The following is a 72,089-nucleotide window of genomic DNA, read 5'->3' as shown; positions in this document are numbered from 1 at the left end:
GTGGAGAACCCTGGGCCCTCCAAAAGCTGCCAGGCTACTCCTCTCATTATCCTTGACCACTGGCTGTGCTGGGATGGGACTGATGGGAACTGATAGTTCAGCTGATCCCCATATGGGGCAGCTGCATATTCTTGCATCTGAGGGGGTTGGACTAGAAGATCCTCAGGGTCCCTTCCAACTCTATGATTCTATGATACGATATGGAGGACCACAGATTTCCCATCCCAGCTCTACCTTCATTTCTAAGTCCCAGCTGTCAACTCAAAATGGGAATGTTGGTTGTTGTTTTTTTAATGGAAAGGCAGCTTATAAATGTTAATAACTAAATCCAAGTGTAACAACATACTGCTCCATTGTGAAATTCGCAGCTTATAGGCTTAATCGATCTGACCAAAGCTTTCAAGCATCTGCCTGCCCTTCAGGTTGTGAGTTGTGAAGGGGGGGGGGGGGAGAAGAGGAGAAATAATTTCTTGTAAATGCTTCCATCTTGACCTGTACATCCTTTTTATTAGATGCGAACTTCTTTGCTGTGGTTATTAACATTTATCTGAAGAACACCTGATGCTGTGAGATTAGTAGTAAGGGCTGGGGGTTGAGAAGACGTTGGAGGGAGGAAATGCAGCCTCCTTGGCTTTAACCTCAGACATCAGATTTGAAAACTTAAGTTGGCTCTTTGTAAGAAAGGTCACTTCCTCGGGGGCCTGATTTATCAGTTCATTGGCAGCAAAAGAATGTGCTTTTAAAGGGCCTGGTCCCACAGCCCCTTAGCCCTGAGGCCCTTGTGGTGGCATCCACTGGTATCACACTGCCTTGAGACATCCCCCTTGGAGTCGGTCACAAGGCCCCACTGTCCCTTCCAGTTGTTTTTAAAATACTTTTTGACCTGAGGATTTGTTTGGCTGGGATTGCCTGGTTTTGGGGGGTGGGGTGGCCTGCTTTTTTATCCACCTTTTGTTTGTTTCAGGGTTTGTAGAAGTTCGCCTGTTTTTCTTTGGAGAGGAGGTTCTGAGCATCATCAGTTTTTCTTTTGTGAAACTGCTATTGCGTCCTCAATGCTTTCTTAGATTTCCAAATGTGCGTCCTGTCTGAGAAAGGTTGGCGATCCCAGTACGACCACCATTGTTTTAAAGCAGACATCTTGGCTATTTTTTTAGCCACCCCACAGCCTGAGGTAGCCGCTATGTGACTTGAGCGTCCTACTTAAAGAAAGAAGAAGCTGTCAGTGATTTTGGAAGGAGTGAGTGTGGCCTGCTTAGCACAGCATAGTTGTCAAGCAGACCAACATAGCAACCATCCAATCCGGAAAATGGAGGAGATGCATGCAGTTTGATGGTTTGCGTTTGCTGCTTGCAAGTTAAAGCGAAGACAGTCATAATTGCTTCCGCGAGAAGATAATTATTTTAATAAAATTCATTTAGCACAGATGCGTCCCAGAGAGGCAGCCTGATAGGATCAAAACATAGCAGTTTGTCGGGGGGGGGGGAAGAGAAATTGTCTTTGCTTGATCTTTTCCCCATTCTTCTCACAGAGTCATAGAACTGTAGGAAGGAATCTCCCAAAAGCCATCTAGCCCAACTCCCTGCAATGCAGGAACCACAGCTAAATAATAATAATGGTAACAACAACAACAATAATTGTTATTTATTAAATTTGTATACTGCTACTCCACTGAAGATTGCAGGGCAGTTTGCAGCATAAAAATAGAAAACGAGAACACACAAAAAATACATTTAAGAAACAAACAAACCAATATTCCTCCCACCCACCCACCCACAAAGGCCGCAGAATGTTTAATCAGCCCAAAGCCTGGTTATCAACAAACATTTTTACCTGGTGCCTAAACATATGTACTGAACATGCCAGGCAATCTTCCCTGGGGAGAGCATTCCACAAACAGTGAACCAGGGCGTGGTTTGTAAAAGAGAGGTCCTGGGGTTCAGATGGTACTGTATGGAAATCCTCTGCTCTGACTTCAGAGGCTGCCCCTAAGCCCTGACATGGCAACTAGCTGTGATTTTTTTTCTATCACCTTCTCTCTCTCTCTCTCTCTTTGTTCTTGCTAGAGGTCTGAACTGGTTCCTTGCAAAGGGCTTAACCCCCCCCCATTTCTACCATCAGTTTCAGCACCCCTCGCCTTTCCCCCTCACACCCTCCTTCAGGTCTCTCCCCCCACCCCGACACACACACACACCTGCAGGAAGCCAGACAGACTGCAAGCTCCCTAAAGGTAAAGGGACCCCTGACCATTAGGTCCAGTCACGGACGACTCTGACTCTGGGGTTGCGGCGCTCATCTCGCTTTATTGGCTGAGGGAGCCGGCATACAGCTTCCGGGTCATGTGGCCAGCATGACTAAGCCGCTTCTGGTGAACCAGAGCAGTGCACGGAAACGCTGTTTACATTGCCGCCAGAGTGGTACCTATTTATCTACTTGCACTTTGACGTGCTTTCGAAGCTCCCTACCCCTGACCTAAAGGCCACAACCCTAAACTTAAACCCCTTTTAATCAATAGGACCTACTTCTGGGTAAGGGGTTAGGAAAGGCTGTTTGTGATGAAGATTGCACAGGATTAAAAGACAGTGAAGAGATGGCTTTCACAATACATTTTTAGAGTCAAAGGATCATTCATATAATCAAAGAATCACAGAATTGTACATTTGGAAGGGACTCCATGGGTTATCTAGTCCAACCCCTTGCATTGTAGGAATTCCTGCAAGTTACGTTCCATGCTTTGATGCCCATGGGCATAACACAGTTGTAACATCAGGCTAGGAGGAACAGACTCCCCTGCTACCTCCCTCCCTTGTATATTTTGAGCCATTGGCTCCATTGCCCTGTGAACAAGACATCTGCAAGCTGATTAGGGCTGCAACCCTGTTACAAGGAAGTAAGCCCCATTGGCTATAGTGGGACTTCTCAGTAAGCATGCATAGGATCGCAGTGTATGTTCATGGTTTGCTATCTTGACTTCTACACACCAGTCAGACAAACCAAAACTAAAGTCAACCAAGGTGAATTCCTGAAACATTAAAGCATTCCACATCAAAACAAAAAACAAACCAGCCCATGGGTTGAAGCTGTAAAACTTGTTTCATGACAACACTTGTAAAATATTTCCCCATTCAAAGCCAGTAAGGCAAGTTACAAGAAAGGAGATTCCGACTAAATACCAGGAAGTGATCTCTGACAGTAAGAGCTGTTTGGCAGTGGGACAGACTCCCTCTGGAGGTGGTGGACTCTCCTTTCTTGGAGGATTTTAAGGAGAGGTTGGATGGCCATCTGTCATGTATTATCTAGTTCAGAGTTCTGCATTGCAGGGGGTTGGCCTAGATGACCCTTGGGACCCTTTCCAACCCTTACAATTCTACGAGAACTGCCGCTACTGTGTGGAAGGTCAGAAAAAATTATTAGCTAGCAGGGATGGAGGAGGTGGAACCACAGTGTTGCACAGGTACCTCCTAGAATAGCAAATCCCTTAGGAAAGAAATCACTAATAGGAAACCTGCCACAATCATTCATCTGCCTAGGTAGCGAAACAGTGAAAACAAAATTAGTTCTCCTAATGAAGAAACCACTGCCTTTGACTTACCAGCTGCAGAATATTTATCAGTGACATATGAGCTACCTATTCAAAGGCCTCTATTATACAGCTATTTTTTTCACTATACTTACGGTGACTAAGGAGTGGAATGCCAATAATATGTATCCTTTTTGGAGTGACCACAATTATAATCAAGTACTGTATTAGACATGGTAGTTATGATTAATACAATGTACTGGAAAGCATTTCTATGACCTAAGGTGATCACATGCCGTCATTGACTGTAGTAGCATTTTATCACTGATGTTATACCATTGCCATTGGTAATGTTCTTACTAGGGACGTGGGTGGCGCTGTGGGTTAAACCACAGAGCCTAGGGCTTGCTGATCAGAAGGTTGGCGGTTCAAATCCCTGCCACGGGGTGAGCTCCCATTGCTCGGTCCCAGCTCCTGCCCACCTAGCAGTTCAAAAGCACGTCAAAGTGCAAGTAGATAAATAGGTACCACTCCGGCAGGAGGGTAAACGGCGTTTCTGTGTGCTGCTCTGGTTCACCAGAAGCGGCTTAGTCATGCTGGCCACATGACCTGGTAGCTGTACGCCATCTCCCTTGGCCAGTAACACAAGATGAGCACGCAACCCCAGAGTCGGACACGACTGGACCTAATGGTCAGGGGTCCCTTTACCTTTAATGTTCTTACTGGACAATAAATTATGGCCCTTTTACTTTGTCATCAGAAAGCTGTTCCCAGGGCATATCGAGAATATTCCCAGGGCATATCGAGAATTTTTAACATCAAAACTCATAAAATAAAAATTAGTGGGAGCTTCAGAATACACCAAAGATAACCCAAAAGTAGCCTGCAGTGTGGATTTGGCAATAGGTGGGGGCTATGGAAATCCAAGCAAATATTTAATTGAGGTGTCCTGTAAAAAACCAAAACAAAACACAGAGACCGTATCTGAAGAAGTGTGCATGCACACGAAAGCTCATACCAAGAACAAACTTAGTTGGTCTCTAAGGTGCTACTGGAAGGAATTTTTTTATTTTATTTTGTTTTGACAGAGACCTGCTGATAGTTTCACTTGCAACTGTTGTCATCAAAAGTTGTGTGTGTCTTTATATCTCACGCCCATGGCAAACCCATGGGCCCCACATCTACAAAATTCTCAAAGTTAACTTCATTGTGTATCTTGACTCAGTTGCAAGGGGTTCACTTGAGCTGCAAAATGTACTTCCAGCCTCCTTCCTGTTCACTGTCTGGAGAACGGAGTCACCCAGGAGGATGCAGAAGGCGAGGAGCTGCCTCTTAGCAACACAACATGTGCTTTTGATGGAAGGGGTCCTAGAGAGCTGCTGCCAGTCAGTGTATGTACAGGCAACACTGAGCAAAATGGCGACAGATGATCTTGACAAGTTCAAGACAGCTTTCTCTGTACGGAATTATTTAGACACTGTAAGGTAACAAGGCTAGTTCAGGCAGTATGTTTTCCTTGGTAAATTGCACCAACCTTCCTATTTTCCTCATGAGTGCGCTTGAAAGAACTACTGTTAACAATGTATGTCAGAAACGTGTAAACCTGGTTTTCTAGTTCCAAGACTGTGGGAATGCCTGCAGCCATGAACTGGATGCTTTCAAATAAACATGCTAGTTGCTCACATGAGCGCATACTGAGGAATACACAGGAAGGTTCAGGCTAGTGAAAATTAATACCACCAAAGGCAGTCCTTAAGTTTTAGCAAGCCAAGATTGCCCCCCCCCCCTCCATTCTGAATGGCAAGGTCACAAAACCATGGTTTAGTTCATTCGCTAATGTGTAATTAGTGATTATGCAAACATAATGTAATGGCAATGACAGCAATGGCAATGTGTGGCACACTGCTAATTTAGCTTCTCCTATTATCTAGCACATACTGTACAATACAGCTTTCAAAGTTCCTACACACCAGGCCAACCTGTGGCACAATGGGTTAGATTGTCTGGCTATGATTCTATGACCTCTATGATGTGGGCAGTTGCTTATAGATGTGCAATTAAACATGCTGTAGTGAAAGCTGTGCTCTTCCTATTTGTTGAACAGATGAAGCCTTCTTTCACTGTGTCAGATCGTCGGTCCATCTTCCTTAGCATTGCCTATGTTGTGCTGGCAGTGGCTCTCAAAGCCCTTGGCAAGAGGCCTTCCCCAACCATGCCACCTCAAGATCATTTAACTGGAGAGGCTGGTGGAGCCGAATCTGGGGCCCGAGATGAAAGGCACCTGTACAGCAAGAGCGAATGGCCAATGTGCTCACTGGGGTTAAGTACAAAAACACTTGCTACAGTGGTTTGTAGATTCAACTAGGAGCTGTTTGCTCAAGTGCAAACAACTGAACCCATGTTTCTCAGGCCAAAGCGAAAAGATGGTATCTCTCTCTGGGATCATAGGTCCCCAATGCTCTTTCAATTACCGTAAGTTTTCATTTAATTCATATTATTTTTGTTGCCTTTTGCAGCAATAATAATATTTTAAAAAAGAAAGCTCAGAGCAGCAGGATTCTGTACCTCTCCTCCTCACTGGACAATGGGGGCACAATTTTGGGAGGAGATGGGGTGCTCTTCTGACATTTCAGCAACAGTAATAGAGCTCTGAGGCTGCTAAGTCCTGCAGCACTATATTCAAGTGCAGCATTTCAATGAATCAACAGAAACGGCGGCTGACTGCCCTAGGACTGACCGGCTCATTGGTGTCTTTGGAAAAAGACGAGCCTCCTGATGGTTATAACCCGAACAAACATCCCTCTGCTCCTTATTAGGGGCTGCAGCTGCCGGAGCATAATTCATTACAGATTTGCCAGCCAGCAATAAAAGGTGTGTGTGAGTGTGTATGCGCCCCCAAAACTGCAGTCCATGAGTTGCACAAGAGGAGAAACACAGGCCAAGCACTCTCCTGTGCTCCTTATTCTTCTGTACTCTGAAACTCCTGTACAGTGGTACCTTGGTTCTCAAATGCCTTGGTACTCAAACAACTTGGAACCTAAACACTGGAAACCCAGAAGTAAGTGTTCTGGTTTGCGAACTTTTTTTAAAGCCGAACATGCTCCGTTTTGAGTGTTACGCTTCCGATTTGAGTGCCACACTTCCATTTTTGAGTGTTATGCTGAGGTCTGTTTTTGCTATTTATTTTGCGTTTTTGTTTTTGCCTCTCTTTTGTGTGTGTGTGTGTGTGTGTGTGTGTGTGTGTGACTGTGTGAAACCCAGTTCAGCTACTGATTGATTGATTGATTGACTGCAGTGCATTGTTTATTGCTTTCATTTTATGGATCAATGGTCTCATCAGATAGTAAAATTCATGTTAAACTGCTGTTTTAGGGGTTGTTTTTAAAAGTCTGGAACGGATTAATCCATTTTGCATTACTTTCTATGGGAAAGCACGCCTTAGTTTTGGAACGGACTTCCGGAACAGATTAATTTTGAGAACCAAGGTACCACTGTACTCTACAAGAATAGACATGAATGTTGTCACTCAGTGTGATGACAGTGTCTCAAAAGAAGAAGTGCCGGTGCCAGCCGTCTGAGCAAGGGCTAGAGCCCACCCCCACCCCCGCACCCCAGGACTTGGAACATTGGGTGGCCTGGGTTTTGCTGTCAGCTCAGACTCCTCAGACCATCTCTGTCATCTCCTTATAGTGTCAGAGGGCTGAGCTTAGGGAGTTGAGTTCAAGTTCCTCTCTCAGTTAGGCCACATTCATCACATGAAGTTTCCAGGGAGAGCCGACTATGTTGGACATCCGTAACATGGGAGCAACTGTGACCTGTTGTTGTGATGAGAAAGGAAATGTTGTTACAACTCCCAAGTCTTAGGGACAGATTGACGACTTCAGAGAGAGGAGGAAGCCTATGCCACACGAAATACAATGATGGTAGAAACATTGTTGGTCTGAGCAAAGGTTCAGCCCCAGCCTTGTTTTCCACGCAAAGGAAAAAAAAACAGCACTTCTAATAGCTGCAAAGTAAAAGTTCAGCAGGGGAAGCTTTCCTTACTCCTGCTTAGCAAGCTGCACTTGCTGAAAAATTCCTCTTCCACAAAACTATTGTATGCCACTTAGATTTTTTAAAAATTATTATTAAAAAGTGAAGAGTCTAGAAATATTTTTAAAATAAACTAATTTAAACTGCAGGAGGCCTGCTGCTTTTCTTTGCACCCATTCATCCTAGAGAGATAAAAGAGGAAGACAATATAATTAAGTTAAATTGAGCCTTATGTTGCAGGTTGAGATCAAAGGTACGTAGATCCTGCCCTTGACAAGGCTGAAGATTTCTGCTTTAGACTAAAGCGTATGAGGTCACTTTCACAGCTAAAACAATAGAAGAAAAAGCTGAAGTGCTTAGTTTGAGATGCGGATCCCCTAGTGTCGAGTACCAGAATCTGTTTCAGAAGCTGATGTTGCTCCCTACCCTGCCCCCCAAAACCCACAGCGGAACAGGCAGAAGGTTTTCCCATACAGTTGGTGTCTTTGTGCAATAAATGCACACTTGTGTCTTCTTGTGACCAGCCCCTTCCTCTCCCTGCAAAGTTGTGTTTCCGTTGTTCGGACAAGGCTTTTTCCCAACTGCCAAAGGACAATGTTTTATAGCTAAAGGTAGGAGGGATGTTACTCTCCCCCCCAAAAAACCCCCAAACTATTGCTATAGTGGTTGCTGGATAGAATAAAATTGTGTCTGAGTGTTGTCATCAATACATGGGGTATTGCCTGTGACTATACATTAGCAACAGCAACACAAACCCCTTCCCCAATACCTGTACGAGTCTACAAATTTCAAAAGTTTAAATAATACAAAAATTTCAGTGGCTGTGCATGCTAACTTCTGGCATACACATCTATCCACATTTCAAAAGCGAGGGAAGCAAGGGAACAGTGCTACAGAGCTATCCCCCACCCCATTAAATAAGTGAAGATGGGGACATCATATTATTGGTGAACCAAGGCTTCCTACAGTGTCACACAAAGGATAGGACGTGGCTGGGTCATGCTTCATTCCATGTTGCCGGCAAGTGCTATGTTCTGTCTCCAGTGGCAAGCTGTTTGGTGGTGAAACTATCCCTTCCCTTCCCTATTAAATCAATTAAAGCCAGTTCAGCACACTTTCAGCAAGAAGGCACTCAATCCGAGAGGTCTCCATATTATCTACCACTGCAGGAGACAGATCTCTTTCTGGAGTTAGTCCTTCACTGGTTGTTTCACTAACAAACAGACTAAGACGATGCTCTATACCGAACCACACTATTGGCCCATCCAGTTCAACACTGCCTACTGTGGTTGCCAGTGCCTCTCTAAGATGTGAGGCAGGAATCAGACAGCCGTAGCTCAGTTGGTAATGCACAAGACTCTTAATTTCAGGGTCGTAGGTTCGAGCCCCATGTTGGGCAAAAGATTCCTGCATTGCAGGGGGTTGGACTAGATGGCCCTCGTGGTCCCTTCCAACTCTACAATTCTATGTTTCGACCTAGAGATGCCAGGGATTGAACCTGGGACCTTCTGCATGCAAAGCAAATGGCTTGGACATTGTGCCACGGCCTTTCCCCTGAACCTCATCAATGCTCAAGATGCTATGCATTCTTTTTAAAGAGCCAACTGACTGTGTAAGTCATGCTGGGTGGAAATCTGCAAGAGGTACAGAACAAACCAGATAGAGACTTCATAATCTGAGACAGCCTGTTTGTGATTCCTGGGTGTGGTGTGGAAAAAAAACAAGTTATGACTGTTGCATAACACTCTGCCTGAGAGCTTTCTAGGACAACTGGATAGACCATTGATGGGAGCCAAGTGCTGGACTTGACAGAGCTTTTAGTCAAGTCCAGCAAAGAAACCTTAGACGCTCTTGTGCTCTTATGTGCTGCCGCTGTGAAAGACTCAAACAAAATTAGGTTGAGGACTACAGTGGAATGAGGTGTTGCCGTGGCCTTCCAAGTTGTGCTCATTTAACAGCCCCTCTTGCGGTACTCGGACTTACAGTTTCCTCACACACAAGGGCTCAACAATTAAAGTAGTCATTCACTAGATCAGAAGACCTAGGCTAGCACAGCATGTTCATTTATAGCACTGGGAGATGGCCATCTGCACAGAATGTACCGCTCTGCTGTGCTTCACCTTTCCAATACAGCGAGATCATGTTCTCAGCTGCTGTAACGAAGTTCACTGTTAATGATTCCAGGAGCCCTGCGGCCTATAATTGTGGCACCCCTTACTGCCAGAGACTGAAACATGAATCATCTCAAAATTCAAGAAGAATTTAGGCGATTTCTCTTTGGAATATGGCATCTTTTCTCCTTACGAAACAGTGCGTTTAACAGGCAAATTAGTATACGCAACATGGTGAAGCCTATGCCCGAGTGGTATTCATTCAGAAGGCCAGAGCAGGAGGATTATTTAGGGTTGACATACGTCCAGAATTTCCTGGAAACAGTGTCCGGGCAGAAATAGCTCAAAAATGTCATTGATTTTTTTTTTGTACAATTCCCATCATCCCTAGCTAACAGGACCAGTGGTCAGGGATGATTGCAATTGTAGTCTCAAAACATCTAGAGGGCCGAGTTTGCCTATGCCTGTCCTGGAAGGCTTCAAGAGCTCTCCATAGATGGCATAGCTATCATCTGTTTAACTCAGGAATGGGAATCCTGCGGCCTCCCTGATGGTAGCTGGATTCAAACTCCCATCAGCTTGGCCAGTTTTTGAATTTTTATTTAAACAAAATGTATATTAAAAAAAAATGTATATACCACTTACCCAATACCAATTAAAGCGAACATTAAAAGGAAACTGACTTTAAAAAATCAGAATGTCAATAAAACCAGTAATTCTAAAAACAACCATACGTAATAAAATTACATGTTAACATTGCGAAAAGGCTTTAGCAGGTGCTGAAAACAATTTAGTGAAGGTGCTTGCCTAATACCAATGGGCAGGGACTTCCAAAAAGTAGGTGTTGCCACACAGAACATACATTATATGGAACTCGTAAAAGTGCCGGTTTCGGAGATCAAAGCAATCGAATGGGCCCAGGGGGAGTAAAGTGATCCTTCAAGTAAACTGGTCCTAAGCGGCTGAGGGCTTTATATACTAACACCTTGAATTTGGCCTGGTAACGAATTGTCAGTCAATGCAGATCTCTGAGCAGGGGTGTAATACACTGCGAGAGGCTCACTCCTGTCAGCAACCATACTGCAACATTCATCACTAACCATAATTTCCAGATCAAGTGCAAACAGAGCCCTACATGTACAGCGTAGAACTGATCCAGTCTTGAAGTTACTAATGCGTGGACTATTGTGGTCAATATATCCCAATCTTGGAATGCACAGGCCATCGTCAGATGATGAAAGATGTAGTCCAATAACTTGTGTGTGTGTGTGCATATGTTTCTTTCATCAAACAAACTGATCATGGAAACTCACATGTCAAGCTAATGAGCCATTTAGGCTGAAGCATGTATTAGAACGCGGTTGGCGCTGTGGTCTAAACCACTGAGCCTAGGGCTTGCTGATTAGAAGGTCAGCAGTTCGAATCCCCGCGACTGGGTGAGCTCCCGTTGCTCAGTCCCAGCTCCTGCCCACGTCAAAGTGCAAGTAGATAAATAGGTACCGCTCTGGCGGGAAGGTAAACGGTGTTTCCGTGCGCTGCTCCGTGGCTTAGTCATGCTGGCCACATGACCCAGAAGCTGTACGCTGGCTCCCTCGGCCAGTAAAGCGAGATGAGCGCCGCAACCCCAGAGTTGTTCGTGACTGGACCGAACGGTCAGGGGTCCCTTTACCTTTTAGGAAAGACTTGTGTTACACCGACACGACAAGAATGGCAGGAGACATTTCCTCCAGTACTGAACAAAGTGGACTTCTTAAGAGGTAGAGGTAGAGGTAAAGGGGTGTGTGTGCGTGTGCGCGCGCCTGTGCGTGTGTGCATGCAAAAGAGCAAGAAAGAGAAAACGAGAGTGCTATGATTCTCAGTGATCAAACAGAGGAAAGGGTGTCCTGTTTCTTTACACAGGGTATGGGTGGAGACCAAGCTGTAAGAAGGGAAGACCACAACTTTCCCGAAGCTGGTACAGCCTAAGATAATGTATAAATAGCAATGCAGTGGCATAAGAAGGGCAGGGCGTAGGGGGCCAGGTTCCAGGGGAGGGGGGGTGACACTCCCCCACCCCTCCCGCCACTCTCTTGCCGCCCGGCACCCCATCAGTGCTTCTTTACAGACGGACGGGGCAGCCCCACAAGCCGCCGCTCGCTCACTGGCTCGCCGCGGGAGTAGCAGCGCCAGCCCAGATGCACTACGCATGCCCCCAGGGGAGTGCCTCCGCTCCGCCGCCCAGGGCTTCCTCTGCAACTATAGTAATGCAAACACATTTCGATTACTTTCTATGTGTTTTGCTTATATGTATTAGTGAAAGACTGTCACCTATAATTATTTGTATATTAAAACAAAATAAAAAATAAAATAAATTCCTTCCAGTAGCACCTTCGAGACCTACTTGGTTCTTGGTATGAGCTTTCGTGTGCATGCACCCTTTTTCAGATACCAAGTGTGCATGCACACAAAAGCTCATATCAAGAACAAACTTAGTTGGTCTCTAAGGTGCTACTGGAAGGAATTTTTTTGTTTTGTTTTGTTTCGACTACGGCAGACCAGCACGGCTACCTACCTGTAACTGGAAATATTTGTATATTACTGTGTGTTTATTGTCACCACATTATTGAGATTTAGAATAGAATAAAAACATTAAGAAGAAAAGAAAAGTCACAACACTATTTCACTTTTCCTCACAGCAGCCTGAAAAACCCGCCTGTTTTTATGCACATTCTTAGAGCTCTCATGGTGGAGACTGTTTGCTTTGAGACATAAGTTATGACTTCATAAGGGCATACAGTCGTACTTCGGATCCCAAACGCCCTGGAACCTCGGATGTTTTGGCTCCCGAACACCGCAAAACCAGAAGTGATTGTTCCGGTTTGTGAATATTCTTTTGGAACCCAAAATCTGACAGGGCTTCCGCGGCTTCTGATTGGCTGCAGGAGCTTCCGTTTGACTTCCACGGCATGACTGTACAGGCAAACTCCATGGCTTCAATAAGCAATCTTCTGTAGATTTAAGCAAGAAACACCCCCCAAAAAACATTTCCCAACATATTTTGGGAAGGGGCGTGTGTGTGTGTGTGTGTGTGTGTGTGTGTGTGTATACACTGCAGCTTATTTTGATGCCTCCCCCCCAAATCTTTTCTTTAGGCTCACTCTTTGGCATTTTCTGCCTCTCAGTCCAGTCCTCAAAAAACCAAAACTGGACTGGGCATTATCAGTTGAGTTGCATGACACACACAAACAAATGCACACATGCCACAAAGGGCTGAGAGATGTGCCTATGTGAATAGAGGCCATGCTAGAAAACAAAAGCTTCCTCTGTGCCTCCGGAATATTCCACTACACAATGCCTGAAACACAAAAGTCACACGACTCCCATACCCAAACAACATTTAGAAATGCTAGAACAGGGGTCAGCAAACTTTTTCAGCAGGAGGCCAGTCTACTGTCCCTCAGACCTTGTGGGGGGCCGGACTATTTTTTTTTGGGGGGGGGAGAACAAATTCCTATGCCCTACAAATAACCCAGAGATGCATTTTAAATAAAAGGACGCCATTGTACTCATGTAAACACACGCTGATTCCCGGACCGTCCGCGGGCCGGATTTAGAAGGTGATTGGGCTGGATCTGGCCCCCAGGCCTTAGTTTGCATACCCATGGGCTAGAAGGTGAAGAACTGTAACCCCCACTCAGCACCACCCCAAATCTCTTTGTATTTGTCCAACAGCTTTTGTTGAGAACAATTCTTGATGAAATATTTATGCAAGGGCTTTGGTGTTGGTGGTGGTGGTTTTGGCAGCATCCTCTATAACAATGTCTAGATCAACAGTTCTGTGTTTGTGGACCAAACATGAGATCCCCCCCCCCCTTGACATGCTGAGCTGGAAAGCATTCACTCTGTTTAAATCTGCAGCACTGGCAACAACCACTCACTTGAAAAATGTCCTGAATCCACCAGTGTCCAGATGGGAGCATTGAGTTCAGACTTAGAACAGCACACGGCAATTGAGATTGTAAACAGCAGGTGGTGCTGTATTCCTATGACCTCTGGAGGAAGCCAAGCCTAAATGGATATATACACCCCCTATCAAATGTGAATGAACACAACGCTTCTGCAGAAATTTATCTCTCACAGCCATCTCACCTCTAGCAAAGCCGAGCTGAACTAAAATTAAATTGGCTCTTTCCTGCTAAGACTTTTCCCTCGTGGCACATAAGTCTGAAGTGCTAATTACCCACCAGGTCTGGTTTTCTACATATATCTGCAAGTGTAATCCAAAGAGCAACCAAAAACAATTAGCAACCTGGCTAAGAAGCGGGGAGTTTGCTTGGGAGAGAGACGACTTGAGAAAAGTAACACTAATAGGTTTCAGGTGCATAAAGGGGTGCCTCGAGGAGGACGTGGATTGTCTGCCATGGGCAAAAAAAATGGGCGGAAGCTGCAGACAGAAGGGCTTAGGGTTGATGCCAGAGTGTAGTGAGTGGTAGAAGCCTGAAACAGGTTGTTTACAGGTGCGGGGGACCTTCCATCACTGGAGGTCTTTAAGGAGGAGCATATGTCTCTATTAGTTTGGCAGTGGCAGGTGAGTGGGCGGGCAGGCAGGGGCCAGCACTTGCCAGGTCCTCTGTATAGTGCTATTATGGGCTGCATTTGGCTTAGTGGGTCAAATGTTGCGAAGAGAAGCCTGTGCAAGGATGTTAACAGACCGCAACCACTAATCTCAGTCAAGTTGTTATTTATCCTTTCTGAAACTGTCTGCCACATTGGAGCAGAGAGAGAGGGAGAGACTTTGGATGCTAACACAATGAAACTAGTACTTGTAATAGATCCTAAAATGCAGAGTTAGGGGCTTCTCTCCAGTGGCATTGTAAAATGTAAGCCAGTTTAAAATTAAGCAAAGCACACCAGAAACCAAGTAGTCGCCCTTGCTCTGCAACCAGAAGGCTACAACCTGCCACACTCACAATGGCTGCAGGGAAAAGCAGGAGGACCTACAGTATGTGGTGCCACTTTCTCATGCAACTCAGAGCTGGATCAAAGCTGCAAGGGGGACAGGATTCAGAATACTGAGAAATCCATTCTAACCTTCCAACTGCAGGACATGCATTCAGCTCACTGTTCCAAGTGGTCCTGGCTCTTGCAGCACTGATTTTGGGCAGTTTTTCCAGGAAAATCAACCACGGTGAATGCTGGAAAACAGGACGGGCATGGATGTGAGAGACAGGAGGGTGACAGAGGTGCAGAGAATAGGCTGCATCTCTGCAAGTGGGGCCTGGGGACTCAGCTTTGAGACTGCAGCAGGGTCTCTACCTGTATCTCCAAATCAGACCGTTCGGGCCAAAAAGAATCAAGAGTTTTCACGGTGTGTGATTTTGCATAATTTATTATACTCACAGTGAACTTGAGGATTGCAACTTCCGTCAACTGCAAAAATTTGATTTTTGACGTACAGCAAACAAGTCGTGTATATATGAAAAGAATAAAAATAAAGCGCTTTGTAAAATATGGTGATCAAGCTTTGGATACATACACACATACTGTGATTATTTCCCTGGGGAACCCCAAAAGCTTGTAATTTTATTGTTTTCGTTTTTGGCAGACTATATTCCAAGTGATCATCGTGGCTTTATGCAGAAGCCAGAGAGCCATGGTGTTTTGGTTAAAGCAACACGGGCGTGCACAGGTGCGTGGGTGAATTTGGGATGGAGGGGTCGGAGTAGCATTGCCCCTCCATCTACTGCGTTGCTGGTTGTGGACTCATTGTCTTAAGCCATCTACATTCCCCTATGGCAGCAGTGTGTGTGTGTGTGTGTGTGTGTGTGTGTGTGTGTGTTTTAGGAGGGGGAATCCTTTTGCCCCTTGGAACTCCTGATTCACCAGGCTCAGCCTTGTGCACTCCCTTCAAAATGTTCCAAACTGTAATGCAACAACAACAACAACAAAAGTTGGGACAGTCAGAGCAATGCCCTTCCAGGTATATAGGACACACATCAAGATCCTGCTTTGACCATAAGGGAGACTCTTCCACTCGGTGCCATCTCCTTCCTTCTCCCATCCACTCATCCATCTCCTCTGGGACATTGAGGAGAAGCATCCGCCTCCTGTTGTCAACCTGTTGATGTCTGCTGAGAGTGCGTCTCAACTGCGCCTAGTTGTTTCGCTTCCATTTCTCTTCCAGTCTTTGGGCACCCAAGCCCCAGGAAGCTGTCATTTCCGGAAAGCAAAGACCTCCCGTGTTTTCAGTCCTCTCCTGCTTTCATTCCCTGGCTTGGGAGAAGGTTCATCCACCATGCCTCCATAAGGGCAGCTATCCGAGTCTGGGTGGTTCCCCGTACACTCCACAGCGGGGATGTAGCCACTGTCCCACATTCCCGTCCCGCAGAGTTTGCACAGGTCATGCAGACCGCAAGGGATCCGAGGCAGCAGGCGGAACTGATAAAGCAAACTTCTAGCCTGGAAGTGGGATGGCAGATTAGATGTGAATACACAAGCCCACAAAACAGCACACGGCACAAATAGCAGATACGAGAAACTGCTGAGTTCATCTAAATTGCCCATCTCACACCCCACCCAAATCGTAACGGAGACTTGACACCACTCACAAAAGGAGAACACTGCGCAGCCTTCCATATGCTGTTTTGGAGCAGACAGAATTGCAAAGGGTTTTTTGTCTGTCTGTCTGTCTGTCTGTCTGTCTGTCTGTTTGTTTAACACATGCAATTTTTAATTTACCTTCCTGAGTATGAGCTCCCCATTCATGTGCATGGCCAGGTTCCCAAAGTGCAGAAGCATCTGGTCAGTGGCCAATTGCTGTTCGATGACATCGTCTCCATAGATCACCACAATAGCCACACAGATGAAGAGGTGGAAATAGTCTGTCTGCAGCAGCAAGAGAACAAAATGATCAAGGGACGGAGGGCTAGAAAGATGCACCGATTGAGGCAACAAGATCACTTTTAGTAGTTTTTTTTGGCTTAAAAAAAAGCCAGTGAATGGGAGAATCATAGAATTGTAGAAATGGAAGAGATCCCGAGGGATCTAGTCCAACCCCTTCAATGTGGGAACATGAGAGAGGTAATGGGAATTATAAATGATGTGGCGAGGTGGGAAGGAAAAGTTATTCACTCTCTCCCAACCACTGTTAGGCAGCAGTTTAAAGACAAAGGCAGTACTGTACTTCGCACAATGCAATGGTACTGTTGTATATAGGTTAGAGCTTTGTAGTGTGGTTGAAGAGCGCCAAGTTGAAATCCCCACTAGGTGGCCTTGGGGCAGTCAGTCACATGCTCTACCTTATAGGGCTGTTGTGAGGATAAAGTAGGAGGTGGAGAAATCATGAATGCCACCCTAATCTTATTAAAAGAAGCACAGGATGGCAGTGCATTAAAATAAATCTAGAGAGCTATACACTTTCAAAAGCAATGCAGAAATCTCTTGAATCAGGGCAACAGAGAAAGAGGAAGTCAAAACTAGTAAGGCAGACTGCAAATCCTGGTGCCCAGTTACATGCACAAAATCTGGATGCATTCTGAGAGAACTGGCATATGCTTACAAGACAAAAGACTACAGTGTTGAAGTATATGAAATCTAGCAAGTCTGTAAGTTTTTTTGACCCAGCTTTATCTGTTTTCACTTTGAAGAAGTAAAGGCAGGAGAGCGAATATTATTTCTAGTAAAATGTTTTCAAGTGAGCAACCAACAAATTAGGTACTGGATACGCTGTGTTAACACTTAATTCACAAAACGCTCCATTCTGAATAATTCTGCACACAGAATTAAGATCTGCTGCAGGGATAGGCAACGTTGTGCTCTCCAGATCTTGCTGGACTTGCATTACCATAATACGTGACTTCTGGCCATATGCTGGCTAGAGATTATGAGGGCTGGGAGTCCAGCAACTTCTGGAGGGCACCACGTTGGCTGCCCCTGTTCTACTTGCTTAACACAGTGAGTTTAGACCACCTGGCAAAGGGCGGCGAAATCGCTGCCACGAGGATTCAAAGCGAGCTCCCCTCCCCCTTCCCAGACCACCACCAGAGAGCAACTATTTGGCAGAGAGTAATGTGAGCAAGCAGCATACGGTGAACACAGTTTGGTGGCAGCCTCCTCTCCTGCAGACAAGACCAGGTCAGACAGAAACCATACGCTGCTTCCCCTGCTGCTCAGTCCTGGGGCTAACCTCACAAGGAAGTTGAAAATTAGCTTGCGTGCGTGTGTGTGTGTGTGCACGTGTGCCTGCCCTTCACACAGCAACATCTGCAGCTTGGAGAGAAAGCCAGGGTTGCAGCAACCCCACCGCACAAGGCAGGCTGAGGGCCGCTTTGGCTGATGGGTTGCGACAGCAGCAAGAACAGCCCAGGAGCTCAGTAATGAACCGTCAGGGTGAAATTTGCATCGATTTGTGTAATGTCAGAGGCAAACAGTGGGAGACAAGGCAAGCAGCGCGGAGGGGGAGGAACGAACACACACACACACACACAGACACAGCTCGTCACAGTCATGGCTGGGGGGAGGGGAGAGGCCTGGAAGGACAGCAGCTGCAACCGGCAACACCCCCCCCCCATTCAGCATCCTCCAAGGAGCAGTGCAGGAGCCCCCGACAAAAAGGACCCTTCGAACTGCCCCGCTCCTCCAGCCCCTTTTTAAACCTTACCTGGTAGTGAGCCCAGCAGGCTTCCCATATACGCAGAGCCTCAGCATCGGGAAACTCACGCTTAAAGCAGAGGAGGATCCAGCGGTGGCAGAAGAGCATCTGAAGGCCATCCTCCCCAAGGGACACCAGGTGGTGGTAGAAGCGCACATGCATCAGCCGCAGCAGCTCTCGCAGGTACATCTGGCAAAGAGGAAAGGGCGCTCAGCTCAGCTCCAGAGAAGGGGAAGAAAACCCCGCTACCCCCCTCTAGACCACTGGGCATTCTCAGCAGGAGCGGACACGCCTCTACTATTATTATGGTTATTGTTATTTGAATTTATATACCGCCCTATACCTGGGGATCTCAGGGCGGTTTACAGAATAAAACCAACTCATTCACTAATGCAAGCAGTCCTATTAGGAACACTGTATCCCTGGTGCTAGTGGATGCACTACTTATGGCCTCAGTAGTCTGGTGGTTTTGCTGCTGACCAACAGGTCTGTATGTAAAAAACAACAACATGTTGGTCCACGATTTGATCGTGGATGAGTGGGGCTGACCTGGGTGGGGGTTGCTGGGATGGTTAGATCTGACTCAGATCTGCCTGTCCAAGTACTCAGTGTGACATCAGCTCAGACTGGTGGGATGGGGATAAGGGACGCATTGCTGCAGTCCCCAAGGAGTTAACTTCTCGCTATCCCTTCGAGTGGGACTGGAAGGTTGCATCTGGTGTTGGGAGACAGCTTACAAATGCTGTTGGTGTAGTTCCCACCCTGGTGCCCCAACAGCCTCCTTGACCAAGCTTATCTTGGGTATGATGTTGGAGGAACCCAGAACGGTGGTTTTAGGTGACTAACATCCATGCTGAGGTTGCCTTGGGTTGCCAGGTCATGAGTTAAGGGCCTCCATGGCAACTGTTCCTCAGCCCACTGCCACTTGTGCTATGGGGTTCTGAAGGGTAATATCCTCTTCCCAGTGTCATTTCACATTTACACGAAGCCGTAGGGAGCAGCCATTTGGAGTCTTGGAGCAATGTGTCATCAGTATATCCTACATGTTGGATACAGCACCTCCTCCTTGCAGCTACTACAGCTTCTGCAGGTAAGTTCATCCATCATGGATGCAGATTTCACACTTCCGATTCTTTTAGGATTTAAAGGGCAAATGGAGTGCGGAGGAGGAAGAAAAGAGATAAATAATGTGTATGTGTGTGGGGAAGAGTGCTCCAAGGTCAAATTCTCACCAGTTGTTTCTCCATATCCTCATCACGAGGGGAACTGATGAAGATCGTGTTCTGCATCAAACCCACAAAGCACCAGAATGTATCCGATTCATCCAGGACCTCCGCGAGAAGCGGGGCAACAAGGTCAGACATCCCCTGGGAGTAGCCAATGGTAGGGTTGTAAACTGCATAGTTCAGCAAGATCCGCCTAGGAAGAGGACGGCCAAATGGTCAGAAGGTGAGGCTGGGATGGTGGAGCAACCCAGAGAGGCCTGAGCACATACCCTCCAACATTTCTCCAATGGAATTACGGACCTCCTATTCCATAATAATAATTTTACTACTTATACCCTGCCCATCTGACTGGGTTGCCCTGGCCACTCTGGGCAGCTTCCAACTTGTATAAAAAACATGATAAAAGTTCTTTTAAAAAATCCCTATACACGGCTGCCTTCAGATGGCTTGGGGGCTGGATAACTCCATACCCTCTCTAATATTTATCCGATGAAAGTAGGGACATCCTACCATACCCTCCAACATTTCCAAGATGAAAATAGGGACGTCCTAAGGGAAGGCGCTGTGGGTTAAACCACAGAGTCTAGGGCTTGCTGATCAGACGGTCGGCGGTTCGAATCCCTGCCACGGGGTGAGCTCCCGTTGCTCGGTCCCAGCTCCTGCCCACCTAGCAGTTCAAAAGCACATCAAAGTGCAAGTAGATAAATAGGGACCGCTCCAGTGGGAAGGTAAATGGCGTTTCCGTGCGCTGCTCTGGTTCGCCAGAAGAGGCTTTATCATGCTGGCCACATGACCCGGAAGCTGTCTGTGGACAAACGCCGGCTCCCTCGGCATATAGAGTGAGATGAGTGCCGCAACCCCAGAGTCGGACACGACTGGACCTGATGGTCAAGGGTCCCTTTACTTTTACCTTTAAGGGAAGGCGGGACATTCTGGGAGCAAATCAGAAACTGGGATGGCTTCTGTAGATCTGGGAAATAGGGACATTTGGAGGGTCTGTGAGCATGCTCAGTAGGCACAGAATGCCGACCCTGTTAGGGTGGTGGGGGGGGATGGAATGGAGTGGAGCAGAGTGGCAATGGGCATGGCTGGCTGACAACATGAAAAGGAGCACTCCATACTACAATATTGTTGCAGGCTCCACCTGCTTTGCCCTGCCCACCTTTGAAAGCGTTTAACTGGAAGCATATGAGGTATGGTGTCCAAAACACAGGTGGATCTGGGTTTTCCAAGTGGGTGCAAGGTTCTCAGTGCATTCTTTGGCACTAATGGGTTACAATAATCACCTCATTGTTTCCACGTTGGGGTTGTTCTCTCCTCGGAAAAACTGGTTACTGCGGTCCGTCCTCACCACATCTTTGTCGACCGTGAACTGCACATTCCGCCAGAATGCCTTCTGCTCCTCCGGCGTCAGGGAGAGCCTAGGCGCCACATTGCAACATGAGTGCGCTCCCAAACCACCCACTGCTGCCTATGGACCTGGGAGTACTTTCAGATAAGGCTCAAAATAAAGGGAGAACTGGGGCAGCTGGGGAGGACAGAGCAGTTGCCTCTCTTCTGTATACGTCCCACCCAAAATGTGACATTGGACCTATTGTGAAGGTTCCTTTTCTGGGGATAGTTAATTCCCCCTTCATTGTTTCAATTGCCAGGGGAGGGAGGATTTAAAAGAAGAATGGCTGGGGCAGGGAGGGTGGAGAGAAAGAGGCATCACACATACACACGCACAAACATGCAAAACTGGGTATGGACTGGCTGGATTCAAAGTCCCCTCCATTCCCCTGAGAGGCAGCAGGACTGAAGTCCTTACCTACACTTGCAGGAAAATGTGATGTGCTCCCCATCCTAACCTCACCCTCTCCATCCTAACCCTTCACATAGCAGATCTGGGGTTTAGGATTGAGGTTTACAGAACAAAGTAGTTCAGCATTTATAAAAGTAATGAAGAGAGAGAGAGAGAGAGAGAGAGAGAGAGAGAGAGAGAGAGAGAGAGAACATGTAAACCTTGAAAGTCTGGAGTTGAAGCCACTTTCACCCCTCATTACCTTTTCTGCTGGATCTCAAAGTATTCCTCTCTCTTCTGAACTCGGAGTGCCTCCCTCTCCTCTGAAGTGGATTCATAGCTGTAGTAGCGCAACAAGAAAGGCCAGACCTCACCACGGATGGAGACATCGATCCCACCAAAGAAAATAGCCTGGGGAGGGAGGGCAGAGGGGAAATGCTAAAGAAGTTGCAACAGAGGAAAATGTCACAGTTTCTGAAACTGGACCTCCTTTGCTCTCCTCCTCTGACAAGTGACGCCTTGAGATTCAGGAGCCCCACAATCTGCACATGTTTAGAGGCAAAGCAGTCTTCCCCCCTTTTTTCCCAGGGGAGACACAAATCAAACTCATTTCAATGTCAATAACCCCCCTGGAGAGCCTACACAATTAACACATCATTCTCACATCACTGCTTAATCCCCAATCTTGGAAACTTCACACTTGGACCCAGCCTCACATACAGCCTCCACCCCCCCCCCCCAAGCCCTTAATTATTTTAAAGCCAGACAGTCTCAATTGCTTTCATAGGCCTTCACGTACTGTGCAAGCACCCCTAGAAATGCTCACTGGTCTTCAAGTCCCAAACTGCAGGGCAAACAATGCAGCAAACAAACCAGAGATCCAGAGAGATGCTACAGTTAGCCTGCAGGGAGCTGTCAGGTGCTGCCTCCCAGTTGCCAAAGGCTGGGAAGACGTGCAAAGGTTCCTGGAGGCCAAATAAGCACAACTGCTCCACGCTCCACTTGGGAGACATTTCTCCTCTTGGAACCAGCAGAGCAAAACATGCCACTGTGGCTTCTCCCTCACCTTCCTCAGCTTGTACTCTTCTTCCACCTGCCCAGCCTCATTTAGATGATGGAGCCACGCAGAGACGTCCAGACGCTTGTAAGCGTTCTCCTCTGGATGGGTCTCCGAGGAGGGCAGCTTGGGCCTTCGGATGGAGAACTGCATGCAGGTCTTCACGTCAGTGAGCTGCTAATTGGGAGACAAAACCAGGACAGAGGGCTAGAGCAATAGCTGCAGGAGCCTGACCTCCCATTCCCATGGCTTGGGCATCTTATATCCAGCAGCGGAAAAAGAAGATGATTTTTGTCTGGGGGGAGAGAGGCTGTCCTGGGAGGGCGGCAAAGCCTTGGAAGTTCGGGGAGACTTCCGGCCCAAGCCAGCAAGCGTAACGGGGAGTAATTAAGGATCAGAGCGACATGACGCACTGCTTGGTTCGGCTCGCTGCCTTTCCCACCCTCCCCTGCCCAAGATCAGAGCTAACACGGCTTGCAGCAATATCGTGAGCCTGCCCAGGAATGCACGCAATAAATTACATCTGATTGGCCACATACAAAAGGGCTGCTGTTAGGAAGGAGAGAAGGCAGCGGTTGTGCCAGGCTCTCCGAGGACGCTTGCCATTCCTGGGTGAAAACTGCAGCTGACATTTAATTTAAAAATCAAAAGGTTACTCAACACAGATGGAAGCCCCCATGGTACTATAATGAGGGGAAAGCAGCAGGGGAAGAAGAGGGGAGGGGGGCAGGGTAGAAGGAAGGGAATGTAGAAATCACTGTTTCTAACAAGCATCTCTAGTATCTTTAAACATATAATTACGGCCTTTGCAAGGCCTTTGTGCAGAATGAAGCAAGATATGCCAATAGGCCTTGTCAAAACATCATTTGAATACAGACGGCTAGAAGTCATAGACTGAACACTCAGCACAAGCCTAATTGCAGAGACAGGATGGGCAAGTCAGGACACTTGCTGCATCCCGGACTGGAGTTCAGATTCCACCCGATCTGTGGACTCACACTGTGCTCATACCGGACACATAATGCGCAGAAGAGAACCCTGAGAGAATTAGATCTGTGGCTTCGCCATTTATATAAACAGCTGGCCTATTTCATAAGGCTGCCGCAGGCCACAAGAAGCAAAGGAAATGAAACGAGGCCCAAATCTTCTAGCCGCAGAAGAGGTTTATAAAGGCAAACACTCTGCCCAATAAAGCAAATCCTCCGTTATTCGAAACTCCTGTTTGGCTAAAATTTCTTAACCCAATGTAGTGTCACCTTGCCAGGAGCTTACATAACCTACGTAAGCCTGCTCCTCGTTAATTCCCAATATTGGATTAAACAAATACTTTGGATGGCCCCCTTCTCCCCCAAGAGAAAGAACAAACCAAGGGATGTGCAGCACCAGTGTCTACAAACCCCTGGCAGCTCTCCAGACAGGCAGAGAGGTTGGTCTGCCAGCAATAATGGGGCACAGCCCCACCAACATTAGCCAGCCAGCCATCCCTTACCTGCCTTGCTTTCTTACTTTCAACCAGTCTAGGGGGAGGAGGAAGAAGAGTTTGGATTTGATATCCCGCTTTTCACTACCCGAAGGAGTCTCAAAGCGGCTAACATTCTCCTTTCCCTTCCTCCCCCACAACAAACACTCTGTGAGGTGAGTGGGGCTGAGAGACTTCAGAGAAGTGTCACTAGCCCAAGGTCACGCAGCAGCTGCATGTGGAGGAGAGGAGACGCGAACCCGGTTCCCCAGATTACGAGTCTACCGCTCTTAACCACTACACCACACTGGCTCTAAGGGGACAAAACGAGAATTGGTTGGCTCTGTTACTCATTCATTCACTTATAATAGTATTTATAAACAGCCCTCCCAGAAAACATCAGCAACGTACAAAAGCCTGTAAAAGCGGTACAAAATAATCTTTAAAATGACGGACCCACTCAATCTTCTTATTTTTTTTAACCTGTATAGGCCTGTCAGCACAAAAAATATCTTCAGGAGATGCCTGAAATAAGCAGGAAGGCTGCCTGCTGTTGAGCCTGCTGCTAGAAGAGTGATCCACAGCATAGACAGGCAACACTGAATGCTTCACTTCTGGATGCAGCCAGTTGGGCCTCTGTAGCACAGGGACACAACTAACCTCCCTCCTCCAGAGTGATATAAGGTATTCTGGACCCAGGTCGCCCAGGGCTTTGCATCTCAACACAAGAGCTTTGAACCTGGACTGGTAGGTTAGCTCTGGCTCTACCTACTGTTGGCCTCCGAGCCTTCCAGCCTAAGGTCAACAGATTTTTTTCAATGAATCCGGGGACACTTTTCAACTTCAATGGGTTTCATTTGGGGACTGATTTGTAAATCCGGGGACTGTCCCCGGGAAACGGGGACGTCTGGTAACCTTATTCTAGCGTACCAGGGCACTTGCCACCATTTTTCCAGACATGGCAGAAACAAGAAGAGATGCTGCTCACATTTCTTCATTCCTAGCTAGAAATCCACGGACCACTTCTACTAGGGGTGGAGAGGGTGTGAGGAGGCTCCCCAGGTCTACTCTGGACTTTACAGCTTACCTGGTCTTTGAGATGGGTCTCTGTGCAGTATTTCCATTGCTGAAACACTTCAGAAAGTTTATCCAGGCCACCATGGTGAAAGTGGAAAATCTTGTACTGACTTTCCCTGCTAGCAACAACCAGCTGCCCACTGGTGCATGCCTCATCACTGAAGGAAAATGGTGGAGGGACAGGGAAAGAAAAGAGGGAATATGTAGTGAAGAGCACAGCTTACTGGTCAGAACATCTAGGGGGTGGGATGTTGTTCAAATACAGATAGCGCAAACATCATTTGTGAGTCCTGTGTGCATGTTGCACGGCTGGGCTGAGAATATTTACAGCACCCTTCCAAAGATATGTGATTTGTGCTACACAATCTAATGCAGTTTAGGCACCTCTCATTGAAGCAAATGCTTTATTAAGACTCAAAAACCAAACCAATTTAGGGAGAGTTTCCAGGAATCAGAAGTCTGCACCTTGCATTGACAGCCATCTTTTTCTACGTCTCTTCCCAAGCTTCAAGCACCCCAATTCCTCCCTCCTCTATTGCACTTTCTCTCTCTCTCTCTCTCTCTCTCTCTCTCTCTCTCTCTCTCTCTCTCTCGTTTCCACCCCCCCCCTTCCCCATAGAATGTATCTGCAAGGACTGAAATGGCAAGTTCTCTGAAAACTCCAAACTGCAATCAAAATGAATTATGCAAATCGTCTGACCTTAGTTTGCATAATATATTCTGAGCACATACTTTACTTCCCCCCTCTCCCCCCACCCCACCCCACCCAGGGTGTAGAGGTTGCTTTTCATTTTCATTTCGCCCCCTGCAGAGCACACACTGCTCTGATTATGAGCTTTCATGGCCCAATTGGCGCTTGTGAGGTCTCACAGAATCAGAGCACACTGCACTTTTCTCGGTACCCAAAAAAGGTTTTTTTGCTTACATCTGGCAGTACTTACCAGGTTGTTTATGGTAATCAACCAGCGTCCTGGTATGCTAGGCACTGTACAAACAAAAGGAGTATCAGGTGGAACAGTGCTCCCCCTACACCCAGTAGATCCTAAGGGCCTGGGCAAAGGAGCCGGCTGCCAAGACCAGTTTGCTTCTCAAATGAACTCCAGGTCTCATGGCGTTAATCAGCAGTGGCTAAAATTTTTCAGCCCAAGGGATGTTCAGCCACCCCTCCGAGAACCACATGCCACCAGTGGGTATGGCCAATGTATATACATACACACAAAAATACCCTGCACATGCAGACCACACACTCACACATTCCCCACATAAACAACTCACACTCACCAGACAGGCACAAAGCCCTCTTTCTCTCTGTCTTTCTCACACATACAGGTGAAACTCGAAAAATTAGAATATTGTGGAAAGGTTTATTACTTTCAGCAATTCAACTTAAAAGGTGAAATCAATATATGAGATAGACTCAGGACATGCGAAGCGAGATATGTCAAGCCTTTATTTGTTATAATTGTGATGATTATGGAGTACAGCTGATGAGAACCCCAAATTAACCATTTCAACTTTGGGGTTTTCATCAGCTGTATGCCATAATCATCACAATTATAACAAATAAAGGCTTGACATATCTCGCTTTGCATGTCATGAGTCTATCTCATATATTAAACTCCAGTAGCTAATGAAAACAATCGCTTACATAAATGGACTTTTCCAGGATATTCTAATTTTTCAAGTTTCACCTGTACATAAAACACCGAATGAGTTATAATAAATAATATAACCCTCCCCCACAACCAAGAACCCCAGCTTTCCTTTGTAACTCCATGTTTCTAGTCCTCATTGTTATTAACACACCACTTGGAACTGTAAAAAGAAAAACAGGAGCTAAATAACAGGGGCAGCTCAAGGACTGAAATGGAGGAAACAAACAAAGCTAGCTTGTCAAGGGCTTCCAACCTTTCATTGTTTCATGTCAAAATTGTTTCATAAATAAATACCCATTTCAGATCCAGTGGTACCTTGGTTCTTGAACGGCTTAGTTGTAGAACAAAATCGGCTCCCGAATGCCGCAAACCCGGAAGTAAGTGTTCCGGTTTGCGAATGTTTTTCGGAAGCCGAACATCAGATGTGGCTTCCGCTTGAGTGCAAGAAGCTCCTGCAGCCAATCAGAAGCCGCACCTTGGTTTTCGAACGGTTTCAGGAGTCGAACGGACTCCCAGAACAGATTAAGTTCGAGAACCAAGGTACCACTGTATTTAGCTATCTGTGTATTTGTGGATTCAGGTAGGCAGCCGTGTTGGTCTGATGCAGTCGAAATAAATAAATAAAATATACTGAAGAAGTGTGCATGCACATGAAAGCTTATACCCAGAACAAACTTAGTTGTTCTCTAAGGGGCTACTGGACAATTTTTTTTCTTTATTTCCACTGTGTATTTGTGGGCAGCAACAGCAGAAAAATAACCCTCATAGTGTATCTGACTGTATGTTGCATTGTTATTGGGGGTTTCATTGTTAAATTGTGACACATTTGTTGAAAATCTCCCTTGGAATGATGTGTACCCGCTACAAAGGGAGGGTTTTTTTTTTTTAAAAAAAGAAAAACTTATATAAATAAATAAATGCTGTGTAAGTGTAACAGCTGTCGTGTTTATGAAAATTATATGCAAATCCTGTTAATTTACCTGTGATTAATAGGATAATTAGCCATAGCCCTTCAGCTCTCCCTGTTCTAAATGAAGAGACTTCCTCTTGTTCCCCACCCCCATCCCACTTGGTAGCCTGAAAAGGAGCTGAATTTTATGGAACAGAAGAAGTGCATACTTCCTGTTTACACAGCAAAGACCCTAGAAAAACTTATGCTCTCAACAGTTACAGGCCCTAAAAATCAGAACCAAAGAGGATGTGTAAAGAGGTAATTTAGTGAGTGAGCTACAGAATATAAAAAACATGATGTAAGCAGGAGTGAGGAACCTGTGGCTGTCCAGATGTTGTTCGACTGACATTCTCATTGCCCCAACCTTGTGCCATGCTGGCTGGGGCGGCGGGGGGTGGGGGTGGGGAGTTGTGAGTCCAACAATATCTGGAGGGCCACAGGTTCCCTACGCCTGGTGTAAGGCCAAGGGAGTGCCTCAAAACAGTGGGACACATGGTTTGGCTTAGTGTAAACATGCCCACGAGGTCTCTGAGTGAGCTTGGTTTAGTCACTATCTAATGCTACCTTAGGGACGCGGGTGGCGCTGTGGTCTAAACCACTGAGCCCAGGGCTTGCCGATCAGAAGGTCGGTGGTTTGAATCCCTGTGACGTGGTGAGCTCCCGTTGCTCGGTCCCAGCTCCTGCCCACCTAGCAGTTTGAAAGCACACAGTGCAAGTAGATAAACAGGTACTGCTCCGGTGGGAAGGTAAAGGGCGTTTCCGTGCGCTGCTCTGGTTCTCCAAAAGCGGCTTAGTCATGCTGGCCACATGACCTGGAAGCTGTCTGAGGACAAACGCCGCCTCCCACGGCTAGTAAAGCGAGATGATCGCCGCAACCTCAGAGTTGTCCACGACTGGACCTAACGGTCAGGGGTACCTTTACCTTTAATGCTACCTTACACACTTATCTGTGAGGAGAAAATGGGATAATCCCATACATACCGCTCATCTGGGGTGCCAATGTCATAAACACCTTACTGCAATGATTTGGTGCAAAACCACACATTTTAAACTTTAAATATATTTTCAGCGGGATTCTGTAAGTGGGTTCAAAACGCTATGGGAAATGGTTTGAGTTACTTCCAGAGGCCTTGGTTGCTGAAGCGCTATGAACAAATATGCTGTAAAAAGGCATGCAGAGGCTTAGGCAAGGGCTTGAAGGCCAGGCTCCATCACACTGCTCTTTGCCATTGGGAAGGAAGCTCTTTTTCACGAATAATTTACATTGAATGAACAGGACTGTATGGACGTACATTTCACCATTGTGAACAGATGCCATAAACGGAGCAAGTTCCAAGATTTCCAACTGGTGTATAAAGTAGGTGCCTATCCATATTTATGTCCCATAATCCAGTGTCAATTTTCACCTATACTATATACTATACCAATTAAAGGTCCAGAGGTAGAGCGTGTGATTTGCATAAAAAAGGTCTCAGGTTCGACCCCTGGCGTATCCACCTATGTCTGGGAAAGAATCCCCGAAACCCTGGAGGATTAATTCAAATCAACGCAGACAACATTAAGTGGGGTGAGCCAATGAACTGATTAGGTGTAAGGCAGTTTCCTCTTTTGTGTGTGTTTGTTTTCACCTTTCATTCATTTCCTATGCTAAGGCCAATGTTAGAAACTGAGATATGAAAGCTAGGAGCTAAATGGCACACCTTAATCCTAATTATGGGCGCAACAACGGAATGTCTAGGCGTGCTTTTTTATAACCAGAATGCAAAGCTGAAAATGATTGAACTGCAGCTAAAACATTATGTTCATTTTTCTCCCGGTCTAGTCCAGGCATGTCCAAACTTGGCCCTCCAGCTGTTTTGGGACTACAATTCCCATCATCCCTGACCACTGGTCCTGTTAACTAGGGATGATGGGAGTTGCAGTCCCAAAACAGCTGGAGGGCTGTTTGGCCATGGCTGGTCTAGTCCTTGCCCTGCCCACCCCCCTAATATTCTTAAGAGGGTCTCTTCTCCAGTCTTCAGAGAGTAGCTGGAAGTGGGGAGGCAGAAAAGGGTCCTCCTTTTCTTCCACTCGGCAGTTTTCATCTGAAATCTTGGGCACAGTACTGCGCTCAGAGCTCAGAAACAGCTTGCGCTAATGAAATTCCCTGTCACAAAATGTGCCTAGAACAATGGGAGTTTCAAACACTGACTAAGGCTACTTTCCTCCTTTCAGTGTAAAACAATTATTTCCTCAAGTTACTCAATGCGTTTTGCCTTGGGGTTTAAGAAACTGCAGCTAACCCATTAACAAAAGGAGTTTCCTTCTGGGTTCATGCTCCAAAACGTTTCAGGCTCTCTTAGGTAGCCTGGGGAGTCTGAACAGATCAGGATGGAAAAGGTAGGTTTTCATAAGCTCAGGCATCTTCCCTAGCAGCTATGTTCTCCCTGGGCTCCACAGCTACCTGAGCATGAAGAGAAAGAGTGGTGTGCAACCTTCAGCCAGCCTGAAAGACTGTGCTGGTTCAGGCAGTTTGTGTCACAAGAGAATGGTACATGGCAACAGTTTCATAATACCTTCACTGCCTCACATTTTAAACCTTTTCTTTGAAACCATGGTACAGTGGTACCTCGGTTTACGAACTTAATCTGTTCCTGAACTCCGCTCTTAAACCGAAACCGTTCTTAAACCGAGGCACGCTTTCCCTAATGAGGCCTCCCTCCGCCGGTGCCCTTCCATCGTTCAGCTTCCGTTCTTAGACTGAGGTAAAGTTCGCAAACTGGGACACTACTTCCAGCTTTGCGGGGTTCGTAAACCAAATAATTCGTAAACAGGGCTGTTCTTAAACCGAGGTACCACTGTGGAGGTGGAGGGAAAAAATTGGAACAGAAGCAAATTCCCAGGCTAGAATTACATATTACCTTGGCAGACACCCATGTTTGCTGAGGTAATGTGTAGCCTCAGCCTCAGGAAGCCAAGTTTTATGCAAGTTATGGATTCCAAGCTGGGTAAGAAGAGCCGCTTGTATGGATATATAGAATCTGGCCTACTACTAAATCACCACATTATATATTTTTGCCAGCCCAGTAAAATCCCCTCACAAAAAAGGTGGTGGGAGTGGGAAGAAATAGAGAAGTAAGTCTTGGATCACTGATTCAGAATGCATAGAGGATGTACAGGTAACCTGTTGTTTGAAAGACAGACGCAGAGGAGCACTCCACCATTCACAAAAAACACCTGATACCATTAGAACTTCCTAGGTGGGCTTCCACTCAGAGAACAATGAAAGATGGAAATTCGCCCTGGTCCTGCTGCCGTATCACTCTCCTAGGTAACAGGGCAAGGGAAGGAATGTCAGACCATCTCCAAAGGAATTATCCTACCTGAAAAACAGGCGAAGAGACCGCATCTGTCCCAGGTCGACTCTGAAGACACCACAGATCTGTTCCAAGGCAAACACTTTCTGCTGCTCATCCCACCGGGAGGTCTGTACTTGAACATTATTCTCCTGGAACTGGGAGTTGGGATCAAGGCTTGAGTTGGAGCTGGCTGAGCGAGTCATGTGGCTTTCGCACGGTTCGCTACACCAATATGAGAGAGTGGCACCAAAAGAGGAAGGAAGGAAGAAGGCAGGAAAAATTACCTGAAAATTACTAACTGCAATAGCCAGTGCGGTATAGGAGCTGGAGGGCTTGATTTTGATGTGGGAAACAGACTCAATCCCACTTGGCTATGAAGCTCACTCTGTGGTGTTGGGCAAAGCCATCAACTCAGTCTAACCTTTATCCATTGCTGCAAGAATAAATTGCTCTGAGCAAAAGAAAAAGAAAGCTGGAAGTATAAAATAAAAACCCCAACTCTTTTCATTAAGTTTCACTTAATCAGAAGGCACAGCGTTCCCCAAGTTGCAAAGTGACATATACAGAAAAGTCCAAATTTGTGTGTCTGTTTTTCCAAGCCAGTGACCCTAATGTCTCGTTCTCACTTCTGCAGGTTTATGAAATCTCAACAGGCAACAGTGGTTGGCCAACACCCACTTCAAACCAATGTCTGTGCTTAATTCCCAGATAGGGCTGGTGAGCAGAGCAGGTAGGCTTCCTCAAAGTGCAATAATGCTGAGAGGACAATATTTTAAAAAAGGAGAGAAACAAGCAATGTTGCAAGCATTCTGGCCAAAGTGGAAGCAGCCAAAAGGCTTGTGGCTCCTGTGCTGTGAAAGGACTTGGGGAAACCACTTGACTCTGAGTTGCATTCCTGCCAGACTCACTGGGTGCCCGGGGATTGACCTTCTCTCGGCTACAGCTTCCAGTTTGTAAAACAGATGTGGCAGCCTCTCTTGCAGGGCAAAGAAAAAGATTGTTAAGCACTTTCTACATCAGTGTCAGCATGAACATGTGAATGTAGCAAGCTGCCTTATGCAGAACCAGGCCACTGGTCTATTTAGCTCAGTACTGCAATATTCACCCTATCAATGGAACCTTAAAGTCTTACGCAGAGGTTACCCAAAACATTTTGTTGTCATTGTCATTATTATCACCACCTTTTTCCTGATTGTTCCAATTTTATTGTTCTGGGGTTGGGGGGGGGACCCATTTCAAAGGCATCACTGTTATCATCACCTTTACCTCTGCCTGGTCCACAGCACAGATCGTTCCAAAGTTGTTTGGGGTGTGTCAGCACAGTGAAAAGGCAGAAGCATAATCATTGTTCCCTCCTCATACAGCCCTAATTTTGAGAAGCTTGCAGATGATAGTCAGCCTTAAACATCATACTAGTATGAGCCAGTATTGTTCAACTACTACTCAAGCTCATATTATGCATTTTTCATGTATTTTCCTAGTATTTGTATTCTATTCTTTTCCATTCCCTAAAGATAGTTTAAAAAAAACACTTGCCAGAATTAAGAATGGTGTGTGTGTGTGTGTGTGTGTGTGTGTGTGTGTGTCTGTGCATGTATGACTGACTGTAGTAATTCAAAATTACTTCTGCATTCAGTTATCTTTTTTTTTATTTTCCAGCTCTATTCTACAGCAGCAAACCAGCCACAGTGAACATAACAACCAAGACTTAACTGTGTCCAGAAAAAGAAGAGAGTTTTCCAAACATTTTTCGTTAACCAAAAACAAAACAAAATCAACACCTGAACAGATTTCCCCCCATATTTGAAACATATTATGTTCCCATCTCTTTTCTTTTTCTGCTGTTTTGCAGTCAGCAGCATTTTAGTGCTAAGCCACACCTTTGGCAGTAGCAATTTATGACTGCTGCCCCCCCGGCACCTTCTCAAATTCCAGAAGTGCCTCCCAGACCCAAAGAGGTTGGCGACCATTGCTCTAAAATCTCTTCCCAATCAGGCCTCTTCTATTTCTACAAATATACCTCAAATGGCTAGCATACAAACAGTAGTATGGATAGCTCAGTTGGTTAGAGCATGGTGCTGATAATGTCAAGGTTACAGGTTTGATCCCCATATGGGACAGCTGCATATTCCTGCACTGAAGAGGGTTGGACTAGATGATACTCAGGGTCCCTTCCAACTCCGTAGAATTCTATGATTCTACTGGCTGTTCTGTGGTAGAAAAAGAACCTTGGAAGGGAAAGGGCTTTAGGTTCTTTAATCACAGAGAAATGTTTGGTAGTGACATTGGTAGTGACATTTCTCCAGAAATAATAAGAATGAAATTCCATAGTTTGCATGTATACATTCTGCAGACAAAAACTACCTACTTCCCATCACATCTCAAATTGAAATATATGCAAATCTGAAGACACACTAACCCCTTGAACCATTTTTAAATGTAAGAATAACTCCCTGTTTATCGTGGCATATTTCCCTCAAACGAATAGTCAAGGAACAGGATTTCAGCAACCTTACTCTAGGAATGTAAAATACGATACCACATAGAAGGTCTCTGCTGGCAGCACCACACACCACATTTTTAGACAAAGTGGCCGCACAGCTGTTAACCACAAAATACTGGGGACAACAAGCCAGACAAAGCTTTTTGGCATGTTAAGCAACTGAACTCAGGAGATATATTGGCCCCCCAAATAGGGTCCAGAGTTCAGATTTCAGAAAGTAACCCCTTCCCTCCCCTATGAAATCATCCTCCCTCCTGCCCCAAGAAAAACAGCAGTGCTCTGGGAAATAAGTGAATCTGAAACTGTGACCTCTGAGATCTTGAAAAGGCCAATCCATTTGAACAGCCTGAATGGGCTCTACTGTGAAATCATGGTTTGCAAAACAAGGCAAGGAGCAGGTATAAAAGCAGCCCCCTGAAAAGCCACTTTATGCAGTGTTTTCTAATCCGCTTATTGAACAATGTAGGCACTGAACGCTGAAGAAATCACACACTCAGCATGCCTGTGCAGAACATCCCCACCAGTATGCTTTCCTATCTTGACAACAGTGCCCACCCCCCAGAAAAACCAGGGCCACAAACTGAACTAGACCACTGGAAGAGCCTTACTTTTAGCATTCACCAGTGGTTTGGGTCATTGCATTCCAATACATATTACCTAGACAGCCAAGCTGAGGGCTCCATTGTTAACAGAGCCCCCTCCCTTGATGTGCAGGAGAGACCAAGTTCAGCAATACAGCTTGAAGTCAGTCTCTCTGCCTGTGTACTCTCTCTCTCTCTCTCTCTCTCTCTCTCTCACACACACACACACACACACAGTAGGGCCCAATGACCTACTACCAAACACATCTCAAATTTAAATACATGCTAGTTCTTTAAACAGAAATATTCTAATCATCTCCGAATTTGCTTTTAAGTTCTTTTGTTTGCACATAGATAAGTAATTCACAGCTGTTTGGGCTCTCTGTTTCTTGGGTCTCCTGCCTCCCAAGCTCTCTCACCCCGCTACCCCCCACCTCAGCTCCACTATTTCTGCCCCATAAAAAAGAGGTTTTCCTTATTCCAAAATGACTTTCGTCTCACAGAAACTGCACCTATTATCAAAATTATGCAACAGACAGAGGCGAAATCAACACATCTGTTGAACATTCTGGCATAGAACTAGCTAGGTGGGGAGGGGAAATAGCATAACAGCTGTTCCTCCACAGGTCCATCTTTTTAAAATCCACTACCCACAAGTCCTCAAGATTTATGGAAACTTAAAACTCAAATCTTATTTCATTCTGAATACCCTGGGAAAACCACCATCCTGACTCCCAAAGCAGCTGCGAGACGGAAGCAGATCACATACTGGAAAGAGCAGTTAACTTGGTCCAAACAAGCAAAAAATAGGCCCAGAATACTGTTTTGTTAGGTAACCATGGAAGAACTGGTGATCTGCCTTTTGTCAGAAAGACTGAAGAAGACAGGTGAGGGTAAGAGAAGAACTTACTTCCTTGGGGAGCCCAAGAGAAGAGTTCAAAGGAAGGTGTTGGGAAGTCAAAATTTATAACACTTTTTGCACCATGAGTGAGAAGGAGTGGGGGCAGTGGGGTGAGGGATAGGTACTGAATTTCCCCCAAAAGTATTTCAAGGCTAGGGTCCAACTACCTTCCAAAACAAAGAACATTATTAAAAATTTAAAAATTAAAACGTGACCATGGAAGCTGTGAAGGATAGGGGCAATTCATTCACCCCCAACTAGTCTGTGCTGCTACACTTTCTGCTGGCCAAGGACCCTTTGGAAGTATCTGTTGACTCTCAGGATTTCCTTCAAAGGATGGTGTGAATACAGTTTCATTTTAGTTTAGGCAATCCTTATACCATAGTGCTTATATCATCACATGATAATTAACCTACTAATTTGACAACACCCACTTAGAAAATAAGATGCAGGACATAATTGCAAGTATATCCAATTAGATTGAGGACTGACCACAGGGAGCTATATTTACATCTAAAACCAGATTTCGTATCGGGCATTCAACTCCCACATTGGCAATGAAAATGAGTTGCGTAATTTAGCAAACGCAATCTAGGTTTTAAGCAGGTCATGATGCTCCTGTAGTTGGTAACTCATTAAAAGAAGTGTACATAACTCATATATAATGCCTGTTTGTTCTGCTAGAACAAATACCAGTAGCTGGAAGCCACAGGAGTGGAGAGTGCTCTTGTCCTTGGGTCCTGCTTATGGGTTTCCCACAGGTATCTGGCCGGGTACAATGAGAACAGGCATTGCAAGCTAGATTTTTGTGTTTATGTGGTACTGCGCCTAACACAGAGACCCATGGATAAAGATGTGCCATTGCTGATTTTCCCGTTATGTGCATAAGGGGAAACCATGGAGTTTAGCAATCAGGGATGTCCAACAGGTCGATCGCAATCTACTGGTAGATCCCCGTGAGGTTTTGGTAGATCATGGTTGATTGCTGGGTCCCTTTCCTTAGCGTTGGTAAAACAGATTCTGGCCCCGCCCCCTCACCCTGGCCCTCATTGTTGCATGATCTGCAGAATGGAAGACGGAGTTAACTTCGTGAGGTTTCCGCAGCGATCTGTTGAGTGGCCGTTCCCCTTTCTCCCTTGAGCTTAGGCTTGAATTCTCAATAATCGTGGGTTTCTTCCTCCCTAAAAAAAGTTCAACAACCTTGCCCTGACCCCCCAAAAACGGGGCTTTCCTTTCTTTAAAAAGGGGTAGATCACTGTCAGTTTTTAATTCTGTGAGTAGACCGCAGTCTCTTGGGAGTTGGCCACCCCTGATTCTAGAGCAAAAGCTGAATGAAAGGATTCACTTTCAGTCTCAGGGTCTAAACAGAGCAATTAAAAATCATAATCTAGTATCTAGTGAAGCTTGAAATGAAGCCAGTGGCAAATCTTCCATTGGAGTCGGGGTAATTGCGTGTGGTAGTGTATCATGCCCGCTTTGAAACACTAAGCCAATTCCAAGGGGCTCCTTCTGTGCCTCCTTGCCTTGCGGGCCTTTCTGTTAGCAGTCACACCAAATAATAAGCTCATCAAAGCATCTACACATCTTTGCTTCCTTCTTTGTCTATGCTGATCTGCTGACCAGCCGTATGAGGCAACAAGCCATGATATTAAGAGCTCCACCTCCAAATGCAGGCCTAGATTTCTCTTCCTGATCAACAATTTAAATTTAAATTTATTGAAGTGAAAATTTAAGAAAACCTTAAAAAAAACCGAACAACAACCACAATTTACATTCTGCACCATTTTGCAGTTTTATTTTTGTTTTGAAAGGGGATTAGATATTTCTACAACAGCAAATCCCCTCTAGATTCAGCAATGGGACAACAGCTCTGCGAGAGAACTTCAAATTCAAAGATTGGACTTATGTCTAAAGTACCATCAGCATGCATACACCACTTTCCACATTAAGCAAAAATACAGGATCCTGCTTCAAAGAACTTCTAATATAAAATCTAGGTGGTGAGTAGGGATTGAGGAGAAACTGTGCACATCCCTTGTTTTACATTAAGTGCAATATTATTTACATAAAAATGAATGCGATTGCATCTTCAATTTTTGTTTGCCCAGGATTGTAGCAAAGTCTAAATTCTCTTTCCTTTCACTAACCAAGTACGTCCCATTATTCTCGAGAAAGACTGACTTCTGGAAACGTTGTAGCCCCCAATGCTAGGATGTTAGCACGGGTTCCTCCCTCCCTCCCTCCTTCTCTCTCACACGCACATGCACACAGACCTTTGTTATGTGTCCATTTCCCCCTAGCAAGTGCCACTAAATGCTATTTAAGTAGCTAATTAACTTTCTGTGCTAGAAAACCTCCTGTAATTGCGATTCTTTCACCTTTTTAGCCCACTTCCCCAAGGGAGCTGGAGCTGTCCTCTGGCATTTGTTCTGCTCCTTCCCACCACGGAGGCAAAAGTTCTACCTTGACAGCAGCCTGCCAATCACAGCCACAAAGGTCACCAGGGACTGCATTAGGAACATTCCTGCTACGGACAAATTTGCCTAGCTACGCACAATGGAAAAGATGGAAGGCCGGGGGGGGGGGGGAGAATGCTTACATGAAATTTCCATGCGACGTTAGGTAACAGATTCAACAATATACATATATATATATATATAAGCTAATAATTCTTCTGAGTTTATCGGTTAACAGATATTTCTCTCTTAAAAATGGATTACGGAGATATTCAGAGCCCAGACTGTTTATATTTTGTCTGTGCTGGCATCTGCTCCTCATCAAATAGTGGGGAAATAGAAAACAAAAGCCCTTTGAGTGATGCTTGCAGCAATGTCAGTCATTTTCACTATCCATGCTAATGCTATATGGGGAAACTTTCGCACCAGACCTTTACTCTTCTCTCCGAGAATCCAAAATTGTGCATGTGTGCACATGTGAGCATGCAACACACAAAACAGGATTCAGTTTTTGTGTAGCAGACCCAAGTTATTTTGTTTGGCATTTTGATCCAAGATGAAGCATTTCAGGATGAAAATACTCAGTTGTGTAGCAGACCCATGTATAGTACAGCATACTACTTTAAAGGTAAAGGGATCCCTGACCATTAGGTCCAGTCGCGGACGACTCTGGGGTTGCGGCACCCATCTCGCTTTACTGGCCGAGGGAGCCAGCGTACAGCTTCAGGTCATGTGGCCGCTTCTCGTGAGCCACAGCAGCGCACAGAAACGCCGTTTACCTTCCCGCTGGAGTGGTTCCTATTTATCTACTTGCACTTTGACATGCTTTCGAACTGCTAGGTTGGCAGGAGCAGGGACCGAGCAACGGGAGCTCACACCATCACAGGGATTCGAACCGCTGACCTTCTGATCAGCAAGCCCTAGGCTCTGTGGTTTAACCCACAGTTAAGTTAACAACAACAACAACAACAACAACAACAACAACAGAAAAGGTCAGGATTATAGCTCGTTCTAGAAACCCGCTCATTGCATTGAAGGGGAGCTCCCTTACTGGTCTGGCTCAACACAAGGACACAGGTGTGTGTGTGAGTGAGAGATCCTTTGTAGAACCCCATTTCATTTCCAACATATTAAAAGGGAGAGGAAGGGAAGAGAGAAAAGAGACAATTTTCAGGGCAATTTCACAGGGCGGGCTGTGCCTGAAGTGAAGGTTAGATACTCCTCTGAATCATTATCTGTCTGGCCAGTGTTCAACTATGGTGCACAGCATGGAAGACGTTAATGCAGCATGGAATACGTTAAGTCTTTTTACTGTATATTACTTCAGTTATGATAGGCCTCCTTATTTTTAATATAGAGAGAAAATTTGTGTCCTCATTAGCCATGATGAATGATTATTAAAATACAGTCTGCTAATAATAGAGAGAGGCCAGAGGTGATCATGTGGCACTTTAGCAGGCAGGAAGTGTTTGTTTTGCACATCTCTCCCCCCCACTTTTTGTTGTTGCTGCCCCTCTAGCCCAGTATACATTGCAGTCAGTGACTGGCCCAAAAGAGACATTCAGTAAAACTGGTGCAATTTCACCTACTTTGCATATTTTAATGTATACAACTTATTCCAATATATTTAAGCAACAAAGAGCTTGATATTTTCAGGCTTCTGGTATAGAAGCATGGCCAACGATTACTCCACTAGAAAGGTTTGTTAGCTACTGTAAGTGATGCAAAGAGGATAAACAGCTTAATTTAAAATGGGAATGGTAAAAGGAAGGAGAAGAAGCTGTTAGCAGTTTGCTACGAAATAATCCATGTGCTTTAATCTGCTTTAACCAGTCAAATGCAAGTTGTACATTCATATATAAGTGCGCTCGCTCTCCGATTTACACACACACACACACACACTTGCGAAACAGGTGAGGCATGCTTCGTAAATCCAAGGAAAGGATTTTCCTCAATATTTTTGTTGTTACAGTTGCTTAGCGGTGACAGGTCTAGTCGTTTGACACTTATGAATAAACACAGTCACACACCCCTCTGCAGCTTAACACAGCTAACCATTGAGAGGCAGGCGTGGACATGAACCTGACCTTCCTTTTAAAACAAGGCAAGTATTGCAAAAGCCAAAAGATACGTCTTTACATTCTGTACAGAAGGGGGGGGGGGTCCTTTGCGCCTGGGCTTCAGCTTGTTAATAAATCAATTGAAATGTAACACTTCTCTTCTCCCCCCCCACACACCTCCAAATCCTAGAGATGGAAAATGTGATTTCTTAGCACAGCATGAAGAGAAATGTTTACCTTCCAGCTGGTCCAGCCTTGAAAAGGGGAGCTTTCTTAGCCTTGTTTATTCTATTCTTTTTTTTTTTTAAAGAATCAATGGGTCATTTTGCAATGCTTTCCCTGCCGCCGTCCTCCCTATCCATCCATGCAAAAATAAAAGTCAGAACTCATTATGCTAATTACAATCAAGCCTTAAAAAAAAAAAAACCTAAGTCACTGGAAACACCTAAAGATTCTTGTTCTCAGATTCTTAGCATATTAGCAATGAGCAGAGAATCTCAAAGGGTCCTTTTTTTGCCTGGCAGATTAAAGCACACACACACACACACCAATTTATATTCTGCTGAGAACTCCAACACTTGCCCAGCCAGCACCACCCAAAGAGATTGGCACCGCTGTTCAAAACCCACTGGAGTATGGCATAACATTCCACAGCCGGGGAGGGGGCAGGAATGGGGAGAGCTGACCAGAAGGGTTACCAAGAGTGTTTAATATTGTTATTTCAAGGGCTGGGATTAGGGAACCAAGCCAGGCAATTTTCACTGCATGAAGCTGCAAGGAGAGAGAGGGAGGGAGAGAGAGAGAGAGAACTCTGCTCTGAACAAAAGAGTACAGAATACAGACAGAGCGAGGCAGTGAGCAGGTAGGACAAGAAAGGATGCTCTTTGTTAAATATTAGCAATAAGTGCGTTGTTAAGGCAGGCGACAATGAAGCGCTCGTCCGTAAAGCAGCGCAGGAGAACATATGGCCTATCGATGCTGGGATTAATGCTGGCTTGCAAAAACAGCCACTCTGCCTATAACAAGTAGGAATTGCCTCCAGGCAGCCAGGCAGGGAATTTCTTGTTAAAGTTGGAAGAGCCAAAAAAAAAAGGCTCGCAGGAGTATGCAAAAAAAAAAGGGGGGGGCCAAGCAGACCAGTAAGTATTGTTGCTGCGTAGTAACCTTTGTCAATTTGTCTGCAAGGTTAGATGAATGCGAATTTCTGAAGAAACAAGAACGGTGGTAATTATCAGCCCATGTTCTTAAAACCTGGTTTAGCCATCAAAAGATAGCGGCGAGAAATGGCATCAACTGAAAAGTCTGAAAGGCAGGAATCATGTCAAAGAGGCCAGACTGAATGGTGGTCGAGAAACCACACTAGTCCTTTTATCTGGCATGGAAACCATTGATTTACAATAGCCCAAATGACACCTCTCCCGAACGGTTGCATTCCTGTCCTTATATAAGCATCGCTCCAGCCTTTAAAAACGGTAGCTTTTACTTATTTTTCAGCTTCCATCGAAATTGCAGAAGAGTCCTTCCTTTCAGGCACGGACTCATATAATGCTGCTGCCTCGTGTGGTCTGGAGGTTGCAATCCTTGATAGGGCTGGTGCCTGACTGCGTGTAAACCCTACCTCTCTCTGTTACCTGCTTGCCTTTCTGCCATCAAGCTTTGCTATCCCCTTTTGCTTCTGTCCTGCTCTCTTCTTCCGTGGAGTTCTTGGTTAAACCCGTTGTCGATTTCACCTCCAGTGTGGGAGGAAGGACAGGAAGCTTTGCCCATTTCCCCACTGCTAAAAGGGCAAAAAGCAATCCTGGAATAGGGTTGGGGGCTGCTGCTACAGTAGCTGTAAAAGAACTGCTCCTTTCCAATGGAGCTGGGTTTGCACCAGAATCTCCTCCCTTCTATATCCCATACACCAGACTCCTCCAACCTTTTTTGGACCAAGGGAAATATGTCATGGGTAGCACCACAGCATGTCCCAGTGATTCATCAGACATCAGAACATCAGGCAGTGATTTAAATAAGCCTCTCTCTTTTTGTCTCTAACCCACCCGACCAGCCACTGTCAAAGGCAAAGGGGAAAAAATACCTTGGAAAAATGTAATGTCAAAAATGTCAGGAGCAGCAAGGGGCACTTTGGTGTCCATGGGTGCTACACTGGGGTAAGGGACGTGGTGGCGCTGTGGTCTAAATCACCAAGCCTCTTGGGCTTGCTGATCGTAAGGTCAGCTGTTCGAATCTGCGTGACGGGGTGAGCTCCCGTTGCTTTTTCCCAATTCCTGCCAACCTAGCAGTTTGAAAGCACCAGAAGTGGTTTAGTCATGCTGGACACATGACCCGGAAAGCTGCCTGTGGACAAACACTGGTACCGCACCCCATAGTCAAATTCGACTGGACATAACTGTCCAGGGGTCCTTTACCTTTATCTACACTGGGGATCCCACTCATACACTTTTTTTCTCCTAGCCAAAAGCTTGTTTTTTGGTTCTATCTATATCTATCTAAAATTAAAATGTTACTTTGCACCTCCTCTTTACAGCACTGGTGCATACTGTATACTTAAGATGTTCTCTAAAGGAAAAAAAAGACCATCTTGAATTTAAGAGGAACATCAGCAGCGGCAGGTGAAAAAGATGCACAGGTAAAGCTTCCTGAGCCAATGTGGCAGGTGCTCCAGGTATGGGGAAGAAGAGGGTGTGCCTCAATAGCCATCACATTCAATGCATGGGAGCAAGCTCATGTATAGCTTAGCTGTGAATAGAGCTGGTGTTAGCATAGTTTATGCTAAGACAATAAAATAATGTTTCCCTGCCCCCCACTGGCACCTTAGAGCTGGAAACAGGAATGGCTGGATCCTGGATTTGGTACATGATAGGTTACATGGAATGAACAAGCCTATTTTCTTGCTTTCCCTTCAACTTTTCCTCTTTTCAGATATTTAAATCATGGGGCTGGTTTTCAGTGAGCTTTCCAGTTTGGTCAATAAAAAACTAGGGGAACCAGTTAGCAGAGCATGTGCATGCAACCACTTGTTAAGTCAGTTGACTGCATTACACCAATCTGACCACTTACCTACTTCCTAAGATTTTTGGCAATATAACCATCAAGCACTCTTCTCGATTAATTTAAGTCACGGTGACCTCCAGGCACATGTCTAGAGGTTTTGTGATGATGCCTTTTTGCAAAAATTGTAGGGTGGAACTAGGGTGGGGTACTAGAATCTTGCATTACTGGAAAGGAACAGCCACAGGAGACAAAGAGATTACAGAAACTACCAGTTTCCAAAATACTGATGGAATCAGATTCTTTCTAGGGATGTTAAGTAACCGAATGAATTGCATTCTCAATCTCCTTTGCCTCAGAATTTTAGTTTTCTAGGTGCAGATATCGTTTCAACACTGGAGAGCATCCTAACATTTATTACCCGTTTTCCTACAGTCTGAAATAGTGCATAGCCCAGTAGCGGTTTTACCTCCTGATCTTCTACTTATGTGGAATGCGCTTCAAAACCCAACAAGATCTCATGCGATTAGCAAATACTGCACAAATGCTTTCAAAGGTAACTTCTGCCAGGAACCTTGAGGACTAGAAACTTGGTTCTTTTCGATGCATGAATGGGAAAAGCAGCACAGGAATCTGAGGTAGCAACTGCATTTTGCATTACAGGCATCAATGGCATGCAAAATTAAGACCTTCCTGCCAGAACTCTCCATTAAAATGCACATATATCACTCTCCTAAAACCTTCATGTTTTAGGTCATCTTTCATCCAGGCTTCCATGGGAGAAAAGGAAACCGATGGATTCTGCGTTGTCCTTTATTTGAAGGCACACACACACTTCAGCTCTCTCAATCATTGTCTCTCCAAGGACATGAGGTCAGAGGCCAAGTCCCTAGAGAAGAAGGTGTTAGCCAATCACAGCACAGCAGCAGCAAATTGTTTAATCACCAGAAAGCAGTCTGCCCACGCAACCTTCCTGGAAGAAACTGAAGGGCACAAGTATCAAGATGGGCTACTTGCAAGTGGAGGAACAATGATGATTTTGCACTCAGAAGGCAAGTAGGTCCATCAGCAGCTGTGCCCGCCAAAATGTAAGGCAGGCAATAAATGGCAGAGTTTTATTTGTTGCTAGCCCAGATGATACAGCAAGAAAAGGGCATGTTATCTTCTGAGAAGGATCAATGATAGAATTTTCTTCTGAAGAAAAGCAGAAGGTTGGGACAGCCTCCACCAGCACCCAGCTTTAAATTTAGATGTCTCTGGTGTTCCTTTGGTTATCCAAAGCTGTGCTGAGAAAAGTGTGCCATCTACTGGACGCATGAAGAGATGACCTCTGATTGCTAGTTCTTTCGGGAGCACAGAAAATGTGTTGAATACAGAATGGGAGAGGGCCAAGGGAGGAAAAAAAGAAGGACCCAACCTATTAATCTTCCCAAAATCAAGAGGCTCGATGGCAATGGGAAAATGCAACACAATACTGGCCATGGGATGAGTTAGTCCAAACCAGACTGTACAGGAGTTCCATGAAACCTTGTTCGTTTCAACGCGGGCACTCCAGACAAACCACAATCTGTAACCAAGATTTGTCCTTGGTTTACTGCTCATGGTTTGCCTAGACTCTAGCGCAAGGCAAACCAGAAGCCTTAGTTTGGAAGCAACACTAAGCCAAACCAGAGCTTAACTCCAGGTAGCATGGCAGCAGGACTGGGTGTGGAGTGAAGTGGATGCAATTTTTGCTTTACCCATACACTCATGTGTTCACACTTAGCTACCGTTTAGCTTAGTGTTATGTGCTAAGTGGGAAATACAAGGGAAAAGAAAATAAAGTGGAAGACATGGGGAACCGAGGACGAAACACTCTGTATGCTGGTGCTGTGATGTAGTGAGTGGGAAAAAGCAAAGATGAACAAAAAACTTGTTTGAGTAGATACACTGAGGATTGTGCTGTAAGTCCCATGAAGTGCAATGAGACTTACTCCCAGCCTCCCCCAACCATGTTTGCTCCAGGTGTTTTGGACTACAACTCTCATCCACCCCAGCCAGCAATGATGGAATTTGTGGTCTAAAATGTATAGCAGGGGATGAGGAAGGGGAAGGTTGCTATATAGGATTGCAGTGGTGGGTGCAATCCTATACAGGTGACTCCCCACTTACGCTGGGGTTACGTTCTGGGCCCCCATGCACATAAGCAAAATGTGTGTAAGTGGAGAGCCTTGTCACGGCAGGGGACTAGGCCGATTCCTTCTTCTTTTACAACAAAAAAAGGCCAGAGCTCTTCGGAACCCTACGTAACAAAAAGCAACCCATATTGTTCATTTGCCTCCAGATTGCCAGAAAAGGCAGGGAACAGTGTGTCCAAGCCCGTTGCGATATAGCTTCCCGCCCAACGGCTGTGGAGCGGGGTAGCGCAGCAGCAGTGAGAATCCCCACAAGCCATTTTGTTTTGTTTTTTGCAAATATATTTTTATTTTCAGATAACAAAACAAAATACATATTTACCAAATATAATCTTTACATTATAACATAAACTCCGCCGAGTTTCCTGACTTCCTTCGTCTCTACTTCAGTTTTCTAGATTTCATCATTCATCCGCTTTCTCTTAATTCCCACATATTATTTATATCATAATAATACCACTATCTATGGTTGTTTCTTTCTGTTATATTGCAAGTATTTCATCACAACTCTTAGTGTTTTACAAATTTTTACAGTCTTTTAAATATTCCAAAAATTTACTCCATTCTGATTGAAACTGCTGATCTCTTTGGCATCTTATTCTCCCAGTCAACCTCGCTAATTCCGAATATTCTAGCAATTTCCTTCTCCATTCTTCGACCGTTGGCAAATCCACCGATTTCCAATTCTGTGCTAGCAGTATTCTAGCCGCTGTGGTGGCATATAGAAAAAGTATTTCCTCCCCACAATTTCCTCCCCTACTAGTCCAAGCAAAAAAGCTTCAGGTTTTTTCGGGAACCCTACGTAACAAAAAGCAACCCATATTGTTCCTTTGCCTCCAGATTGCCAGAAAGGGCAGGGAACAGTGTGTCCAAGCCCGCTGCGATATAGCTTCCCGCCCAACGGCTGTGGAGCGGGGTAGTGCAGCAGCAGTGAGAATCCCCACGAGCCATTTTGGAGCCTATAAATTCTTGTTTTAAAAGTCTTTGAAACATTGGGCTCTGGGGAGGGTCTCCTCACAAGCCATGAGGACTTTCCAGCTCTATCCTGCCACTTCCAGATTTGAATTTATTTAAATTGGTTGATTGATTTCCCAGTGCCACACATATACAGGTGGAGGGTATGTCTGGACCCAGTTTCCAGGAATAAGCTCCCTTGAACTCAATGGGACTCTCTTTCAAGTAGACATGCATTAGACTGTGCTATTAGTCTTGTACTTATCCATCAGCCCAATAAGCCAACCACAAAATGAACTGTGACTTGGTATTTTAAACCCACCGCTATAGCTGTGCTTTTTGTTCTAGTATAATAAATTGTTAAGAATTTAGTATTGTATTGATTCCTGAAATGGTTTGTACTGAGGCTGTGTGGTTTTTTACTATGTATTCTTTGTTGTACTAAGCTTTATAGTTACAGAGTTTTGTATTTACACTGGTTGGCAACTTACTTAGAGTGCAGTAATTGCAGACAAACTTGACTTGATCACATTAGCTCTAACCTTTCATTGAAAATTATTCCCCGTTTTACTTACATTTCTCCCACGAGTACACTGGCAAAGCAGTCTCCACCATTAATGCAAGGGGGGAATGCCTTGCAGTACAAAACCATTGTTAGGAACCCAGGAAACTGCCTTGTACCAGGTCAAGGCCACTGGTCCATCTAGCTCAGCACCATCTACACTGCCTGGCAGCAGTTGTCCAGGTTTTCAGACAAGGTACTCTCCCAGCCCTACTTGGGAGATGCTGGGGATTGATCCTGGGATCTTCTGCTTGCAAGGCAAATGCTCTTCCATTGAAATACACACCTTTCCCAGTAACACGTTAGCAATGAAAGAATGCACCTATTGCTGCCTTTGTCCTTGGAAGTTAGTTTTTAGGTGCAGTCTAACGATACAGCTGCACTGGGGACGCGGGTGGCACTGTTGGTTAAACCACTGAGCCTAGGGCTTGCTGATCAGAAGGTCGGCAGTTCGAATTCCCGTGACGGGTGAGCTTCCGTTGCTCGGTCCCAGCTCCTGCCCACCTAGCAGTTCGAAAGCACGTCAAAGTGCAAGTAGATAAATAGGGACCGCTCCTGCGGGAAGGTAATCGGCGTTTCCGTGCACTGCTCTGGTTCGCCAGAAGCAGCTTAGTCATGCTGGCCACATGACTTGGAAGCTGTCTGCGGACAAACGCCGGCTCCCTTGGCCTATAGAGCGAGATGAGCGCCGCAACCACAGAGTTGGACACGACTGGACCTAATGGTCAGGGGTCCCTTTACCTTTACCTTTACCTAACAATACAGCTGCACTGGGGTATGAAGTCTGTAGATACAGGCGTCTCCCCACTTATGCAGAGGTTACATTCCTGGGTACCAGGTGTATACGTGAAATCGTGTACAGTATAGTCAAAACACCATTGGGTTCAATGGCGGGTGGGATTGAAGAATTTCTCAGATGTCCGCCCCCGTTCCCACCCCTTTTATTTTTATTTTTGCTAAGCGTGTAAAGCTGAATGCACACAAGTTGAATGCGCATAAGTTGGGGTAGGGGGAAATCCCTGTACTACAAGCCACAACAGAACACTCCTGTTGCAAAAGCCATGGTTTCTAGATCAGCAAAGGAGCCATGATCTGACTTACCGGTAAGTGTTATGTCAAACCAGAGCTCATGATTTGTTCTGCTCCAGACAAACTATGAGATGTAGCAAAGGTTTGCTCTTGGCTTACTGCTCGTGGAGGAGCAAAAAAGGCACAATTTTCACTCTGCGTACTCAGATGCTCGGTTGTTTACACTTAGCCATGGTTTGCCTTAGCACTGCTTGCTAACTGGGCCATAGTAAACCTTTACATTTCTGATAGGAAAATGTTACCAAACCCCTTAGGTTACTTCTGGAGAAAGCACTGCATTGTCTCTCCCGCACAAATAGAACAGCTTCTAGAGATAATGGATGGAACTACTTCCACCTACTTCATGACAAAGTGAGGTGCTCACACATTATATACCTTGTAAAGGGTATATAATCTCAAGGCAGCGCGTGTTGTCCCTGTGTGATGACCCTTCTATTTGGACCATCTTTTCCTCCCTCTCATTCATTCACAGGTATGCATACAGAGCTCTGATCTGTGGAGAGCTACAAAATTCTACTGGGCTATGGGTAGAGCCTTGATGGCAGAAAGTGAGGAGGAATTAAATAACCTTTTAATGAGGGTGAAAGAGGAGAGCGCAAAATATGGTCTGAAGCTCAACATAAAAAAAAACTAAGATCATGGCCACTGGTCCCATCACCTCCTGGCAATAGAAGGGGAAGAAATGGAGGCAGTGAGAGATTTTACTTTCTTGGGCTCCATGATCACTGCAGATGGTGACAGCAGTCACGAAATTAAAAGACGCCTGCTTCTTGGGAGGAAAGCAATGACAAACCTAGACAGCATCTTAAAAAGCAGAGACATCACCTTGCCGACAAAGGTCCGTATAGTTAAAGCTATGGTTTTCCCAGTAGTAATGTATGGAAGTGAGAGCTGGACCATAAAGATGACTGATCGCCGAAGAATTGATGCTTTTGAATTATGGTGCTGGAGGAGACTCTTGAGAGTCCCATGGACTGCAAAAAGATCAAACTTATCCATCCTTAAAGAAATCAGCCCTGAGTGCTCACTGGAAGGACAGATCCTGAAGTTGAGGCTCCAGTACTTTGGCCACCTCATGAGAAGAGAAGACTCCCTGGAAAAGACCCTGATGTTGGGAAAGATGGAGGGCACAAGGAGAAGGGGACGACAGAGGATGAGATGGTTGGACAGTGTTCTCGAAGCGACTGGCATGAGTTTGGCCAAACTGTGGGAAGCAGTGGAGGATAGGGGTGCCTGGCGTGCTCTGGTCCATGGGGTCACGAAGAGTCGGACACGACTGAACGACTGAACAACAACAATGGGTAGAGCAGAGAAAGAGCTAGTGGGCCATATTGGTTTGTTGAGGTAGAGATGGAGGAGAACAAAGAGAGAGATGTCACAATGCATTCAAAGCTCCTTCCATTGCCCTATTCCTTTCCAAAAGACCTTGACCATATTTACAGCGAAAGCACCACACAGGAGACAAATCCGTGGACCTTCAAAATTGACTTTGTTTCTTATACTGGTCTACTCTGGATATGTCTCACCTTGAAAAGAATAGAAATCTATTAATTTCCATTCCCAATCGCCCTGCATCTTTTGCCAACAATCCACCAAAAGCCACTACTGCTCCCTTGTCTTAGGTAATAGGAAGAGCCCATATGAAACAGAGCCTACCTAAGATAATCCCTCTCCGCTGTTTAAACATTGGCATAATGCTAGGCAGCTCATACCTTTGACATTTCCAGTTTTGATCCCAGTTCCTCACAGTGGTTGTTTAAGGCACCATCGCCTCCCATCTAGAAAACTACTCTCCTTTCACAGGCCTCTGATGGCAACAGACAGACAAAGAAATCAGATCAAATCTTTACTTAGGGTTATAAGCCAGTTTTGACACAGACAAAGGCGTAGTATCAGTTAAGCACAACAGAAGCATCAGTAAATGCATGAAACCATAATAAAAAGCAAGGTGTACATAGAAATTCTGTCTTTGTGCTTTATGTCAAGGTTGCGCTCCTTAAGATGGAGCGCAACCTTCCACTATCGTTAACAAAATGGAAATGGTGAAAGAAGATCATTTTTGCTGCAGAGTTTGCTCCAATTGTCCTATTTGATATGTGTAAGGAATGTTCTTTTAGAGAACTGGTGGTTGATCTTAAATTTTACCACCTTCCGGGGGGGGTGGGGAGAAGGTACAATCCCTTAGCTTGACTTCCTTCCTGGATTTTTATTTTGTCCTACAGGTGCCTTTGATGATGCAGATGTGCCTCTCTCTGTTTCTGACATAGCCCTATAATCTCACTGAAATAGACCCATTTGGTACATTTTATAGCCCGTTACTGTATTATTGGTATCCGACTCAGTCCTTAATTCTACAGTAGGTGCAAGGCAAGCTATTGACAAAGACATACAAAGGAGTCATTGAGTCTGTCTGGTGTAAAAACACACACGCACACACAATCGGTGGGACCTTAATCAATTGGTTATTTTAACCTCACTCACCTTGGGTCACATAGCAAGGATGGGAGCTTAAATGACTTAAAACGCACCCTATGGACAGATTGGGCAACTAGGATTGGTTTGCGAGTTTGGCATGCCAACTGTACCCCTGGGCTCTCTGTTTTGGATATGTTAATCCTACATAGCTACCTTTCTGGAAGTGCGAATTGCTTTATTTCAATCAATATGCTGACTGAATAGGTGACAACAAAGCAGATAATCCAATTCTATAAAAAGAACAACACAGAGGAACACAGACTGCAGGAAGTAAATCCCAGTCACCATCATACAGCAGAAGCCAATTTTGAAAGCCTGGTATTCCCTGCTCTCTACGCTTGCTTCTCCATCCGATACATACCTATGGCTCACAACTGCTCTGCCAGTAATTTCATCTCCTGCTTAATTCTACAGAGATCTCAGCCAGCACCAGCCTCCTAGGTGAATTGCCACAACAGCATGATGCAACATCCCAGACTCAGTTACTGCTTGCAGTCCCACAGACACTTGCACACTTAGCCCAATAACACAACTGGACAAGAAAGCAATTTAATCATCAGCTCCCTAGAAAGAAGTCGAAACAGAAAGGGCAAGAAATATGCAAGCATTGCATCAAGCCAAACCCCACAGAAGCTGCCTCTTGAAGGTTCCATGTTTTTCCTGGGCACATGCACCCCTGCCCTCCCAAAGCTGTTTCTTAATTCCTGCCACTAGAAAAAAAAAAAGCAAGCTATATTACTTACTACTAGGGCTGTTGCTTGACCAATCAATAATATTACTGTCAATAAATTGATTAGCCAGTCCACTAACTCTGCAGATGAACAACACACTAAGCATGAAACAAAAAGCACGCTTCCTTTCTTTTAAAGAAATGCAGTGCGTGTTGCGGCAGGCATCAATTTTCCTTTTAGAAGAAAAATGCTTCTAAAAAGCCATCTCCAATTTTACGAACTGTACTTTTATCCTTTTAAATAAAGACAATCAGATATTCAGTTAACAAGGGTCACATTTTTGAATGGCCAGCATTTTAAATTGATTACACATTGCAGCCCCGCTTGTTAAAAGACAGGTGGAAGTTTATTTTGAACCCGGGTTTACCAGCTCTGCAGCTGCAATGTGTGTTATTTGGTGTTGTGCATTTCTGTACTCCACATGCTATTAAGGGGAGTCCTTCTTCACATAACAAACCAGAGGGCCAGGCAGCATCTGGAGGAGAACCAGAAAACCAAAGGGTGTGCTCATAGCACTGCACACACAAAAAACCCACCCCAATAATCCAAGATTGCTATATCACAGGTTCCACCTCTGTGCATACAATGAACATACAGGATAAACCTTAAAACATGCACATAGGGCCAGTGGTTAGCTATCAAACTGAGCAGCAGGCCAGTGCTGAGAAGGGAGTTGATGAGCTACCCCCTCTCACATGAAAGCTCATACCAATAACAATTGGTCTCTAAGGTGCTACTGGAAGGATTTTTTTTATTTTCTTTCGACTATGGCGGACAACATGGCTACCTACCTGTAACCCCTCTCACTGTGTATGAATGCCAGAGGTTTCATATATGCTGCATAAAGAGGTATAATAAGGAATGCGGCCATTCCAAAAAATATCTTGCTGACAAAACAAGGATCAACCTACATATGATGGAACAAGCAACTGCTGCTTTAATGTTGTAACGTTTTCCTTTAGATTGCAGTTTGATTCATTATCTGATATATTGTGCATTATGGTTTTGATGCCTACTTCCTTGGGAGGTGGCATAGGTAGATAGATAATAGATTGATAGATATTTGATATAGATATATAGTTTCTGGGCACCCCAATCTCAACTGCAGAGTTTGAGATTCCAGGGGTCTTGGCACTTTACCATTGTCCGTGTTTCCTTTGGGAAAAACAGGCGTAGTGGAGACTTTAGTATCTTTGTAAAATACAGTTTATTTACACATATTTACATCCGAGTCTGGATGCAGAGAGGGTTCCGAGCATCACATCTCACGAGGGGCTCGCTCGTCACGTCAGTGCAGCCCTGGTACAAAGGTAGCCCAAATGTCATCTGTATCTCCACACAGCTTGTCCATGTGTCAGCCTGCATGGCGTCTGGCTCCACCCTTCTTTCTGCCCCAAACCTTTCCTAAAATGCAACCCAAGCCTCGTGCAAAAAGGACAGTTTTTTCCTGTGGTGACATCATGCCCCCTGTAACCCTGGCAACCTCCCCTTCCCAACTCTGCTATTGTCTTTTGCTAACTAACACGCAGCTGGGGGAGGGACTTCCCCCCCTCTTGTGTGACACTGAATGTCCCAATGGCTCACCTTTTGTCAGAGTAATGACAGTGCCATCATCTGTTTAGTTCTTTGAATCTCCTGAGAAAGCTGGCTTGACTTATTGTTAAGGCCCTGCTAAATCCATTGACCCAATGTCACATTCAGTAATTTCAGAGAGTACCGGTAATTGGGAGAACCTGGCACCCAGAATTTTAGAGGATCCTTGCCCCCTGCAAACCCAGAACAATATAAAATGTACAAGGACAGAATACAACTGGAAAACATAAACTGCATCCTGCCATGAAGGTCACAAAGGAGAAAGAAAGACAGGAGCAGCCCAGGGGCCTCTCAGCTGGAGCCTTACATCCTTGCAGAGTCAAAGACCCTTTCATTCCTCTTGAAATCTCCTAATAAGGCCCTGGAATCAAGACGGACAGGGCTAAAGGACAACATCCTGGCTCGTATGTTCAGCTGCATGAAAGAAGCAATATGTAAGCTGGGCAGTCCACACCAACACAATGCATGGAGGCCTGGATTAAGTATCTCCCTCACTTAATAGCAGCAACAGCAAAGGACTGGGGGAGGGAGGTTCGTGCATTTGGACTGTGTGGCATATCCAGCTCATATATGAAATCTCCCCTGCTCCCATGTGACTGCAATAAGTTAGTCCCTTTCCAAACCAGGGCAAAGGAAGAAGATAGTCTGTACAGGACCTACACACTGAGTGGCTATTGTTAAACAAATAAATGGATCATGGCACTAGGCACGCAAGCCAAAAAATAAATGGGGGTGGGCACCAGGGGGCTGCTGATTTGTGCTGATGACCAGGGGCGTTCCTAGCCCCTTGGCTGCCCGGGGCGGGAAGCCAAGAGGCACCCCTGGGGGGCGGGGCATCGCGGCGCGTGCGTGCGTCATGACGCACGCACGCGCGGCGACGCCCCGCCCCCGGGGTATGCCGGGCGGGGGCTTCGGGAGCCTCGGCGGACTGCAAAGAGCCCCGAAGCTGCTGCCGTAGCACAAAGGGGTGCCAGGCTGCGGCTTCGGGGCTCTTTGCAGCCCACCGAGGCTCCCGAAGCGGCGGCCCGGCATCCCCGGGGGCGGGGCATCGCTGCGTGTGCGTCATGACGCACACACATGCGGCGACGCCCCGCCCCCGGGGATGCCGGGCCACCGCTTTGGGAGCCTCGTCCGTGCAGCGCTGCTGCTCCCGGGGTGACGGAGGTAGCGGCGGCGCGTGGGAGTGGTGGGAGGGGCCGCCGCTTGTCACCCCACGCGCCGCCGCTCCCTCCATCACCCCGGGAGCAGCAGCACCGCACACACCCGCCTAGGGGCGGCACGAGGGGCTGCCCGCCCCCACCGCCCCCACCCTACGACGCCCCTGCTGATGACATACCTGTAGCTATTTATGGGAAAGGGATGTCTCTCAGTACCCAACATTGCTGTTCTGCTCACGCAACAGACTCCCAGTTGTGCAACAGGACTTCCCCTTCCTCTCCTTCCTCCCTGCCCCGTAGCCCCCCCCAAAAAAATCTACTTTGGAGGGTTGGGAGTCTCTCTGCTGCCTGAGATTTTGGGAGCATGAAGAGGGAAGAGGGGAAGGGGAAATCCCATGGCGTGAACAAAACCCCACTTGCAAAGCACCAACCACACCCTGTGTGCATATTGACAGATCTACTTGGAAGCAACAGCTTGGACTACCAAACAACTAAATGTTGAAGTTAATTCAGTGCAAGAGGATCTAGGTTTGAAATTACATGAACGTCCAGCTGTTTTCCTCCACGCACCATTCCTTCTGGAGATTACCTCTGAGCAGCCTCTCAGTGCAGTCCAGCAATATTTAACTCACTGCTGGACTTCAAACCTCAGGCCTGGAAAGGTGTGTAAGCCTGTGTTTTAATCATCATCATCATCATCATCATCCTGTCCAATTTTACTGGACTTCCCATGGGCTCAAGAACATTTACTGAAGCAGGGATTTGTGTACAAGCTTGAAAGAGAATGATCAAGTCACTTATATTTAATTTTAAAAAACCTTTAACCACATTTATAACAACAAAAAGTGAAGTGAATAGAAGGTGAAGTAAACCAGAAGTGGATTTTGACATTTCAGCCCTGAGAGATGCGTCATTGTGCAATGTTAGAAAGGAATGGGACAATTTAAAAAGAACTTTTGACTTCAGTCCTTTCTTGCCAGTATGTAGATGCAGACCTCTGGCAAGCTTATTGGAGCTTTAAAAAGGAGAAGCTAATATACAATTTATTTATTTTAATGTATTTTTATTAAAGATTTCTTGATTTAGAAAAATATGTGCAATGTCTCTCTCTCGTATTTTTTACATGTATCATTTTTACAAATCAGTTTCATTTGTTGAGACATTAGGAAGAAGAGGGGGAAAGAGGTGGACCGGGGGGGGGGGGAGATGGGGGGGCCGGGTGACGATGTTTCTATTTTACTTAATATATGTAGGGTATGGTGTCTGCTGTTCGCTTGTGTTCCTTTGGTGGTGAGAGAGGTTGGGGTTGCCCAAAATCCAACTATTCTGGACAACAACCATACAAGAAATATGTAAAATAACCAAGCAAGTATTAGAAATCACCCCAGAACTGGCCCTACTAAACATCTTCCAAGACAAGAATGCCCACTTACACCACAAAGAACTCATAACCCACCTACTTTCAGCAACCAGGAACATCATAACCAGACACAGGAGAGACCTGTCAGGAGTAAGCATGGACCAATGGTACCAAATAGTATGGGAAACAGCCTTACTAGAAAAATTAACCAATAAGCTGAAAATGACACAGGGACAAATAGAAGAAGACGCCTTCATCATGTACAATTTGTACATGTACATCATGTATGGATCCCCTTTATCATGTACAATTTATTTTAATTGTATTTTTATTTTACGGAAGGAGCGTTTCGGAAAAGTGAATTCGAATCGTTTTATGTCAATAAACAACTCTCCCAACCACCTACCCACTCCCCACCATCCCACAGCTTGAAAGACCTCAGCTACTCCGTGTACTCCTCCAAACATGTTTACTAAGAATAACATCCACAGATTGCAATATAGAATCATAGTACTGTAGAGCTGGAAGGGACCCTGAGGATTATCTAGTCCAAACCAGCAATGTGCAGCTGTCCCATATGGGGATCAAGCCTGCAATCTTGGCATTATCAGCACCACACTTTAACCAACTCGGCTATGCAGTGGGCATGTCTTGAACAACGTCTTCTGGAAACAAAGAGAAATCCTTGACTGTGGTTTATTCTATAAAGCACAGCCCACAGAATAGGAATGCTGCCTGTTGACAAGTAAGCATCAAAAAGCACATGGGATCTTGGAACCACACAAAGTTAACAGCTTTGAAAACCAGTCTTCTGCAATTTTAAATACAGTATTTTCTTATGTGCCAATTTGCAGTATAACTGAAAGGCCACACGAGGGCACCCTCCTCACACAATGAGTGGGAAAAACAGTGTGCACTGCACTAAATTGGAGAGCTGTGGCTTCAGTCACATTTTACTGATAAAGTGTAAATCTTCACCCTAGAAAATCAGCCTTGCAGTTTGTCACAGAATGGTAAGTTGTATTAGATCTAGATTTTGAAGCGCAGGAACAGGAAGACATGGCAAGCCACTCCTGCACAATAGGAAAGCAGTGAGAAAAATCAGCCTGGCAATTTATAATCTTGGCAACCTAAATTACACGGATAGTAGCACAGCCAGCCTAAGCTCCAAGACTATATCCAGGGTATTGAGACACACAACTGAGCTCCTCTTTCACCCATCTTTCAGACAGGTGAAAGTTATCTTGGATATACAAGTGACAACCATTTCGTGCCAGGGTTCTGTTCCCAGCCCCTGTGTGCGTCAGCAAAGCCCGTATAAGTGTGCCCTGTCCACCGTTTGGTCCCCATTCTGCCTTCTTCCAGGTCCAAATGGACCAATGCATTGGCAATTGCATGTCAATTGGAAACAGCTAAAACGGTCACTGCCTGTAGATAACATCAAACAGAGGTGCCCCCAAACTGAAAGAAGCAACTTGCTGTAAGGCAATGTGGTCAGCCAGCTAAAAGCTATTCCTTACATGACATGAATACTAACAAAACAAAACAAAGACATATACATACATTCAGATCCATATTTACGTAACATCCTGGCCATCAAAGCAACTTATACCAGGGCTTGCAACTACACCTTCATCACAGTGGGTATCTCAAAACAAGCAGGGCCTACTGTCTCAATGACCAAATGGGATCTCATATGTAGTGACTACTGTCAACGCATGTCACCACAGTTGGACAGCTAGTGGAATCCAGGGCCTTCACCTCTGAGGCGCAACAGAATAGGCTGTCATCCTATACACACTCATGCAGCAGCAAGTCCCACTGAACTCAGTAGGACCTCTGAGTAGACATACATAAAATCACACTGCTGAGAGTAGTAGAGTGAACGCCCCTCAGCAGGGGCAAAAACTGGACAAATAGTTGTTCTACAACTGGATAATCTTGCTCCTTGATTAATCCGTAAAAGGAGCAAAGGAACACAAACTCACCTGTTTTCATTAACCAGGAACATGGAGCCAACATTCTCCACCAGGGCTTCACTGATGGGTGAGAGGCAGAATGGAGAAGAGAAGGCATCAGAGTCCGAGTCAAATGTGCTGTCTCTGCTGACATCATCGGCAGACAACTCCAAAGAGCCTTCGTCCTCCTCTCCAGTCTCCAGGTGGCTCTCCAGCCCTTCTTCCACTGACTCCTCCAACCGGTTGTGCTCCTCCAGAGAACTGATTGTCGATAAGATACCTGAGTCACTGTGGGCAGGCTGAGCTGAGCTGTGGCTGCTGTCCGTTGCCAAGCAACCCTGGGACAGCTTCTCCCCTTCTTCTGAAGGGCAGCTGACGTGAGCCACATCCCTAACCAGCTGCGACACGGTCAGAACATCTTCTTCATCCTTTGGGGTCACACCTCGCTTCTGCTCAGAGGGGGAAGCCTGCATAGTGGCGCCAAAACCCTGAGTATGGCGGTTACGCTTGCGGGGGGCCTTGCGGACCGGGGAGCTCTCTGGTGTAATGTAGCGGAGGGCCTCCTCGTCCTGTCTCTGAATTCGGGAATTTGGGACCCAGGCCAAGATAAGCGTGGTTCCAAGCAGCTCATCTTTCTCCATGTACAGGCACAAATAGCCTACAAAAGAACACAGTGCTCCAGAGTTACAACCAAGACCCAACTTCATGAATGGCAGGTATCCTGAAAAGGTGCTGAGCACTCGAGTTTCCTGCTACCACTGGGACTCCTCCCATCACTCACTTGTCTCTTGAGCAGCTCTCTCTTAAGCCCAACTTCTTCTTCCTCCTCTAACCAGACCTAATTGCTTCATCCACTGGAGCAATGTTTGGTTGACTGATCATTGTTCTTGACTGCTTTTTACTTTCCAGCTAGTATCTACAACAGCTTGGTTTGGGATCCAACATGGTATTAGAGGCAAAAACATAGCCAACTCAATCAGCACATCCAAGTCATTTTTACATCTGCTAGGGGGAACACCAGAGCACTCTTCTGGCCAACTGCAACCCAAAGAATAAGGATGCCAGTCCTAGAAAATCAAAACGGGAAGGGCCACCATTCGGTTATGGATTATCTGCCTTGATTACAAAAGGTCTGAGGTTCAATCCCTGATGGGAAAAGCTCCTGCCTGAAACCCTGGAGAGTTGCTGCCATGCAGAGTAGACAATACTGAGCTAGATAGACCACTGACTCTGACTTGGTATTAAGGCAGCTTCCTAAAATCATCACTTACTCCTCCAGAGCTCATGTCAGGCTGGAATCTAGTTGAATTTCAGGATGCTCCTAAAGCAGGGGTGGGGCAAACATTGTTTAATCATACCACCACCACCCCCCTCAAAAAAAAAATCCCTATTAGTTTGGGGTAGGGAATAGAAAAGAATTGGCTCCTATAATACGCTGTTTTCTTCTTGCCCCAGCATGGTTAACAGCAGCTTTTGGGAGGAATGAGAAAAGATGCAATTTTAACTGGGAAAAAGACTCTGGTGGAAAAGGGGGAGCTCCCCTTGTTTTTTAAGCTTTTAACAAATATTGGGAATTCCAGTCTTGCATCCTGTGCAGTTTAGCCCTAAGAGGAGGGTGGTTTTTTTTTGTTTTTTGTTTTTTTAAACAACCTATTAATTCGCCACCACAGACACTCTGATGTTTTACATAAGAAATAATAAAACATTAGGAAGATGAGAATGGAAGAACAAGGAATACCAAGTGGACCCTCCATAGCAACTTTGAAACCGGATTGAGAATAAGAGGTAATAAGTCAAGGGAGAGGTTTTATGGAACAATTAATGCTTACTGAGGGATCCAGGTGGCGCTGTGGGTTAAACCACAGAGTCTAGGGCTTGCCGATCAGAAGGTCGGCGGTTCGAATCCCTGCGATGGGGTGAGCTCCTGTTGTTCGGTCCCAGCTCCTGCCCACCTAGCAGTTCGAAAGCATGTCAAAGTGCAAGTAGATAAATAGGGACCGCTCCGGCGGGAAGGTAAACGGCGTTTCCATGCGGTGCTCTGGTTCGCCAGAAAGCGGCTTTGTCATGCTGGCCACATGACCTGGAAGCTGTCTGCGGACAAACGCCGGCTCCCTTGGCCTATAGAGCGAGATGAGTGCCGCAACCCCAGAGTCGGACACGACTGGACCTAATGGTCAGGGGTACCTTTACCTTTTACTAATGCTTACTGAGAGACTCTTCTGTGCACAAAGTATATCCCATAGAACCTTTCTTAACGTTAAGTGCAGCATCAAAGTTCAAGGTGCTGATATTGCTGTGCAAAGCCTTATACCGCTTGGGACCACGATACGGAAAGTATCATCTCACGCCATGTATACAGAACTGATCACCATGTTCTGCAGGAGTAGCAGGGCCTTCTGCAGGCACCATCTCATCATGAGATTCATTCCATACAATGTAGGTCTTCAGTGTTACGGCACCCACCCCCATTACCTGTCAGACAGATGACAGGTATGATCTTTTTGGCAACTGCTGAAGACTTTCCTCCTCCAACAAACCTTTCAAGTGGGCATTTTTTTATCCCAATTGTACCTGTATTGAACCCAAAACTACATTTAATAGATGTTTCATTATTGACGCTTTTATCGTTAAATTGCTTCAAGATTGTTTATGGGGGGGAGACTTGTAAACTAAATGAGATAAACCAACGGAACAAACCCATGCCTCCAGCCTGCCCTCACCTGGGTGATGCTCCACGATGCCTTGCAGCATCTCAGGTGGGTGGACGCAGACATTGTTCTTGGAGTAGATAATCTCCCCATCCAAGACGGAAGACGAGCCACCGCCACCGCTGCTGCTGCTGCTGGCATTTAAGGTCAGGAGGTCCGATGCTTTCGAAGAGGCACGGCGGAGGAGTCTTCCCAGAGACATTGCCAAGGGAGTGTTTCCATTCTCTGTTGACTCCACTTAAGCTCCTAATTCAGACAGTCAAGCCTGCCCAGGGGAAAAGGACAGAAAGTGTCAGGAAGAGAACAGCAACAGGTAGAATGGACAGAAAGACACATACCGCCTGCCTTCATGCAAAAGGAGGGGAAACCCTGAGTGCCGAAAGACACTGTCTCAGTCACATGAGGTTAGTGGGGGGAAATAATACAATACTTGAGAGAATAAGAAAGTCTTTGTTACCAAAACAAAAAACAAAAATAAAACCCACTCCAACATAGTTTAGGCAACCACTTCAAGAAAAATGAGCTACGGACCACAAAAGTGTATACTGCCCTGCAATTTGGGGTTTCTTTTTTCTCATTCTGAAGTATTCAAAATGAATGATACTAGATTCCAAATTCACAGCTTTGGTCACAGATTTCCAGTGCCACTTTTAACACTAGAGTTCTTGTCTGCAGTTCAACAGAGGTGGCCCAGAAAAAATGAGGGACCCCCCCCCAAAAAAATCCATCCTCTTTCCCTCTCCGTACTACCTTAATATGTAAAAACAGAGGGACTTCCTTCAAGAGCTATGCAATCACATTTTGGAACAGAAGCTGTCTGAAAAGGAGGATGAATTTTAGCTGAGAATGCACCAGGTATTTTCAATAAGCATTTTTGCCATCGTCACTTATTTCCTTTGGATCTCTGCAGTGTGATGTTGGGAACACCTTGCCCAGGAGTGCAATTTGGGAACTGCTGTGGCTATTGTTTCTTTTGTAGCATAGTGACAAGCCTCTGTATACATAGCCTCTGACTCCTCTTGAAAATGGAACTTGTCCAGCAACACGTTCCTGCCATCACCAGCTTCAGATATGAACTGGCTCCAGAGGTCCACCAGAAAAAAACAAGACAAGGGAAAACTGATCCCACTCAAAGCCTCCCCTCCAAGCACAGTTGTTCCTTTGTAGTCAGTACTCTTTGTTCCCAGGGTCAGCCTAACCTGGTCTGGTTTCTATGGTCCCTGTAGCAACACCTGGATATACCAGGTGAGGCATCGCCTGCAATGCCAGATTCAAGTGTTTTCTGGTCTGTGCATGAAAAGACAGGTAGGAAATGAAAGAAAGAGAAATATCAGCAAGCAAGCCTAGATCAAACCTTACGGTGTGCCTGTCCCCCTAAATAATTAACAGGAAAGCAGGCAGAAGAAAATGCATGCATAAGCTAACACATGCAGATATGGGAGAGAGACAGAGATGCACACAGGATAGAAGGAAGGAGGAAACAAAAAAAGGCAGATGCACTAATAGCAACAGACCTAAAAATCACACTATATAAAGGCCAATAAGCTATGTATACTGTACACACAAATAGTTCACTTTCTACCTGTTTTTAAAATTATGACATCCCCCCTTCCTTCTAGAGCATCTCTCCTGGCACTTTCTGCCAACCCCATTACCTAGAGAACACAGGTTTTCCTTTCCTCCACTGCAGCAGCATGTATGTACCATGGGAGGGGAGGCAGGACATACTTCTCCTCTAGTATTAAAGCAGAGGCAGTACATTTTTGCAGTGCTGGGCTGGGAGGACAGCCTCCTCCTTCCCCAGTGGTATGATCTCCACACACAGAGAGAATGTTTTCATCTGCCTGCTGATATGAATGCGTGCTACACGTGTCGTCTCTGTGTGTGCTGTATATGCATGAGTGCAGTTGTGATATGTATGTGTGCTGTGTGCAAACGTGAAATTGAACATACATTGGCCATGCCCACCACTGGCATGAACCTCCAATACGGTCCTCAGGCCAAAACAGGTTAGCCACTCCTGTATTAAAGCCTATTCCATTTGTACCATGCACCTGGCACTACAATGGCTGCAGCACTTCCTTACTAGGGTTCAGTTGAGGAAGCATGTTAAGGAAATACACAGATTTGAGAGTAATTTGCCAGAGGGCAGCTCTTAAGATGCTGGTTTTCAGAAAATGCACCCCATCATCCTAATGGAGGAGTATATTCCTCAAACATTCTGATAAGGTGACCCAGTTATTGGGCTGATTTCACCAAGACATCTTTGAAATTTTACATGCTACTCTCCACTACTGCCAAACACACACTTCCAGGTCAAACCAGGCTCAAAAGCTCGTGATACATGTATATCTCTCGTCTCACTTAAAAACGCAGACAAAACAAAGATGAAACAAAATTTAAAAAAAATTTCCTTCCAGTAGCACCTTAAAGACCAACTAAGTTTGTTACAATACAATACAATACAAGACCTTAATTGGCATAAAAACTAAGTTTGTTATTGGCATGAGCTTTTGTGTGCATGCACACTGCTTAAGATGCTCACACTTCTGCGGAGAGGAGCAAAACTGCTTGCAGCCATGTTGTTCCCCTGTATTGTGCAGCAAGTCTTGTGTACTGTTGAGCTTGTGTGACAATGTCATGATGTAGTAGCATCTTACTGGCAGAGTCAGGGAGCAGCAGATGCATCCACAGGGGGGGGGGAATGCAAGGGCAGCATTTCCTCTGGAAGAAAGAGGTGGAGAGAAAAAAAATCTGGCCTGCTCAGGCACAAACTCACATGTTTCCCCAGCTATTTTCTCCAGGGGCCTGAAGCAGCAGTAGATTGACCCCCTTATGGAATGAAAAGCAACTTCGCGTTATCGCCAGCTTTTGCTGAGCAAAAACAAAGCAGCTGCTGAACATGAAAAGGGGTTGTTGTTTTTTTGCCCACGATGAGGATATAAAAGCAAACAAATATGCCACCTAATCCTACACTGAACTTAATCTCTCTTGCTATACACAAAGAGTGTTGTTCAACAGGCATAAATAAGAACCTCTGAATGACAGTGCTTGGGAAACCCAAGATAGCATATGAGATGAATACCACATTTCAGAGAACGCAGGGCTTATCAGGCCGGGAGGAGAAAAGTGGTTGCACCAAAGCCAAGCCATTAGGGCCACAGATAAGCAGTAGTGCACCTGCTTTACCTGCAGAAGGTCCCAGGTTCAATCTGGTCTCTCTGGTTTGGGCAGGTGAAAGACCCCTATCTGAAACCCTGATGAGCTGTTAGACCAGCCTTCCCAGCCTGGTGCTTCTCAGACATGATGGACTCCATCTCCCATAAGTCCCAAAAAGCATAGCTTAATGGCCATGGGTGATGAGAGTTGCAGACCACCAACATCTGGAGGCTGGGGAAAACTGGTACAGGCAACACGGAGCTAAGTAAACCAATAGTCCGACTCTGTAAAGCAGATTCCTGTGCTCCTATGCATGTATTAGCAGGCACAGCATGGTTGCTCTGCTTCTATGGTTAATATCACTGCATCCCAGCAATGCATCCCAGCAATTCTTTCCACATGGCTCAGGCGTGCATCATGTTTACAAAGCACAGAAGCAACGTACCGTATTTTTCCGTTATAAGACTAAAAAAATTGGTTAAAAATTGGGGGTTTTCTTGTACACAGAACATGGGCACCTGGATGGATTTAAAAAAAATATTTACGCATATGTCCGGGATTTTGGCTTGGGCAGGCTGAGGCGGTCCCCCCTGCTGCCGTCCCCCTCCTTTCTCCTCCGCCTCCGGGCTGCATGCTGGCAACTGGCTTGCCTCCTGAAGCGTCCGCTGGCTCGACCACCGGAGCAAGAGCAGCTGCCGCCACCACCGCCAAAACCTGCCTCATCATCATTTTATTTGTATGCTGCCTTTCCATAGTTAAAAACAATGCTCAAGGCGGCTTACAACATGACAAGATTTACTTAATTACAGAAGTCATAAACAATAAATAAAACACATCAAAAAATGCACAACCGAGTAGAAAACAATTTCCATATAAATCAAAATCTAAAATTAAGAATACAGCATTAATATCACAGCTACCTCTCCTTGCTCTTTCATTTCCCCCCTCTTCCCCTCTCAAATTCCCACCCTGCCCCCAGCCTGCTCACCACCTTCCTCAGCTCAGTTTGCTCGACGGGATGGCCCGGCACAGAGTGGGCGCTGCCTTCCCCCGGCTCTTCCTTGGTATCCTGCTTGGGAGTCTCCTTCCCTTCGCTTCCTTGCAGCAGCAGCTGCCACCAAGGGGGAGCATGCGGTGCCCCAACCGCTGCCTTTGCTTCTGCGCCACAGTGCACTGCATGTGCACCTCATGCTGGAAACTTTGAGGGCGGTTGCCCCCAAAAAGATCAACAACTTGCCACAGCCAATAATCCAGATTTTCACTTCTGTTTTAGGGTTTTGATTTTTAAATTCTGGGTTCAAATAAATAGGGGGCATCTTATACACGGGGGGTGTCTTATACATGGAAAAGTACGGTATTCTCTTTTGGCACGTGCACTGCATGTCAACAATGTAAGCGCACACAGTACTCCTGAACCCTGTGGGAGGAACCCGAGAGTAACATGCAAGCGACCGCACAACTCCAAGTAATGCGCAGAGCAGGCCTACATTGCAGGTTCTGAGGACGGACACTTATTGGGGCATATTCCCAAGCAAACACGGTGCAAGGCCTTGGCGCAGACATGAGATTAGCTCTATGGCATCACGCTCTAAAACAATTCCTGTTTTAAATCACATACTGTAGAAATTTCAGGTTTGGAGAGTCCAGTTCCTCATGTTTGGAAACAGCATGTAATTTGTGCAGCTGGCCCTTCAGTGCTCTCCCCCACCTGTGATGCAATCATGAGTGGTGAAATAAAATCCCAATTGCCTTAAAAAAAACAAAATTGCTCATGCCCTATTAATTTCCTCCCACACTCAGCTGCTGCCGCTGAACACCTGTGCTGCAGCCCACAAGGTACTTCCAGTTAGCTACTGGCTACTTTCATGGGCAATGCCCCTGGAGGCAGGCAGCAACTGGATAACCCCCAGGCCTCCTCATCAGCAAAGAAGTGCCTGAGCCAGCACAAACGGTTGGCTGCTTTCTTCTAAGGCCCATCCCTTTTGAACAAACGGCTGAAGAACAAGATCCTGTTGGCAGGGCTGCTCAGTTGCTCCGGCTGCACGTTTCTTCTTTATCAGAAAGAGGAATGGCTTTTGGGAATGGTTTGGCTGGGAGGATGGATTTCTTATTGAAGACTTGGCACAGTTACAAGAACCCAGTAATGATTGAAAGGCATGCAAGGCAGCATGCTCCCTGCAGCAAAGCACTGAAGATTTACACAACGCCCCAGCCAACTATGGGAAAGTCAGAATGGGGGGGGGGGGGGAGAGAGAGAATGGGAAATATAGATATGCACAGCTCTTTTTAAAATTCCCCCATTACAAAAGTAGCACAGAAACAAAGAACAATAAGAGAAAATATAAAAAGGGCTGTGAAAAAGCACGGGGGCAGATGGGTACAAGCAGAAGATTCAATCACACACAAAGAATTAATATTGCAAACCAATTTATTTTGCAGTTCTCTAATCAAGACAAAGGGGTGTGGCCATACCATTAAAATTACACAATAGAAATTACTGCAGCAGTGCAGAGGTCCCAAGAGCTGCCATGGAATCGAGAGGCATACCTGTACTCAGAAGAGGGAACTGTATTTGATTAAGAGTTTTGCTACAAGCCAAGTCTGTGGGAAAATGGTCCCGTATCAAAACATGGATGCAGCAGGAACTGGGATGCCTAGCTTCATTGCTGGTTGTGAGTGGGGGAGGGGGACTTAACAGGTTACACACAAGAACGTTTGAGTTCTTACTGCAACTGCAACGAAAGCATGGTCGGTACTTCCTCTAACATCACGTGCAAGTAAATGAAGAACCTAAAACTCAAGTATGCAATACACTTCCTTCTTTAGTTAGTTGTTTTCTTTTAAAAAAAACACAAATAAAACCCACACAAATATTTATATCCTGCATTTCCAGCAAATGGCTTTCCAGGCACCCAAGGGCTACAATTTAAAACACCATGAAATCCAGGTAGCTTATAAACAGCAAATGCACAAAATTCACAAAAGACTAAACAAAAGAAGCAGCAGTGGAAAGCAACCAGTGAAATCATAGCAAAAAAGGAAAAAGTATCACTGCCCATAACAATGAGATAAAACAGTTTTTAACCTGTTGCCAATAAGTAAGGCACCAAAGAAGAGCTCATTTGGGAAGATATTCCATAGATATAGCACCACCACAAAAAGCCCTGTTCCTCAATAGATAGCTGCCTGACTTTCAAAGATGGGAACACCCAGAGGGACACGGGTGGTGCTGTGGTCTAAACCACAGAGCCTAGGGCTTGCCGATCAGAAGTTCGACGGTTCGAATCCCCGCGACGGGGTGAGCTCCCATTGCTCGGTCCCAGCTCCTGCCAACCTAGCAGTTCAAAAGCACATCAAAGTGCAAGTAGATAAATAGGTACCACTCCGGTGGAAAGGTAAACGGCGTTTCCATGCGCTGCTCTGGTTCGCCAGAAGCAGCTTAGTCATGCTGGCCACATGACCCGGAAGCCGTATGCCGGCTCCCATAGCCAGTAAATCGAGTCGTCCGCAACTGGACTTAACGATCAGGGGTCTTTTTTTAAAAAGGAATTTTTTTTTTTATTTAAAAAAAGATGGGAACACCCAGAAAAGGGCCCAATATGAAGACCTCAGCTAACAGGTAGGTTCATACAGAAGAAGATGGTCCTCTAGATATCCTGGCACCAATGTGCTTAGAACTTTAAAGGTCAAAAACAGCACTTTGAATGACATCCCATATACACTAGAAGCTAGTGTAGATGTTTAAGCACCAGTAATATTATGGCTGGATCATTCAAGTTCCCAAAGACTTTTTCCTCCTCCAAAAAATCAGCTTCACATATAAGGAATTACAGTAACCCAACTATTTGATTCTAACCATATCTACTCAGAAATAAGTGCTACTGAATTCAATGGGGCTTATTCCCATGTAAATCAGTTTAGGACTGCAGCTAAACACATTACTAAAGCAAGGGGCAACCATGGCAATTTCATCTCTTTCAAGCAGTCACTGTTTCTGAATTCACAAAGTACTTTGCTATATTTGCAAGGCAAACAAAAAAAAGGGAGGGAAGGAGAGAAAACATGACAATGGAAAGCATTAGTGCCAAGAAGGAGACTATATTTCTTTGGGGGGGGGGGAGTCTTTCTTCCCAGGAACTGTTAAAACAATGGGCACTCCCATCTGGTACGGTATCTGGAGGATCCTAATCCCTGCACGCCTTCAGTCCCTGCCCTCAGCTAATCAAGTTTCTGACGGGGCAAATCCAAATATTGACTATTGCTATTTGCAAAGTGTAACTGTATTGTTGCAAGGGAAGAAAGAGCTGCAGAATTTCAAATAGTATTTACGCAGCACTTTATGGGAGCTCAACAATGCACTTGACATACATTAACTTGCGGTAACCCTTGCAACGACCCTGCAAGGTAGGGCAGCACTGCTATTCCCATACTGCAGATGGGGAGATGGGTGTCCTAGTGAGTTTGTGACTGGGGTGAAATTAGAACCAGAGACTGAATTGTAGCTCAGTCTCTACACTGGCTTTAATACAATGGCTTCAGTACAGTGGTCCAGATCCACCACCACCCCCTTAATACTGTGCACCACACAACTTAGGGGAGGTTTTCTGGAAACAGCAGCATGAGTAAGCGCTACTCACCTCTCTTGCCCAAGAGAGTGCCAAAGCCATGCAAAGAACTGTGCTTCCACTGGCATCGATCACAGCAGCTACAACTCATTGTACAGTGTCATCTGTAAAATGGGATCAGAAGTTACCTACTTCACAAGGGTGATTGCAAGACTGAACATAGATTATAATGTACTTTGTGAAGTAAAGGATGAAAGAAACCATTCATATATATATTATCTCTGGTGCACAATAATTGGTGGTTATTCACTCCAGAGGAAGTTTAAACATGGACAATCCCTCTCAATATAATCTACAGACCCCTTAAGAGCAGGGGTGTCCAAACTTTTTTCAAAGAGGGCCAGATTTGATGAAGTGAACATGCGTGAGGGCCGACCACAGTTGTTTAGGATTGAACTTGTCGAGCTTTTTTTAGGATTTGACCCCAATAAATAAACTGCCACAGGGGCCGGCTTAGGCCCCCCAAACGGACTTTGGACATGCCTGTCTTAGAGCATCTCTAAGAGAGAGTTCTCTTTTAACCATTGGGCGGAAGATCAAGTTACCAACCAACCAAATAAATAAATAAATAAGCAAGCAAGCAAGCAGATATCCAAGAGTCTTTTTGAGGCATACCAGACAAGCCTCTTGAGAAGAATATTCCCCCAAGGGATTTCTGCTTATTAGGAGCACACCCCGAGGAGCTGAGCACAATAGCTTCTCAATCACCCATTTACAAAACATAACATATTCTAGACCAGCTACAGCGCTGACACTGCAGTGAATGTGCACCTCACAGCCCAGAATCATGTACAAAGAAATGACTCAAAGAAATGAGTAAGTCATTTAAAAGAATGAGCTCACTGGAAGCTGATTAAATCATGTTTTAAGGAAGGAACGTTATCAACTTTTGCTCTGCTAAGTAAACTTCCTTGTTAGGTCAGGCCTGAACTCTTACGCAAGATCGGCACAGCACTTCTCCCCAGCTCAGCTCTCATTATCTGGTCCAAGCAGCGCCATCAGTTTATGCACCACTTGACAAACCTTCCACATCGCTTCAGCACCGTGGTTTTCAAGCTGTGTTCTATGAAATCCTGGAGCTTCCTGGACACTTATCATAGCTTTTTTTTATAGAACATTAAGATTCTTTACAAAGTTGGCTTATGCATCATTACCAATCTTGCCCTGAAATGTGCAGCGGTAAAGAAGGTTGGGGTGCTTTCTACTTCACTCAGGATGATGGAAAGGCCCAAGATGTCTGACCAGTTACCACCAACTGAATGTGTTCTGGGATGAAACATCCTTCCCAATACACAGGGGTTCTGGGCAGATACCCAAAGGCACATAGATTTGGAAAAGGTTTTATGAAAGTACAAAGTTTAAAAACGCTGCTGTAAAATGTCCACAGCAACAAAACTCACATACTTTTATTTTCAAAGCTACCCAGGGCTATAAACCAGTGTTCCATTTTTCTGTAAGGTGCTATTACACAATTAGGTGTCATGCAACTATTAAACAGCCACCAATATTACAACCACAGTACTGGTGACAGTCTTTCTTGTCACCACATCCTCAGCTTGAAAACAACTTTGAATGCCTGGTTTGCTAACTTTAATGGAACACAGCACCCCACCTCATCCAGACTATCTCTGCTCTTTGCCTCCTGTTGAGTCTGGCTATCTATTGCTTCCAGTTCACCAGTTCAACCACTGCTGGATTCTTGACTCCTGCTCCTGTGAGCTCTCTGTGTTGTTTCCTAACTGCTTGCTTGCTTCTGCCTGGTGGCTCAAACCTCCGAAAACCACTGTAATCTTGGCAGAAAGTATGAGGAAGCTTCCTCCCACCTAGAACATTCACTGGACAAGCTGTCCTAGAATAGTGTGCTTGTGTGTGTGCAGCAATCTCTGTCCAACTCCTGTCCTGTACCTCAGCTGGTCTTGGCCTTTCCCCTTAACTTCATTACCAACTCTTAAAACCACCAACCCCTTCCTCTACTTAAAAGTGAACTGGGGCTTGCTTAAGTATACAGTACCAGTTCTTGGTCTTCCGAGTCAAAAGCCTTTGCTCATCTCCTACTCACCAAACCACCATCTCATTTGATCTCCTGATTACTGGCCTGTGTGCAAAGCGAGACGAACTCCTATAACGTGTACCTCAAAGACTAATCTGTGCTAAAGCCTCAGCCCAGCCCTGGTATTTACAGGTGCATTCCTAGGGGCCCAACTCCTCTGCTCAACACAAGCAGGTTCTCTGATGTTCCAAATCTACATGCCACATGCTACAGCCCTGTCATCATCAACAACAATGTTGCAGCTGTGGTTCCACCTCAACTGAAATCCTCTTGCAACTTTGCATTGCTCCTTACTGAAAATTCTTTTTTTAACCATAACCTAAACTAAAAGGACTGTGCTGCCAGCCTTTTTCCTTTAGCAAGCATGGTTTTATATCTACCCAATTTTACTCTGTACTTTTGGCGCAGGCTAGTCATGCTTGTTTTTAAAACCTTCCTTCCTGACACATCACCCCTTCAAACAACTTCCCTAGTGGGATTTTTTGTGCATGTCTTAGTAACAGGAAGAGCAACTCTGTCTTTTAACACTTTCCCCACCATCAACTGTACTTTAAGACTTGTTTTAAATAATAGCTTACTTAGAAGTTATTATTTTAAGTATATGGATCACGGCAGAACCATTCCGATTCCTAGTGCCAAGTCTATACTTACTGTAGAATGTCATGTACTGTAGGAATAGGAGAGAATGGCTCCCAGTGGATTTGTTCCCCTTTCCAAAGGGAACTGCCTTCCAAGAGAATGCATGCATGACCAAAAGACTATTTGCTTGTTAGACATACGTTGCTGTAACTTTTTATTTTGTGAACCTGAGAACCCCGGGTATAGGCAATATATAAATTAAATAAATTAAATAATAAATAATAAAATAAACTTCATCGGTACTATCCTGAATGCATTGAAACACCTCAGTTACTGTGTTATTTAAACACAGAAGTTTGGAGAAGGAAGAAATAACTACACGTTGGGACATGACTACACAAACATTGAATTATACTAGGTAGAAAGGAGAGACTATGTCTCTTATTATGCTTGTGGCCTTTTATGCTCTGAGCCTGGGGACCCAACTGTACATTGGTATTGACCCCATATGTTATGAGATCCATACTTTATGGCATCCCGGGCTAATATGAATTATTCATTGTATTCAGGTTGTGGGGAGTGAAGGAAAGACACAACCTCTTCCACTGCTGGCAGAAGCTCTGTAAATTAAAAAGTGAGCAGAATGATCTGCTCATCAATAGCCTGATCCTGTGCAGTTAAGCATGCCCAGTTCTACACAGGATTAATAGGCTACTATTTCACATAAGGGCTCTCCCTGCCCCGCCCCCCAATCATGACATTTCCATATCGACACAACTGCCAAGGCAAGCTTTTAAAATAAGCATAACACAAAACATGAAGATCACCTAGCAGGATCTTAACATCAGGCATGCTACATATGTCTCCTTAGAAACTGATTGCTGCTACATCCTGCCAAATAACTGGGGAGTAAAGGTTCCAATTTCACCACTGTGTTCCAGGAAGGTGGGGATGGGGGGGGGGAGAGAGAGATCGTGTCTAACTCACAGCTTTTCTGCACCAGAATACCATGCATTGTGTGTCATTCCCGACCCTTTCCCTGCCAAGATGAATTATTTCTAAGTGTTAATCAGTGAAAGAAGAATGCCATATACAAATGCAACTGAGGAACTTGTCATACCAGCCCAGGGTAATCTAGTGTGACTGAAGAGGTACATTAAAAAACAAACAAAAAACATTCTTTCCTCTGCCAGTCATATAACAGAAGGATATGCTTAATGTCCTGCAAAAAAGGACAGATGAACCATAGTACATATAAATAGATGTACCTAAGGAGAGTTACCCCAAAGGAAAGCATGTTTCCCATGTACTTGTATTCATAAGCCTTCTACAGTGACATACACTCATCTCCTTCCTCTTCAGACTACATTTCCCTTGTGTAGAGCACTATGGTGTGCAGCTTTCAAATACCCAATGGCCAATCCCTTCAGTTCACAATCCCTGCCTCGCTAGTATAACAACTGGCTTCTCTGCACATATAACCTCAGGGTCAACCCCTAGTGTCTATACAGCCACTTACAGTGCAAGATTCCCACCATAATTATCCCATAGATACCAGTGTCAAAACACATGCGCCCTGAGCAGGTAACCTACAAGAGGATGGAGACCACCCCCTAAGGGCCAACCCCCGAGAGATGAAGCTCCTTCCCAGAATCAACCCATCGCGACCTCGCCTCCTCCAGCACCGCAATACATTTCATTCATGCCGCTCACCCACCGCAGGGCCTGAATGAAGACCCCCCACCCCAAAATCGAACCGGCTCCCCACCTCCCACGATCTATTATTTTCCAGGGAATACACACCTCGAGCAAAGACCGCGAGAGCAGCCTCGCCCACGCCCCCCAATGCCCAGCAGGGCAAATTCTCACCCAGAGGCCACCGCCGCTGCCGCCTCCTAAATCCTCGCCGCGCGAGAGGAGGGTCTGCGGGAAGGTGGGCGCGGCCACCCTTAGGCACTCCCACCCAACCGCCTAGCCCTGCCCACAGATCCTTCCTTCCCGGATCCGCTCCGGGCTTAAGAGGATGGAAAGAGCAAATACTTAGGCCGACAGAAGGGCATCGCGTGGAGACGGGGGACTTTTGTCATAGGTCCGGTTTCCAGGGATGTGCTGCGTTCGCATCCTGGAAAAGCTTTGCGGCACAATATACGCAACCTTTCCCCACTCCCGTTCCTCGCCTCTGCATCTTTGCTGCAAGAGCCAGGAGCTTCAGTGTAAAGAGCAGAGGTGCCAGGCGTGCAGAGCCAAAGTGGCTTTCTCGTACTGGGCCATTTATTATTATTTTTAATTGAATAACATACTCTGTAGACACACTACGCTGTCATTTGAAAAACCTAAGAATAACTAACAGCACTGAGCTGCAAAAACAAGGATGCATGAGAAAATAAGTGCCTTCGGCAACTCAAAATTGTAAAAGGCTTTATAGAAAATGACAAATTGGATTTTTTTGTATTCTATTTCTTCCATATTCAAAGTTATGTTCGAGAAACACACACACATTAAAAGTTCCACCTTAAATTACACAGCAGTTGAGCATTTTAAAATAAAAACAAACCTACTGCATGAACTTAAATATATTCAGGATGAT

General features: G+C 45.5%; 1 protein-coding gene across 5 annotated transcripts; it reads right to left on the bottom strand.

The window, feature by feature from the left end:
• Positions 1–15,012: 15,012 nt before the first annotated feature.
• Positions 15,013–71,423, bottom strand: TBC1D16 (TBC1 domain family member 16). 5 transcript variants are annotated; one of them, XM_033139013.1, is made up of 13 exons: positions 71,372–71,423; positions 66,886–66,977; positions 59,102–59,354; positions 56,412–57,039; positions 30,861–31,058; positions 24,902–25,049; positions 22,365–22,532; positions 21,561–21,709; positions 20,802–20,936; positions 19,522–19,708; positions 18,299–18,478; positions 16,378–16,524; positions 15,013–16,098 (listed from the first exon to the last, which is right to left on the bottom strand). In XM_033139013.1, exons 3-13 carry the CDS (start codon positions 59,289–59,291, stop codon positions 15,853–15,855), a joined length of 2,376 nt encoding a protein of 791 aa, XP_032994904.1. In that variant the 5' UTR covers positions 59,292–59,354; positions 66,886–66,977; positions 71,372–71,423; the 3' UTR covers positions 15,013–15,852. The 5 variants fall into 5 exon arrangements, 4 of the variants coding, with proteins under 4 accessions (XP_032994904.1, XP_032994903.1, XP_032994905.1 ...); XM_033139012.1 differs by having other exon boundaries at positions 71,306–71,415; XM_033139014.1 differs by having other exon boundaries at positions 22,365–22,529; positions 71,306–71,415.
• Positions 71,424–72,089: the final 666 nt, after the last annotated feature.

Source organism: Lacerta agilis, chromosome 2 (genome assembly GCF_009819535.1).
Source record: "Lacerta agilis isolate rLacAgi1 chromosome 2, rLacAgi1.pri, whole genome shotgun sequence".
Taxonomy (NCBI): domain Eukaryota; kingdom Metazoa; phylum Chordata; class Lepidosauria; order Squamata; family Lacertidae; genus Lacerta; species Lacerta agilis.
Note: the sequence above shows the minus strand (reverse complement) of the source record. Positions and strands in the feature narration are given on the sequence as shown.

What these genes read in the sequence shown, in the direction of transcription:
- TBC1D16 (XM_033139013.1), bottom strand. Translation starts at nt 59,291, where the DNA reads ATGTCTCTGGGAAGACTCCTCCGCCGTGCCTCTTCGAAAGCATCGGAC. An exon ending in CATCGTGGAGCATCACCCAG is followed by an intron (nt 57,040 to 59,101) that starts GTGAGGGCAGGC and finishes GTTCTTTTGTAG; the next exon opens with GCTATTTGTGCCTGTACATG. An exon ending in TCTCTTCGCCTGTTTTTCAG is followed by an intron (nt 25,050 to 30,860) that starts GTAGGATAATTC and finishes ATTTTCCTTCAG; the next exon opens with TGATGAGGCATGCACCAGTG.